Here is a 72,089-nt window from a genome sequence, read left to right on the forward strand (position 1 = left end):
GAATCGAATAAATATTTAAAAGATCAAGTCGAGTGTGTGACATTCTGTCTTTAAGATAGATTCGCCTCATTTTGGTGCTTACAAATAAATGGCGTCTATCTCTCATGATACAATGATCTTTACACAAATTGTAGTAATACTTCAAACAATTTGTACGGCGAGCAAAACCTATGTTCTATACTGTCTGAATTTTTCTCTAAAACTAGTATGAAGAATAATAATGCAAAAGAGCAAAATGAAGGCAAGAAAATGAGTTTTTCGGAATGACTTGACTGCTGGAAATGGCTTGTTACATATAGACCCAAACATGTCTGAAAATCAAACCGAACAGGTCGGTTTTGAATTCAACAGGTGCAGTTACTGTTTGAACAGATAATTGCTGGGCGGTTTTTAATCTGTTTGAATACAGATTTGAATCTGTTGTGTGAAGAAATTGAATATGTTGTGGAATTTGGACTTGGAAGAGGCTTTCAAATCTTAAATAAATTTTGTCAAAAAAATTAATGTTAAAACCGATCCGACCCACAATCCACACCTGCGGACGGAAGGGCGGTAGTGGCGTGTGCGTATGGTGGTTTGAGCCAAGGTTCAATTTGTCCATAACTTCTCCCTTCTAAACTTGGGGCGGCAGTGGCGTATGCATGTAGTGGTTTGAGCCAAGATTCAATTTGTCCATAACTCCTCCCTTCTACAAACTTGGGGTGCCCCTTGAGGCTCAACCCAAGTATTGTTACCTAGAACTTATATACACACATAAGTTCTCTTAATTTTCCAATATGGAATAACCATTTCAAGAAAATCCACATTTTGTTTCTTCAATTTCCTATTCCACGAATCCGAAAACGACGTCAACTTCCCATTCACTCATAAATGGTTTTGACGAACTGTCTTCATTGTGTGACTTGTCATGCGGTAAGGAACACGTCACATCTTTGGACCTACCCCAAAAGACGTGTGGGATCCACAAATTTATCCAAAATAAACCTATAAAAATCATAATTTTCCAACATAACTATCCTAACCAAATTTTTGTGGTAAAAGTAAATTTTTTCCCCCTTGTTTTCCCTTAAGACATGAAAAAATTAGTACTGAATCCTGATCATCTCGTTGATTGTATATGACGCAACTAGAGAAAGTATTTTTGTAGACTAGGCATGTTGTGTTTCAAATAGTTAAATTTCACTTACTTAGGCATGTTGTGTTTCAAATAGTTAAATTTCACTTACTTTTAGTTAATGATATTGAAATTATCTGAATTTAGTTATACGTCACCAACTTCTAGTCAATGAACTTTCACTATTCAAGGATAGTAAACTCGAAAATTTTGTAATTTGTTTTTATTAAGAATTTTATTTATTTGATAGATCTTGACAAGATAATTTAAAAATTATAAATATTTACAAAATAAATGAAGATCTAAATTAAAAATTATTGAATTTTTAAGTTTTGAAATCCTTTTAAATATGAAAAGAGTGTGCTTGCTGGAGATGTTACTTGATTTCATGTGGTAAGACTTAATAACGGTATTTTTATCCAAGATAATGCAACATGCCATGCCAAAACTTGTATAAATTTTATTTTTGTAATTTTATACTAGTACGGACTTATAATGAGGGTGCTGGATAAAATTAGGGTAAATAAAATGAATCATTAGTCCCTACAATTTAACTGTAGTGTCATTTTAGTCTTTTATAGTTTTAATTTGACAACTAAACCCTACATTTTCAATTTTACTGCACTGTGATCCCTCCGTTATGCATCGTTAATTTTTAAATAGATTAAGATTGTATGTAAAATTACGAGTGCTAAAATGGAATTCAAAAGAACTTATAGAAACCACCAATGCAACAAAAAACTTACATTGGTGGTCCTTATAATTTCTTTTGAATTTTACTTTGGTCTCTCCACTTTTACATATGATATTTTTTTGTCTAAAATTCTAACGGGAAGTGACAGATGAACCACATTTCAAAGTTTCAAATTGTTCAACTTAAAATTATAAGGATCAAAGTTTAACTTCACTAAACATAGAGGGCCCAACAGTGTAATTTAAGAGTTTTTTTTTTTTTTTTTTTTTTTTTTTTTTTTTTTTCAAGTAAAAAATATGACCGCGCTTCAAAAAACCAGTTCTTTTTACTATAATTTTATTTAATTAAATTTTATGGGAGGCTTCAAAAATAAGTTTAGTAAAGTAGAGTTGTTTTCATATTATAAAAATATTAGTAAAGATAGTGGACTATAAAACAATTTTAAAACAATGCATAATAATGATTAAGAAAATATTATTAAAGTACTTTAGCAATTGGCATACCATGGTGTCCTATAATGATGTGTGTTAGGGTACAGTACAAGATACAAATGGTCCGCTAGAGTCTAGACCACCCTCTGACGGGTCGGTCACAGCACTTCACATGTATCTGATTAATTAGCATATATTATTAAGGGAGATTTATTATGGTCCATAATTAATTATTATTATATATAATCAAATTAAATATAAAGTATTTATCTGGCTAGAAATTATGTTTTCAATTTCATTATCTAACCACAGCTCACTCTTTCTTTTGCAAGTTTCACTTTGGCAACTATGCCTTTGTTTGGCAAGGCAAATTGGGGTTATTTTAGCTATTAGCGGACAAAAAAGGCTAAATTAGCCAAATAGAGACAAAAGCCAAGCACGCGCTTGGCAACAACCCTTCCCACGGTAAATTTACCAAACTATCCCCACTCACTCTGATTGAGAGGGCCATCGCCTCACTACACACACAAACACATTTTCTAGGGCACACAGAGAGGGTGAAGCGAAGGAGGCGATTTGGAGACCCTCAACGGCGAAGACATGTGACGAAGTTTAACTAAAATCTTTCTCCCAGATGAGTTTCATGTTTTTGAATTCTTATTTCTTGAAAATTAATAAATTGTGATTATTAGTGTAATTTATCTTCTTCAATTATAATTTTTAATATAATTGAATTTTTGTAATTGGTAGATTTTTTTTTATTATTATTTTTTTTGATAGTTTAGAATATCTAATAGTGGGGGATATTTTATTTTTATTTTTTTATCGGCAAAAAGAATTTGTTAATTATTAAAAATGAATACGAAGTGATGGCATAGGTGAATTGCATCATAAGTCGAAAAGTACATCCCAATAATTGTAGGTTTTGATTTGTGGAAGTTGGGATTCTTAAAAGAAAAAATAGTCAGAGTTTTTTTTTTTTTTTTTTTTTTTTACAGAAAATTTGATATAACAAAAAATGACTTTGTCAAATTTTGAAATATTGCCATTTTTTGACAACAGAATATGAGTTATTATATTATTATTATTCTTATTATTATTATTTATTTTATTTTTTTAAACTTTAACAAGTCTTCCGAATTAACCTCAATTAAGTTTTGGATGTTTATTTCCTTTCTTATGATGACGATCCAATTTTTCCTAAATTTTTCCCTAATTTTGTCATTTATAGAGACTCAACAAAGAAAATTATTTTGACACTCTCAAAACGCCATATCACAGTCTAACTAATGTATTTTTGGCTAACAAAAAATTACAATATATGATCATATTTTATATCCAAATTATCTAATACAAGCGAGTCACCAGGGTCGTGTTATGGTACACACCCTTCAAAACGTGTAGACCATATGCACGTTATTACTTATTTTTGTGGTAAATGTTATGTATTTTTTTAGTAGGAGTTACGATATTTTGTAGTTCATAATGAAGTTATGTGTTTTTGTGACAATGTGACACATTGTTTATCCCAATACTTTTGGAAAAACTATAAAAAGAAAAAACAATTCCTCGAGGGTTTGATACTTGTAACAAAATAAATTCTAAATTTTTAATTTTGTCAATCTAAACCTCAATCTTTTGATTTGTTTTTAATTTAAATCATTTCTCTGTTTTCGTTAAGTAAAATTGATGAAAAAAATAGCGTTTTAATTATTAAACTCAAGCTGATATTTTAGACATTTTATGCACACATACATTGAGTTTAATGACTAAATTTTCCGTCCACTTTACTTAACGAAAATAGATAAACGGTTTATATTGAAAATAAATCAAAAAAATTAAAATTTAAATTGACAAAATAAAACTTTCAAGATTTATTTTGTTACAAGGGTCAAATTTCATTTCTGAGTTACAAATTGCCGTAACTCCTAAAAGAGAAATATATAACATTTATCAACATAATACGTAACATATATACACCACAAAAATTCATACTAGGATGCATATAATATATATCGTTAGAGAGGTGTATTGATTTTCTCGAGTGACCATATCCCATGTACAAAATTTTTAATTACATTGATTTAAAATATTACATAAGTAATGATATGTCACGTGATGTTTTGGGGTTTCTCCTCAAGCAATGGTCTTGCAACATGTAAATATTCACCTAGGCTAGGATGGTGATTTTCTCTTGATCCAAACATGTGTAAATTGTAATCATATGTTTAAAGAGACAAGAAGGTGTGAACAAGATGATGGAAGCTTGATAATCAAGCAAGCTTGTTTCATTTAGTGCCATGCGCATAAGCTGTGGATTTATTTAACAAAATACATTATCCTAAGCAATCCCCATTTATCACTGTTCATGCACATACCTTATGTGTGCTAATATTTTTTATTTTATTTTTTTAAAGGGTAGAAATCATAGACACTCCCTGAAATTTGATAAAATAGATGAACGCTCTCTGATATTTTAAATACATCACGAACACCCCCTTGACATTTGAAACTTATATCAGTAAGATTTTAAAACCTCACGATTTTTCAAAAGCATCATTGACAATAATGATTTTTCTGCTATCCACATATCGCCCTTCTTAAGTTTATAAATTACATATACCTTCTGACTTTGGACAAAAATATACAGACATCCCCTATTCCTCTAAGTTTACTCGATTTTTTGAAGAGAAACTAATCAATGGTAACAACAAATCAACTATATAATGGAGAATGACTTTCTTTGCATTTGTCATATGAAAATTTTAATATAATTTTTTTTTTCTTATAAAACAAAAGTTATACTCTAAGAATAACTTCATTAGAGATACTACTAATGTTGATAGCATTTTAATATTGATTAGGGGTGCCAATGATTCTTTCCAAATATCAAGGAGTCTCATTAATACATTGAAATATTAGGGTGTTTAGTGTATTTTTGATATGTCAAAAGGTGTTTGTGATTTTAAATTAAAGGATAAAATAGTCTTTTAATTGAAAAATTAATGGTGATTTACAAAAAAAAAGGTATATATAGTTGATAAACCTCTCAAATGTGAAGGAGTTTTAGTGATATATTGAAAATGTTAAGGGGTATCAGTGTATTTTTATCAAATGTTAGAAGATGTTTGTAATTTTTTTTTAATTTTTGTTTTTGGTTTTTTATTTTTGCATATAACTTTTGAATATATGTAATATAAATAACAACAATCCTATATTCACACAATTTTCTCCCCAAACTACTCGAATATGATTTTGACCGACAAGTTCGAAAAATAAATATCATCTAAGTTTGAAAGCTACTAATAAAGATTTAAATGTAATGTTCATGTTTATAATCACTTGATTATATTTATAAAAAATTTAAAATTGATGTACAAAAACTCGTTTGGTATTTTATTCATTTTTAAAAAACTTGAAAACTTTATATAAAATTTACTAAATTTATATAATCACAAAAAAAAAAAAAAATTCACTTATTTAGGACAAAAATTTTTTACTTTTTCATCCTTCTCTCACCATTTTGACAACTATCCATTACTCATTACCACATTTTGCCACCCCTACCTCCAACAATTGCTAATGGTGACCTCTTCTGACAACTACCTTCGGTCACCACCTCCTTCGGTCTACAACCACTTTCAATCACCACCTCCAATCAGTTGCAACCACCTCTAGTATCCAACAACTACATTTGGTCATCATCTTTGATAATCAATAACTACCTTCGGCCACCATCTCTCTCTGACCGCCCATTTTATTTGTTCTCCAAACAATTTTTTAAAAATTCTCAAAAACAAGTTCTTAAAACACATTTATGTACCAAACTTGTTTTTTGTAAACAAAAAATAGTACTAAAATGTTTGAGTTTACGATTTGTTTTATAATGCGACATACAATAGTTGAGCTATAGTATGGGATTCTATGAAGAAATTATTTGGTGATTTAGAAGCGATTCTCCACACTATTTATACTCTGGCACTTCTTGTAGATTCACTAAACCAATATTAAATTGATAAGTTCCATAAACTAGTAAAAATTCAATTAGGACAACATATATCAGCACTAAATAATTTTATTTTCGAAAAATCTATGAAATCATAAAAAAAGGAACCAGAATTTGACCTAGATTTCAGTTTTATGGCGTAGGTTTTATATTTTTGTTGCGGGTTCATTTCATATTCAAAATTCTGATAATTTTATTTATTTTTTATTTTATTTTATTTTTTTTTCTGAATCTGTAGACAAGTTATTTTATTTTCTATGCTAATGTTTCTGGCACTCTTGGCTATAATTATATTAACATGACAAACTTTGAGCATCCCTCGAATTTAGCAATTGTGGCTCAGATCGCCATTAGATCCAATGTAATATGCGTTTTTATTATGCATTAGAAAATAATATTTAACATATTTAATTAAGTTTTTTTAGTATTAGCTCTGAAGAATTAAGACTTTAGTGGAGAATCACTATATTATATCTATTATTTTATAAAGTAAAGCCTGCAATGCAATGGCATCTCCAATAAAATAACATATAGCAAAAAGCTATGTTATGGGAGTCACAAGCAATATCAATTTAATGGTGCCCATATAAAATTCTTAAGTCAATATTTTTGAATCATCGGTTGAAATATTAATATTATTTTCTTTAATCTTAAATATTTTTAATTTTTTAATTAATGATATACAAATTGAAAATGTGTACGTAAATAAATACAGAATGATGAGTTTAAATTTGAACCAATGTTTAATTAAAAAACTGTTACCGCCACATCATTCCGGAACATAATTTTGTAAAAATAGAATTTTCTTTAATTTTCATCTTTAAAAAAGAAAAAAAAAATTTCCACTAGGTAAGAGATTAGTTATAAATATAAAAGAATTATATCAAACAAGGCTATTATAGTCCAACAATATATTGGTAGAAGCCCAAATAACTACCACAAGAAAGAGCATAAGAAAAAAAATAAGAGGAACTGACTGAAAGTCCTACTAGGAAGATGAGTGCACCAATAATTTTTCTTTACCTTTTAGATCTCGTTTGGGAACAGGTTAATTTAGTAATTTTTTAGTTATTTGGCTAAAATATGAGTTAAAAAAAACTAGTATGTTTGAGATGACTTTTTGACTTTTTACAAAAAGATGTGCAAAAAAGTAGAGAGAAAAGAGAATCTTTGACTTTTTGGTATGAGTTGTTGGCTTTTTGATTTTTTTAGTAACTTTTTGACTAAAAAAGCCACTTGCCAAACGAGGCATAGTACGTCAAAAAGTCTTGTTCACTAATTGTTACTACACAATCCTATTTTTTATTTTTTTTTAGCGGCATTTCTGTAAAAAAAGTTTCGTTAATTATTAGTTTTTAGTAACAGTGGAAAGAGTTGTCATAGAAAAACGTCATTAATTGTTGATTTTTAGCGCCAGTTGATAAATTGTTACAAAAAAAAAAAACACTAACACTTGTGGGACATAATGATTCATATGTCCTTATAATAGGACTTGTGAATAATTATCCCAATAAATAATTAATCGTTGCAATTTGACAATGACTGACACTCAAACCTTCCATATTAGAATATATAAGACTCAGTCAATTGAACTCACCCAGTTGGTTTCATCAGCCACTATTTAAACATTAAACATTGTTAGATTGTTTGATTAAAAACGAGCACCCATGAAAATTTCACTATAATTCCCTTTTCGAAACCCTCCTAGATCAATTATGAACTATAAAAGTGTTTTTAAACTACAATGATGCATTATCATATTGGACTCCAATTTTATATATATATATATATATATATATATTAGTGATTTGTAAATAATGCAATGCGATTCATATTCATTTCTTAAAAATGACATTGGAATCTCTCATTATTACAAGAGTAATAATATATAAATAAAAATATTCAAACAAAAAATTTTATGAAATTATGAGACTCAAATAAACTTTTTAATTTAAAATAAAACAGTCATAAAAATGACCTTTATTTACTTAACTAAAATAAGATATTTTGCATATATTTTCTGTATAAACAGAATTATCCATATTATAATTGGAGTTTTTTCAACCAATAATTTCAACAAATAGAGTTAGTCCATTAACCACATAGGTAAGGAGGTCAAGGGGTTGACTTTCTTTTCTCACTAATACATAAGTCTTTTTTTTTTGTATTTAATTGGAGTATTTTTTGTGTGATTGTCATTATATTTTTCTTATCTATTGGTAAATTTAAAAATAAAAAGACTAGTAGCTCCCAAAATTTAGGATGCCCCTAATCTTTTTTTTTTTTTTTTTTTCTTCTTCTTCTTATTTATGTTTTAGTATATGGAAGACTAGCAAAATTTGAATCAACTAAATTAACCCAAATAATTGTAAAAGCATTTAATCAAATCAAAAAGTCTATAATTTTATTTTTGACCATAATCAAGAGAAAGGGGGTCATTGATCGAGTGAGGATCCTCTCTTTGCAGCTTCCGTACTTGCGCCCGTCCTTGCAGGCCTTCGGGTCTACTTTTAGGCCCAATTTTGATAATCCAAACCGTTCATATTTTATGATTTATTCAGTATATCATACCTGTAAAAAATCAAGTTGATCGGATATCAGAAAGCATATGTTCGGAAAATTGTTTATTAAATTCTTTAAAAAATAGTGTTTAGTTCAATTTTTCAAACACATACTTTCTGATATCCGATGAACTTGATTTTTTACAGGTATGATATACTGAATAAATCATAAAATATAAACGGTTCGGATTATCAAAATTGGGCCTAAAAATAGACCCGAAGGCCTGCAAGGACGGACGCAAGCACAAGCTTGCAAGGAGAGGCTCCTGACTCTCATTGATCATGTGGCTAGGGAACTCTATCTATCTAAGAAGTGGGACCTTCCTAGACCTTTTCAATCTCACATTCTAAAATGATATCATCAAAAGAACAAAAAGGAGGGTAGAAAGAAAAAGAAAGAAAACAAGCCCTGTCTCAAGCTAATTGCATGTGTGCCTATATAAATAGATATTGTCCATATTTGAAAAGAAAAAAAATAAAATAAAATATAAAGATTTGGAGGTAAGTGGATTTGAGTGGGGAGGTGATAGCTTTAACAACACATCCCTGATTTTGAGGCCATATCACGTGACAAGGGGAATCCAAATTTCTTCCCACTAATTGCCCTGACCTAACCAAACCCTGTCTTTCATTTAAAAAAATACATTTTAATATTAATATTATTAATAATATGGGGGCAATATTATTAATTTATTCATATGACTGAGGTAGATATAACTAACGGAATTAGTCTAATGGGTTAAAATTTTTGAACTTCAATAGCATATCATTGATTTGAATATCTTTTTTTAGGCATAACAACTTCTTCTGCTGTTGTGTGTGGGCTTATTCTTAATTTATTTTGATAATTTAAATAGTTTATATTATAAGATTCGTCGAATAGGATTATTCATTAAAAATCAAGTTGATCGAACATTTCTGCCTCTATCAAGTCTTAATTGTTTAAAAAAAAAGTAGATTGTCTATTATCAAAATTATGTTTGATGTTCATTTTTAAAAAAGAAATATGATTTTGTTATGCAGTTTATGAATATTTAATTGACATGATTTTTTTCATGAATGTTTTATTCAACCGATCCTATAATATGAATAATTTAAATTAACAAAATAAATTCAAAACAAAACCCACGAAGGATATTACAAGAACAAACCCTCTCACCATCTACATACAAGGCATCTACTCCATCTCAATAAACCCAAACTCCATCTCAATATTGATTGAGAACTTTTTAACAAATATATCTTTTTAGTATAATTTAGATACAATACTTTTTAGAGATGAAATAATTAAAACTTTGATGTCAATTCTAATTGTATACAGATCGGCCCCTCTTACTATAATTCCTGCGTCTGCCACTGTTTGCATACCCAACCCCAGTTTCTCCCACCCTAATAAAAAAATGAAGAGGGGGGTGATATTTGCTTTCCTCGCACCATTTTTTCCGTGCATTATATTAAATAAACAACTTTTATAATTACAACCAAACTCTAAAATAAAACTATCAACGAATATCAATTTAATTCTTATTCATAAATTCATACTTTTTTTTGACCCTTTCAGCTATAAAAACTAGTGGGTTTGCCCATCCGATAGGTGTGCTGTTAAATCTGTAAAATATAAATTATGATTTTGAATTAAAAACATATAGTGTCTATTGCTCAAGTAGTAAAAGTGTTGTTTACCAAACATGAGTTCCTTTCACCACCTCAATTTTTTTTTTTTTTTTTTTTTTAATTTTCGATAGAAAAATAAGGGACATGTAGAGAAGTCTTGGATACCAAGTTCAGCCTTTGCTTAATACAATAGTATAGATGAGTCTTATCCCTTAAATACAATAGTATAGATGAGTCTTATCCCTCAAGTATTTATTGGTATCCTTCTTTCACTTTAAAATTTTCTTTTTATAAATTATATCTAATACGTTATCTTTATCATTAAAAATAAATAAATAAGGGTGGGTATGTGCAACTAAGTCCATGTAGGACCTTAAGGGTAACTTAAACGGGTGCTTTAGGACCATGAGGCCTCAAAAAACAAACAAATAAAAAATGCTAAACGGCGCTGCACAAAGGGCAAAGCCCCTAATTTGAGTGTCGTGACATTGGGAACTTCCCCCAATGGAATCTATACACGTTTTGTTCTGTCACAAAACCCCTCACAAGCCCAACCAAAGCCCCCACCTCACTCACACCCCCACCTCTTTAGCTTTCAAAAAGGTCATCATCATCATATGTATAATTAAATTACTGGAATATATTTATGAATGTTGTATTATAGGAATGCTACCACATAGAGTTAGCTTGATGTGTAAATCACAATTTCAAATTTTATGAAATGCTTGACTATATAAAATATCCAAGGTCTATGTCTAATAATTATTCAATTTGTATATGGAATGAAAGGATTGTCTGTGAATTATTCAAAAACAAATTTGAAACTCTGGAATAAAATTTGAAAACCTTTATTACAATATATATATATATATATATATCAATACTTATATTATATTTGAATAATGAGTTTCCCTAAGAAAAAGAAAATGGAACTTGTGACATGCAATCATTTTTTATAATTAACCAAACAATTTTTATTTTATTTTTCATATTTTTCTATTTTACTTAAAACAATCAAATAAAAGAAAAAAATATATAGTTTCTTTAACTTCTTTTTCTTTTCATTTTTCGAGACAAATTTGAAAATTCAAACAAAATATGAATATATTTTTAAAAGTCAAAATTGAACTCAATTGAATTCATTATGGTGTTCCTACTATGTGATATAATTCTTCTTATTTTTTATTTATTTATTTATTTATTTATTTTGTAATGTACATAATTTGAGCCTATATGTAGTTAACTACCACCACTTTTGGATTCAAGAAATTATGGTTATGTTTGATGTAATTTATAGGGTTGTTTATAATTTTTTTAAAAGTTTATTTTAGAGTATTTGGTGTAATTTTTGTTTAGGGTCAATTAAAAATACGCTCCCAACTATTTGATTAAAATACGAAGTGCCCCTTATAGTTCTAGAAATTATATTTTACTCATTGAAGTTTCTAATTTCGTAATAAATGACTCATTTTATTAATAAATTATCAAATCAATTAATAAATTTTAATGATGTAAGAAATTTATTTCAATTAATAATTCAAAGAATTTATTATTGTATAGAAAAATAATTAAAAATTTTATTTTTTCAGTTAATTTTGTTAAATAAATTTTTTTGATAAGGGAATATTTGTAATTTTTTAAATCACAAAGGACAATTTATATTTTAAATAAATTTGAAGAGATATATTTATAATTTACCCTTTTATTTATAACTTATAAAGCAAAAATAGATTACATAAGTTACATCAAACATGCCTCGTATCACGGCCTCACATATATAAGATGGAATCAACTATGACCTTATCAAGCGGCCAGGATGGATAGCTCACCTTTCTTAGCATGAGGGTGTCCTCTCTATGGTTATTATCTTCCATATATATATATAAATACATAGATATGTCCACAGAGAGTCAAAACAAATGCTTAAATTTGAAAGTGAACTAAAGTTGAAGAGAAGAACAATTTAATGAAGTGTCATGTGCACCTTGACACGTCCCATTCAGACAAAACAGGAGGCAGATTAGTGAAGGCTTTTTTGACTTAGGAACACACTCATTTACACATTATAAAACTCTCTATAGCTCAGTTTTTTATTTTTTATTTTTTTATTTTTTATTTGATAATTTTATTTTAAGAGGAAGTAAAGTTTGTTCTTTCTTTTTTTTTTTAGAACGAATAAGAGGAAATAAGTTTTTTTTTTTTGGATTAAAAAAAGAAAAAAGTAAGATGTTCTGATGTGTCATCACTACATCTATGGGCCTAGACCCCAAGAAAACTAATTGCCAGCCTTATTTGACTCTATCCAATAAAACTTAACCACACGTCACAGACTAGCTTAGGTTAAGAGGAAATAAGTTTGGTGGGACTATTATGTTACAAAGCCAGTCAATAAGGTAGTCTAAGCCATGTGACCCTTTAATATTGTTTGTTTTACAGAATATGGGCTGGTCTGGGCTTGGGCCCACACTTACCTTAAAATTTTCGTAAGGAGTAGCCCATGATAGTTATTATGATTAAGGTTCAACAGAGACATGCTGGTCCCAGGAACAAACTTTTTTTTTTCGGAGCTCAAGGTAGTTGGATGTGCATAATGTATTGACATTTAATTTATCTCAAGTTGAACTTGGATGCAGTTGAAATATTGGACTCGGTAGAAATTGTGTTTAGAAGGGTGTGAATATACTAATTACTATAAATAAATTTGCCTTTAAAATATTACTTGGCCTATCAATTAATTCAATTTTACATAAAGGGTGATCAAATAAATGACTGAATAATAAAATGACTCATCCTATTCAGTGATTTAAGGTGGAAAAACTCTTCACAATCTTAACAATTCAAAATATCCACTAAACAAATTAAAAGTTTAGAGGACTTGTATAAAAGGAATTACAATCATATCATAGTTCATCCAACTCTAAAACTCTCTTGATGCTTCACAAGCTTGGTTTAATCCGATCAGTCTTCTTTGATTTTCTAATCCACCCTAAACTCCTTTCCTCGATCTGATTTGTTTACCCCAAAGGCAATGAGATGTCAAGATGATGCAACAATGCAAAGTGACGGTTTCTATGAAAACGCTCAAGAGAAATTTGGCTAAATGTGGCAAAGTTGAAGAATACTAAAAAGCTCTCTTTAGAATTCTTAAAGCTGTTGAAAAATAGGCTAGCCCTAAAAATGGTGCAAGGATCCTCTGTTCCCAAATAATCCTATCTCCCTGTCCCAATTTACTCACAATCATTGGATATGTCTTGAAATTTTCACATCTTGAGATTCTCATATGATTCAATGGCTGTGAGTGAATTGAGATAGAGGGAGAGGATAATTTGGGGACAAAGGATCCTTGCACCTAAAAATGTATTGGGTCCTATTTATAAGAGATTGAGGATTAGAAATCTAAAACTTCTCAAATTGGGCTTCTTTATTGCTGGGTACAATTGCTCCAATCAAGAGTAAAAATAACATTTCTGTATGTGTTGGCAATCAATCCCTTAGTAATCCCTTGTTGCATAATCAAGCCCTAAGTAATCAATATATCAATCTCTTACTTCTAGAAATGTGTGAAGCCACCAATTTATGCTAGAAAAACAACCAAAGACCAATGTAGTATTCATCTAATGTAAAAACATCAAACTTGGTAAACTGTAAAAACACAAAAAGTGTCCTAAGAAAATATTTTACATGAAATGCAAATATATTTGTTAGGGAAACAGGTGATGTCTGTAAATATTGATATGATTCTTTATCTTGAATACTTCCAACACTCCATCTAACTTACTAAGTCATTACAACACATTCCAAGTCCCATAGGGAAATTGCCAACACAGTCTATCCTATATCCTGTCTCAAAAGGCAACTATATTGGAAATAATTTTGTTTGGGCTTTTGTGTGGATTTTTTTGGGCCTTATGGGCAATGTTTTTTTTTTTTTTTTTTTTTTTTTTTTTTTTTTTTGTAGTAACTTTCTTTATTACTTCTTATGGGCAATAAAGAAAAAAAATTTGATAAAGACAAATTTGATGCTATCTAAAGTCAATAAAACGTTTTTCAAAAAGAGGTGTAGGGTTTAGAACATATTTGTAGATGAAGATAAAAGAAGGAAAAAAATCCTCCTAAAAAAAAACCCCTAAAAAACCAACTTAAAAGTTGTTGCCAAACCATGCAACCCGATTTTGTCTGATGTGACATTAAATCCTCTTATGGATCCTACCAACTTTTTGCTGTGGCTTGCAGCTTATTCACTAATAAAAAGTAGGGTGAGCAGCGAATATATCGATCCGTCAAAATTGATCGATTTGAATCGATCTGTCATATTTTAGATTGATGTGTGATGACGAGCAGACGGTTGCGGATTGATTTTCTTTAATCCGCTAATCTGACGGACGGATGGTGATTTGAGATTCCTTTGGTCGCAACCGAACCGCCAAACCGCGAACACCCCTAGTAATTTATAAGACTTTGTATTTTCAGTTTGTTTAAATATTTTGTTTGTATTTTCAATTAAAAAAGAGTTTAAATATTCTGTTGAAAAAAAAATTTCAACTTAAATATCTTTTTTGAATTGAAAAAAATAAACGTATTATTTATCTATATTTTTTGGTTTTTAAATCTATCTTTAAAAAAAATAAATAGAAAATACGATATATGCTGGTTGGTTTTTTGTTTTAAAAAACATATATCGATTTAACAATATAGAGACATACAATCTCTACTAGTGCTCTGTTCCTGGTTTTTGTGGTTTGAATTGTTTTTATATTTTAAGAACCATAGATTGTAATACTTTATGTGGATGAGGCATGCTGTAATTGTAATATGTGATGATGCATGCAGTAATTGTGATATTCTAAAATTTCAAACTTTCTTACTTTTGATGAGACATGCAGTGATTGTAATATTTTTTTAAGTCATTAACTGTAATACTTTCTTCTTCTTTTTTTGAGGAAGTGCACAAGTTAAATTATGTTGAAAATTTATAAAATTTTAAACCGTCAAACCGATTCGCATCCACCCGCCAAACCGCCAATCCGCTCAATCCACATCCGCCGGATTGCGGACGGATGCGGATTGATTTTCTCCAATCTGCCAATCTAGCGGACGGATAGCGGATTGGAAGTTCCATAGCCGCAACCAACCCGCGCCCACCCCTAGTAAAAAGTTAATTTTTCCAAATAAATAAATAAATAAATAGAATAAAATAAAAGCTTCTGCCTTTTTCACAATTAATCCAAATGGCCCATAAGCTTGACCATGTTCACAAACCTAACAAAGTTTCAATTGGGGCTGGTTGAAGCTGACCCAAACCATCAATTCTTAGTAGCCCAATATGCAAAAGATTGGGCTACAATTCTTTAGAAATATAGTAGGCCATGGGTTAGGAAATTTGACCATTTGGGTTGGGCTCTTGACTTAAGAAGCCCAAATGAAGCCCATCCTAACAATCCCGTCAATTTTTACTATTATTTTTTTGGTATTAGAAAAAGGGGTGGCTTAAGCTTTGCAAGATCCTAGTTTCGGACTAAGAAATCGCTTGAGGTGAAATCTAAGGGCTCCATACTGAGGGGTAATGGGGGACTCAAACCCGGGTAAAATAGGTTTTAGGTCTCGTCCCTATCCACTGCACCCCACTCCCAGGGGTAATCCTATCAACTCTTGAATAATTTGTTAATTCTCTATTCTTTATTCTAGGAGTAATTGGCTCTTTAATAGTAGGGATTCAATTGGTACAGGTTGGATAGGGCTGAGAGTCTGTCTAAATTCAGCTTGAAGTACAGAGAGATCTACATAAGTTGAAGTCCGAGTCTGACTTCTACCTCAACTTGCTTGAACAAGCTTAGTTAGGGGTGTAATCGGTTTGAGACGGTCGGTATTTAAGTAAAATTTTACACTTAATCGATAATATCGATTCTATTATATTGAAAACCGATACAGATCAAATTTTTCATTAAATCGCACCAATTCAAACGGTTCGACTCGATGCGATTCTCAATTCACGACCTTTTAAACTCAAGTTACTTAAATTTATAGTATAGTAAATAATTTATATTGAATTAGCCATTTGTATATTCCTTCAATATTCAATCCAACTATTCACAAAAATAAAAACAAAAGAACTAATAAATACTGTGTTTAAGTTTTTACTGAAATAGAATTAGAAACAAAATATAATTTGAAAACAAAAGTCTTGATACCAAAGGCAAATCAAAGTTAAAACCATCATCTCATAAGACTAAATCACAAGTCTATCAAGTAGAGTTAAAACAAAAAATTAAAAATGACATAAACATCTAATATAGCTATATAGGCATAGTAGTAGCAAAACTTGACTCAAACAAATATGAGTGGCAAACTAACAACTTATCACATTGCCAATATCTACTATCAAACCTGAAATATTTAAGAAAAAATAAAAAATTAAGTAAATCAACTGAACTTTGTACTTAACTAACTTTATTATACATTTAATATATATTATGTTTAATATGCAAAACTTTCGGTCAATTTTGATTTAATTCAGTGCACAAGGTGCCTAAACCGGTACTGAACCGAAAACCAAAAAAATAAAATCATTTTAAAAACTGCATAGGCCGATTTATATTAAAAAATCGACCAAATATAACTTATTTGGTTTGGTACGGTTCAACCGTTTTGAACAATTTTTTTTAATTTTTCTTACATTCCTAAGCTTAGCTACAAAAATGAACTCAACTACGCTTAAATTGTCCAAATTCAAATAAAATATAATTATAATGATTGGTCCTTGTTTTAAACAATGTAATGCACTAGTTGAAAATAAAAAAAAAAGAAAAAATATCCCAAAAAATAAAAATAAAAATAAAAAATGAAACTTAGGTCTAATTTGGGGTCTACTAGAAAAGCCAGTTTTTTTGGCTCAAAAGTCAATTTTATTTATCATCAGTTAAAAAAGTCAAACATCACCAAAAAAAAAAAAAAAAAAAGCCAAAATGTTTTGGGTTTGGTTATGGTGTGCAACTTACACCTTACACCTTATACCTTACACTTACACCTTACACTTACACCTTTTGTAAAAAATTAAACCTTACACTTACACCTTTTTTGAGGTTGCACACCATGTGCAACCCACTTACACCTTACACCTTACACTTACACCTTACACTTACACCTTATACTTATACTTACACCTTACACTTACACTTTTTATGTAAGTGGCACATGGTATGCACTTGCACACTTAAGAAAACTCCAAATGTTTTTGGTTTCTAAAAAAGAGAAAAATTGCTAAAAAAGCCAATCCTAAACAAGACCTTAATAAGAAAACTGGTTTTAGCTATGTATAGAATATATTACATTTCAAATATGATTTATCCCAATGAGAAAATAATCAGTAATTTATAATATTTCATGTTTATTATCAAAGCCGGTTGGTTATATTTTGAAAATTCTCGCCTAAATTCTGTCTAAATTTAATTCTAATTGATAAATTTTAACCCTCATCCTAACCAAATTGAAGTTACACTCTCCTCTATTTGGTCCGGAGGTACCCTTTGTTTTGGGTATGTTGTAATGTTAAATTTGATAACCAAACCAAACATATGAAGTAGTATTTTGCATAAGCTTGGGCATGAAGATTGTTATTTTATGCTTTGTTTCTTCTTTCCTTTTTCTTTGGTATTCAAAGTGATGCCTCTCCTTTTTTTGGTTTGTACCTCAATGCCTTTGTCAGTGTCACTTTGTGTAGGTTTGAACAACATGTTAAATGGCATACGAAGATAAAATCAAATTATGCTGTGTGTGTGTATTTTCTCTTTCTGTTGAACCAAACATGGAGGCAACAACTTTATGGGTAAAAAACTCTGGTAAATGCTTTTGTGCTTTGAATGTGCTCTTTTCTAAAAAGAATGAAGGCACATATTCATTTTAAACTTACATGAATAACTGGTTGTGAGACCATGACTATGCTGACCAAACATTTAGAACTAATGAAGAGGCAATAGGCATGTTTAGATAAACTTAAAATCATTCAAAATAGATATTGATGAGTGTTTGGACTATGTGAAGGATCAGTAAGTCACAAAAATAGAAAACAACAAACAAATATGAATTGTAAACTACTTGTACATATAAAAATATGAGATTTACATGATTCATTTTATAGGTGGAGTTGAGTTACAGTTTTACATTGAGTTATAAGTAAAATTCAAAGTGAAGTTATTGGATATTCTTAGAGTACGGTCATGAGATGCTCCAAAATATTATAATTGGTGGAGAATGTGAGATTTGTAATTTTGTGTTGGGTGATTGAGAACATGAAAAGATGTGATGAATAATGACTAATAGAGGAACATGAACAAGTGATACTTCGGAAACACTCAATAATTTTCCAAATGGAAAGATAATTGGACCTCCTCAACTACATGTATATTTAGTTGAATAATGCTATATGTATCAATTAATATACTAACTAGTATACTAACAGATGATGTGACATAATTTTAGAAGTTTTTGATATTTGTAATTTGTATAATAGGTGAGGTCAGTAATAATAATATAATATTAATTAGTACATTAATATATACATTAATTAACACATGTAGCACCACTGTACTTAGTTAGATCCACTCGGGTGACTAACGTTGAGTATTTATCATGAACCTCATGATGTTTTTGGCAGGGTGGAGTTCCTTAACATCAGTATGATAGATGTTATGTCGGCTCTGTTTGGTAGAAGTGCACCCGAAAAAACAGGAAAAATTATGGAACACACCAGTACCATATCATATGCATTTTATTGTTAAACAAGAAAATAATATAATTTTATATTTTTTGAGTCATAATTAAAAAATAAAAATTATAACTAAATATTTTAAAATAATGTCATAATTAAAAAAAAAATAATCATAACTAAACAAAAAAATAACATAACTAAAAATGTATATGATATAAAATTCGTCTTGTATCCCCCAAAAAAATTGAAAGTACCACGTACAAATATAATAATTTTAACATGAGGATGAGGTAGAGAAGGGACAGCAATTGCGAGGCATGTGAAGGATACTAATTATTTGTTCTTTGTTTGGTCGAGCAGTAACGACAAATAGGGTGTTTTCCTTTTTGTCAATATATCCTTTACATAGAGTGATACAACAATAAATTTTTATTAATTCAAAAATTATTTAGACATTAATTTTCATCGTATTCTATATGAATCTCACACTGCATAAATTAATTTCTATCATACAATAGCCTATTCAAAAAATTTTAAATTGGTAAGTCTGGATTAGCAAACTGTCCCCCTTTATATATTAACATAAAGGCCATCATTTTTGGAATAGTTATGAGCAGATCGTGTGAACCAGAGCTATTTATCAAAAAGTCCTACTCCAACTTTTAATAATATTGTAATTTAAAAAAAAAAAAAAATACAATTCAACTACTTATACCTTTCATATCATACTTCAATACAAACAAACTAAAAATAAATCAAAACTCATAAACAAAAGCCAAAATACCACATTCGTTTATCACTTTAATAAATTTATCATTGTTAGTACCAAATAATCATTCCATAAACATAAAACACATCTAAAAAGATTCATTATGGAAACAATGAGCAACTAAAGCTATGTTTGATTTTGGCTTTTTGATTAAAAAAACACAAAAGACAAAAATGGCTACATAAGTCAACAAGATAAAACATCACATTCAAATCATAATCATTATATTTTTTCTCTCACAAAAGTTAAAAAAGCTAAAAATAAAAAACCAAACGAGGCTAAAAAGCCAAGTTAAAATAGCCAAAAAGCCAGGCTATAAATCAAAAATAAAAATAAAATCATTGATTTGTGAGTAAATAAGTTTACCCAGGGTTCATTTGGAAAGTGTGTTGGCTTTTTGACTTTTTTAGCCTGGGGCTAAAAACCCTCGTTTTGGAAGAGTTTTTTGACTTTTTTGACTTTTTGTGAGAGAAAAAATGTAATGATTATGGGTTAGATGTAATGTTTTGTCTTATTGAGCTAAAAAATCTATTTTATTTTTTTATGATTAAAATAGTCCTAAACCCAACGCAACCCAACTCAACTCCTCTTTCCAAACGAAGCCTCAATAAGACCAACCGATAAGTATTTTTTAAATTTAAACGCATCCAAATATGTATCAATATGGGTGATATAATCATATAACAAGTAGTATCAGTGATATACCCATAAATAACATTACCGTAAATTGAAAATTCCATTACATAACTATTAACATAATATGTAACAATAGATCTAAAATATATGTAACAGCTGATATATAAAACTCTATATGAATGTCGTTTCAAATATTGTATGGACTCTTCTAAACAAAATATCATGTCAAGCACTTGATACTTAGTCCATAGGGATGTAATAATGGCCTGGCCCGGTTCATCTCGGCCTAGGCTCATACTGGCCCAAGCGGGTCTCGCGGGCTCTCATTTTTTTAATGGGCTAGGCTGGGTTGGCCTATGGGCCAAAAAGTAGGGCCCAGGCCCAAGTCCACTCATAATAGAGCTGCGGGCCTAGGCTCGGGCCGTGGCTAGTCAAGCCTTTTTTTTTTTTTGAAAAATAGTCGATAAATTGATTATCTATGCAGATTATTTATTAGGAATAAACAATAAAAGAAAAATTATACTAGAGTATTTTAGTTAAGATTAATGAGATGTTTTGTTTGGTTATGTTTCATGATGGTATTTAAATTTAATTATGTATGACCTATGTTTTTTTCGTTATGAACTTATAACTAAAAAAGTATGCAACAATGTAATTTTTTTCTTTCGAAATCGATACTTTTATATATATGAAAATGAAACTTTTAATTAATTATATAATATTTATTACAAAAATTTATATTATTAAATAAAATAGATGTAGATTATTAATGATGGTAGAACAATTGCATCACTATTGGTCAAGTACATCCTGACTAGGCTGACACCTACTAGCCTACCAATCATTTGTATTATACTCCACCTCAATAATCTAATAATAATAATAAATTTTAAAAAAATGAAATAAAATGAAATAGTAAAAAATAAATTGTTGATAAATCATCGAAGGAGACAGACATTTTAGACATGTTACCCAAGGATATGTCATCGAAAACATTTTTGAATTTTGCTCATTTTCACTATAATTTTGTCTTCTTATGAGCGCATGCATATGATCTCTGGATATCATCAGTGCTTTAACTATTTGGCGTGAAAGGCTGCATCAGTAATCGCTCAGTACCCGTCCACTTGTACTAAAAACTGTTTCCGAAGCAACTGCAGAAATAGGAACGATTAATATATCACAGGCCATTTGTGAAACCATAGGCCACATAGTTTCATTTTGTTTCCACTATTCTAAAATGTCAAAATCATCTGAATCATCCAGTGATGGGCTTTCCGTAATTCAAAACTACTTACGCTATATTCTTGTATTTTTTATTGCTAAAAAAACACTTAATATTCTGTCTCGACATGAGACTGCTAGTGTAGTTTGTGTATTTACAGATGTAGCTGCCTTGTATTCTTCAAATAATTTGTTGTATGTTTGCATAATAGGGGCAAAACTGTGTTTGATCAACGAAAATACGTTCTAAAAATTCTTGCAAACGAATTTTTTTACACTTAGGATCAATTATTATGGCTAAACCTAAAAGATGAGGCAAATGATCAAAATATTTATCAAATTTTACTTTCATTGAAGTAATAATAGTTACATAATATTCATTATTCATATATTTTACGAAAATTTTAATTATTTCTGCAAGCATATGCAAAACAAATGGTGAAGTAGAAACATATATATATATATATATTTAAGAAAATAATTTTGTTGAAGTATCAAAAACTTTTAAAAAATCTTTATACAAGGAAATTTGGCGCCAATTAAGTTCTGTGGGAGTCAATACTCCTCCTATTGATGTTATTGCAAAAAATAAATCTATTGCTCTTCTTTGTTTACAAGTTATTTTTAACATATTATACGTTGAATTCCACCTATTATCTACATCTAAAATTAATTTTTTTAAATGACATATTTTCTCATTGACAAATTTTTCTATATTCCAAAATTCGATTAGCAGAAGACATAATAGTAATAACTGTATTTTTTATTACAAGTACAAAAGTCTCGTATACATGCATAGCTTCTTTAACAATCAAATTTAAAGCATGGGTACAACAACAAACATGAAATAAATCACCATCAATAAGTAATTGTAAAGTTGATTTTAAATGGGTTACAATTTGATTATAATATGCTGTATTATCTAAACTAATTGTAAATATTTTATTTTGTAAAACCCGTTCATATAATCCAGTTCTTATTTCTACACCAAGCGAATGATCAGTTTATGGAAGTTCAACTAATTTAAATGAAATAATTATTTTATTTAATTTTCAATCATTATCAATAAAATGTGCAGTGATACATTGATATTCAAAATCATTATTTGACCACAGATCAAATGTTAAACAAACTCTTCCATTCAAATTTTTAAAGATGACAAATAATTCACTTTTAACATTCTCAATTTTTTTTTTTTTTTTTTTTGTTACAGGAAAATCCTCCCTACCCTCCTGCAGGTCCAAGGCAGTGCCCCTTGCAGAGATCACTAGGGTGTCCTGTTAGCCATTCCGAGCGAGGAGACTATAACCTGAGAACTTGTCCCGACCTCTCAAGACAAGTTCCGCTTAAGTCAGGACTCGCACAGCGGGGGAGCATTGAACCCACACCAAGTGCTGATTAGACAACTTGAGGTCCAACCTCCTAACCAACTGTGTTTCGCCCAGGAGATTGGCCCAAGAGGAAAGGAATTGAACTCATGACCTTGGGGCTTAAACCCCAAATCTTAACCACAATGCCACCCACCCTTTATAATCTTGTTTCTAGTAGTATTTCTTGAAAAACTTTGATATTGTGGTGTAAAACTTTTGTGAATCATTTTGGTAAAATTGGGACATTCACTAATAGTAAAAGGTTGTTCTTTTTTAATGATATAATCAACTACAGAATTTTGTGTATGCATAAGATCATGTAAAAATATTTACAAATTACTAATTGATGAAACCCCTAATTGCATTTGACTTTTAATATGAGGTTGTTGACTTTGTAAATGTTTATTAGCATGCCTTTTTAGATGACTAGTACCCCTTATAAATACAACACTAAATAAACGTGCACAATATTTACATTTTATTTTAAATGTAATTGTACCATCATGATTATTTATAGAATTTTTTTTCAAAATGTTCCCAAAGAGTACTAGTTGTGCCCCCTAGATGATGATTCAACTGTTGGAAGAGGGATATTAGAAGGAGAATTAACAGATTCATATTGTATAGTATGTATATCAACATCGATACAAACATTATGAATATTAGAATCCATAGTAATGTAATTAAAACAACATATAAGAATTAACAATTAATTTAAATAATGTGTAAATACAATGAGTAAAAAAATAATAATTAATATATGTGCACAAATAATTAATGAAAAAAAATGAGTAGCTAATAAATTTAATTAAACTAATTAATGTTACCGATTGGGGAATGCGATACAGAAATTAGTTTCTTTTGATAAAAGGTTCTTATTTCACAATTGCAATTGTCACTTAGGGACGACACTTCAAAATTAATTGAGAGTTGAGAGAGATTGAGAGTTTAAAAGAGATTGAGAGAGTTTAAGAAAGAGAGAGCGAGAGAGAGAGAGAGAGAGAGCAAGAGAATTATTTGTGAGATTTATTTTGAAAAATGGAATATATTTATAGTTCTTTGAAAGAGGAAGTAAATTTATAATATATATATATATTACCGTTGTAGTAAACGGTAATATGACCGTTTGAATATTTTATTTTTTTTCATTCATATTTATTATTGGCCGACCGACAGATATATTGGCCGGCTGGACATGTTTTTGGCTGGGAAAGGAAATTTGGCCGAACATCCGGTGCTCCAGTTCAGTTTTTTCGATTGCAACGGCTAATTTTCAAAGTTTAACTTCGCAACGGCCATCTCCTGAACGGGAAGAAGGAATGAGCCATGTCAGAAAAAACAGAGCACTGAACTCTCATATATATATATAGAGCAACAGAGCTCTTACTTGCACTGCCATATTTATTTGATATTAGTTGTGATAATTATATGATTTTCCTACTGTTCTAATTGATGTATTAGTTTGTAATTTTTATTGTGGATTATTTATTTTAATTTGTAGGAACCTAATTCAACCCCCTTTTAGATTGCTTTTTGGGTAACAGGTTGAAATATATATATATACATATTTTATTAATTCATTGCAAGGAAATGACATTGACTGTTGTATTATTTTGTTTTGTTTTTATTTTTACAAGATCAATCTTTTATTTCTTTTATTTATTTATTTATTATATATATTTTTTAATTATTTAACCATTGCAAGTTGCTTTTTATTTTTATTTTTTGAAATTTGACCATTGGGTGGGGTGGGGTGGGCTGCCCTGCCCGCAAAATCTGAAACGTTTTGGGCCGGGATAGGCCTCAAATAAAGGGCCCAGGCCCAAGGTACTGGGTTGGGCTCAGGTCTGAGCATAAGCAGGCCGAAACGAGCCGGGCCCACCTTGGATCTCGGGCGAGTTTCAAGCCATTCATGAGTCTTGAGCTATTTTTACACTCCTATTAGTTTAAGGAAGTATAAATATGTACTACGTGCAGTTGAACATTGGCTGTACATATTTAGAACTTGGTGTTAGTCATAAAACTCGCCATAAAACCTTTCAAATTAAGATTTTATCCAAGAAAATAAAAGTAATACAAATATTGTCGTACTTTTTTTATTAGGAAGCTTTTGAGACTAGAATATAGGATCTTGACATTAAATATTGTTTAAAAGTTGACTATTTTAATTGATTTTTAATTTTTTATGAAAAGATATATGAAATATAGATAGAGTGATATGATAATTTATAGTGATTTTTTAAACTTTTTCACTATGAACCTCACTCTCCAAACGGGGGATGCCAAGCACCGTCAACTAAAGGGTTTGGACTATCTTCAGAATTGTCCTGAGTGGTTAGTGGATATACTCCCCACACAATTATTCAGGGTTTAATTTTTAGTGTCAGACCATGATAAAGAAATTTCTCATGAATTCCCTAATCTCGACATGAATAGCTTGTTTTTGACCGGACCAGAGAAAAGATTAGTCAAGATGCGCGTAAGCTGACTCGATCACCTCTTACTATTGAACCAAAAAAGAAAAAAAGAAAAAGAAAAAGAAAGGCAAGGTTTGGATAGTAGGAAAGTTTCATAAGTTGTGGTGAACATTTTTATGGTAATTCCATCCTCCTCATTGCCAGACACAAAATAATTTGCTATAAAATTTATAATAGAAATATGCAATTGCTCCTATAAGTTGAAAAGACTAGTGATTTTTGCCAGGCAAGGCAATGCCTACATAACAAATGTGACTCCGATTGCCTAGCAGATATGTGATTTAGGATAGAAAAACAAGAGAGATGGGGATGGAGGATCCAATCTCCAAACATAGCAAACAAGCAAAATTTGTTAGTGGAAAATGCTCGCAAGGTATATTGGTATTTGCAAACATGTGTCTCTAAAGCACCGTAGGAAGTGCATTACTATACCAAAACAGAACATGAATCAGAGGTCCTCCTAATTCATTTCATTTTAAGTTGGACGAATCTCTTCACCCCCAAAGTATAGGTTGAGCATAACAATTAACAATGCACCCATTCAAAATTTTGGGTTTCATTATCTTCCTTGGGAGAACGAAGGGTAATGGACAGATATGGTGATCATTGTTTTTTAGTCAATTTATTGAACGAAGAATTATGTAGTAGTTAATCATACCATATAATATTCTTCACCGATGAGACTAAAAGAGAATGAATGGGATCGATTTTGTCTTTCACTCAACCAATTAAAATTACTCGGAACAACTTTTTTATTAGTGGTTATTCTTTTTATTGATACTATATATTGACGTGTTAAGCTGGTACTTTGAAAATATTGGTGGAAGCATACAAATTATGAATTTATATCAAAAATTCAAAAATTCATATTAGAGTGAATTTGCATTTAAATCCAACGAGAAGAGGACCCTCTATCAATCAATACATACTACACATGACACACCACAATTGTTGCAGGACCGCTACACACGTGCTAATTGGCAATGGCATTAAGTGAGGAATGCCTCACATCACATTCCTTGTGGTCCCACACCTCACATGCAAACCTCTTATATAGTTACTTTTTCTTCACTACATTCTATCCTGAAATTTCTGATTTTATGAGTGCCTCACTTTGGAAGGAATGTTCATGGACACCCTTAATTAAAGCTTTTTAGATCAAGATTTGTGACTTCATTTCTCTCTTTTCTTTTATTTCCTTTTAAATTTATTAACTTAAGAGCATCTCCAACGGTAGTAGGCATTTTACCTATCTACATATTTCTATAAAGTATATATTTTATTTTGCCTATCAACTGTTTTATATTTTTACTCAAACCATGCTCTTTATTTTAGCTATTTATCCAAATACTATTAATTTTATAGAATGACACGTCAACAATAAAGATGGAGGGAAATGATCCTAATGATTGAATACATTTTGCCTAGTGTTGAAGGCTAGCTACATGTAGCTAGTGAATATGAATTGAGCCAAAATGCCTAATCATATGCCTAGTGCATTGGAATTGAAAAAAGTGAATCACACTAGGCATTTTAACTAACAAGTATTATATGCCTAGTGCATTGGAGATGCTCTAACAACAATGCTACATACCACTAAATTCCTATCACTAACACCACCACTAATGATGTGGCAAGTAAAATAAAAAAAAAAAAACTAAGACACAAAACACATGTGGCAGTGGGTGGGACCTACTGCCACATCCCTAGTGTAACCACTAATTAGTGGTCTGCATCATTTTTCTTAACTTAAAGAGCACTCAGAACATCTATTTGTTCAAAACTTGCTTCTGTTTATCTATTCAAGTATCACATTTTGTCCAAAATGTGACCTATATGTACATGCATTACTTATGTGTCTAATTATCTGTTCAAATGTCTAATAATTTATTCAAATGTCACCTATCTACACATGTGTTATATGTCTGTTCAATATCACCCATCTATTCACCTCATCGTTACTAGCCGCCGTCACTGACAACTTTTCGGTGACTTTTTTGACATTGGAGACTTTTCAATGCGTGTTCTTATCACCAAAAAGATTAACATATAGCTATGTAGGAATGAAATTTTCACTAATTAACCCTAATTTAAAATCTAAACATAGACTTAATTATTTTTCCCTCATCGTGGAGGAAGGACAAGGATGCCCCCCTTAAACTAAAATATCACTATGCTATCCTCCGATCTCACTCATCATTTTGAAAGCATGTTTGCTATATTTTATTCTAGGTTAAAAGTTAATAATTTATTTAAAAAATTAAAATTTTAAAACTTATAATTATCACATAAACTATACAAAATCCCAAAATAGAAATCATTATAAATGGCTCATTTAAATTAACAGCAAACAACACCATAATAAAAGTAGAGACAACATCCCTATATCTTGGAAGGCTGGGGCTTGCCTCCAATCCATCATTTGGACTGGAGGGTTCATTACGGCCCATTGGGTCCATTTTGAGCCTCTTTTTGATAATCTGAACCGTTCATATTTTCGGGTTTGTTGAGTACATTATTCCTGTGAAAAATCACGTTGATCGGATAACAGATACTATGCATTCGGATCACTTTTTATGAACTGTTAATTTTCTGACCGTCCATTTTTTTTTCAAAGAAAAGTGATCCAAATACATAGTATCTGTTATCCGATCGACGTGATTTTTTACAAGAATAATGTATTCAACAAATCTTAAAATGTGAACGATTCTGATTATCGAAAAAGGGCCCAAAAGTAGGCCCAATGAAATGAACTGGACTGGACTATCCCAAATCTGAACTGGAGACCGTCTGGACCCATCTTAGAAAGTTTTCAATCCATTTCCCACTTCATACATCATTCCAGTGGCCCCAAAGAAAAAAAACTAACAGCCATCATTTGTGTGTTTTGTGGTTGGTGCACATGAGATAATCATCAAAAAGGTAAAAGTGGAAAAAAATTGATAATAATACTAAAATTTAAATAGTGGACCATGTACTAACATATAATAAAATCACATTGAACAACCAAAAGAGACAGGATTGCTTCCATTGACAATGTACAAAGCAAAAACAAAAAAAGAAAGAAAAAGGTAAATAATCCCACTGTTATGCATCATGTATAACAGATTTTTTTCATAACTCAAAAGTTTGACATTCACACTATATCTTGTATGACTCAAGGAACCTAAAAATCAGAAATAAAAAAATAAAAAAACCTCACAGAACATTTGAGTTCCTATAAACCCCAAAGCCAACACACTATGTAGCAGCACTAAAAACACTAATGGTGGTTAGAAACGTAGGTTGAGATTGAAAAAAAAAAAAAAGAAAGTAAGAAAGTAATGAACAACACTTCTGCACCCACTCCTACAATAGCATCTTTTTTTTTCTTCAATTGAAGCAGGCCATGGTTGTGCAACAATGGCAGGACAGTGAGGAGGAATAAGGGCAATTTTGTAAGACAAATGATGAAAATGTGTATAATCTACACTTTGCCAGTGTAAAAAACACATTGATTAAGGGGACAAACAATGGTGGAATATTGGATATATGGTGGAGTAGTGCTATTACTATATAATAGTAAAATCAGAAACCTAACCCAAAAAAAACCATTTTTCTTGTGATTAGCTGAGATTGCTAGCACTGATGGCCTCTGCGGCAGGAAAGAACACCGGCACCGGAAGTGATGGTGCCCACCATGGAAGAAGACTTGGCACCAAGGCTTGAAGCTCTGGCATAGCTGGCCGAGGCTCCAGCCCCGGATGGAGTGAAATAGGCCCCATTAAGCATAAGGTCACCCTCTGACCTCCAATTCCAATTCTTCCACTTGCTTGAAGATGTTTGCACTCTTTTTGTCACCTACCCAAATCAAACATTATTAAAAACCAGACAATCCAATTCCAATATGTCAACTTCACTGTACGGTCAAGCTTTTTTCACTTTTGTTTATGAAACATGTGAAAACAAATAAGAACAAGAAAGTGACAGAAAGTGGGGGATGTTACTTGTACAACATATATATTATACCTCCTTTGCAAATGGATTGGAAGGAGCAAGGTATCTGTTACCCTGGCTGTTAATAGTTGGCTCAGCACTTCCACCAATGGCATACATCTCCCAGTGAGTGTAGTCATTGTTCACCACATGGAAATACCCATGTCTACATCTGCATTTTGCATAAATAATTTTCAAAATGAATACAAATATGGAAACAGGTTCTCTGCATGCAAAGTAACACTTCAAAAACCCTATAGTGACAAGAGTAGAGTCTTTATATCGCCATGGATGCAAATCCAAAATGGTTTCTTAGGGTTAGTCTCTAGTACCATAACGCACTGAGATGTTTCTCACACATTTGGAATAATATTCAAACCACCAGATACTAAAAAAATAAAATAAATAACAAACAAGAAAAACCCATTTGATGTCCAATAATGTATATTACCTTGGCATTCTCTGGATAAGACCCTCTCCAAAATGATTGTAGGCAATAGTGACTTGCATTTGCTTGTCTCTGACATAGGAATCACTATGACCCAGTAGCATCACCTATTTTTAATTAGACAGAACACAAATTAGTCTTCCAATTAGAAGAAATAACAGAATTTTAAGTGAAATTTGCTTTATAAACACGCACACACCTCATTGTGGTGAGTGAAGTAATTGTTAGAAATGGTAATGGCAGTGGAACCCATAATAGCGTCAACAAGGCCATCGGCACAGTTAGAGAGTGAATTGTGATCAATCCATAAATGACTCGATCCAAAAATTGAAATGCCATCACCATCAGCCATTGTCCTCCACCCAAAATGGCTTGGTGAGCTCCTCACCATGGCATTGCCAGTTGGTTTACAGTCATGAATGTTAAGCCCATGAATTATAACATTAGTAACAAACTGAATTGTAATGCAGGCACCATTAGCAATATGAACATTGACTCCACGGGCATCAATGGTCTTGAAGCTGTTCATGATTAGCTCCTGCTTCAATTTTATCACCATGTCACGCTTGAACACGATCCAGAGAGGTTTGTCTTGGATGACAGCATGTCGCAAGGTGCCGGGTCGGGGGTTGACAGGGTCATTGTCACTGGGGTCAGTGACGACATAGAAGCGGCCATCGCGGCCACCAATGGCATTTCTGCCAAAACCAATGCCACAATCAGCGAGGCGTTTGCGGTTGCGGTGCCAGTTTGGATCACAGCGCCAGCAGTCATCAATGGGATTGCCTGTTCCACAGGAGAAGTAGCCCAATTTCCTCCTCTCAGTGCTGTTCTGGATACTCCTGCTCAATCAATTAGGAATGTTACTAGAGTTCAATGTTATTGTCACTACCAATTGTTTTAGAAAAATTAAGAATACAAAAACGGGACACAACTAGAAGGGTCTCACTTCTAATTCTTTTATCATAATTCCCAATGGGTAATGCCTATACAAACAGGTGTCTCCATATTTTGATTTCTATGTGTCCTACAAATCCAAGATACAATTGATTTAAACTATTTTACTTGATTGTTTTTTATGCAGTAAGATGTTATGCACAGATGCAAAATGAAAGGTAAAAACTGTGCTAAGTTATGTCGGTGGATGTAACTATTCTCCCTAATATCTAGCAGCTGGCAAAATCCTAATATCTAGATATTGGATATGCTGCCCCATCTCCACTGTCTCTTTGTTTGGAAGTACCTCCCGGCCATACCACTAGAGTTAGAAACATTTTATTGTGTGGTCAAAAAGTGATTTGGGACACAAAAATAAGGGAGTATAGGGGACTTTGTGGACCGAGATTGTCTTTATTATAATCTTCTTGTTGTAATTCAATGGCCTAAATTTAAAATTGAAACAAAATAATGTGATTATAGATTGTTTAGTTTTAAAAAATTTATTATCAATTTATTTCAATTTTAAATTTGAGCCATTAAAATAGGTTTTCGTTGAGGTCTTGCTGTCATATAAATTACAGCAAGATCATGACAAGAAATCCTTAAAGAGGACCTTTGTTCAACCTTTGTGGACTATTGTGTATTCTGTCATTTTACAAGGATAATTTAGTCTTTTCATACAACAGATCAAGTTACTTTAGTTTTGGGGCAGGGGCAGGTAGCAAGGTTGGATATACTTTTCGCTGTTGGCCACACATAGGTGAAGTAGTCACAGGAAAAAGAAGGGATTCATACTCACAACACCATATACAAACATATAGCATTGAATATGATCACGTAGTCTGCACCCCATCCCCCAATAGATCAAACATGTATTTTTTTACAGTGTCTAGGCATCTCTGTTACTTTTTTTGCATGTAACATGCACATGCAATAACCGCATTTACATCCAGTCAAATGTAAGCTTTACAGATGTAAATGCATAGATCTGTATTATAAAGAACAGCAAGGCAATTGTAGATTTGGTATCCCTTCTATGCAAATACTGAATTGCCCTTCAGACAATGTTCTTAAAAGTTTAAATATGTTTAAAATTTAAGGTTAATGACATTTGTGGCTAATGGATAAGACAAATTGTTTTTAAAAAACAATACATATGTATATACATATAACAATTGTTATGTATACATGGGACCACCATTTATTTAAGATTTAGTAGTTTTTACATGTGTGCGCGACTTTTGTTGTGCGAATTTACATAAAAAATAACACAAAATTTAGAAAAATAAACATCCTATCTATATATATGTATTATGTATTCGATTCTATTTTTGGCTTATCTATTCGTAGTAGAACTGAAAAATAAAAACAAACAATAAAATATATCATTAATACATAACCATTATCAAATCTTAAACACTGTTAATAAAGAGATTGGATCCTTTAGATCAAGTTTCTATTACATGATAAGTAGCTCTCATCTAATTGTAAGATAGAAAAGGGCATTAAGAGAGGGGAAAGGGGAGATCCCCTGCCCTAATAATAAGGGATGGTGGGGTTAAGAACAGAGTCGGTTTGGTAGGTCTGATATATAACTAGTAAGTAACAAGGGCTAGAGTATAAACCACCCTACCAACTAAAGCTACACCATTATGTGTAAATGTTCTGTTCTTTCCTGTAATGGTTCCACTGTAATCAAATGAACATGTGTATTATTTTAGAGAAATAGAAAGGGGAAAAAGACTCACATCTCAACCATGGAAGCAACCTCCTCTGGATCATCCACTGCATGCTCATTCAATTCTCTAACCTCTTCAGACCTAAAACCAACAAAAACCTGTTAAATTCACCATAACCCAACACCCACCACAATTGGGCTACAATCAATTTGCCCCATAACATAGTGGTTGGTGCAGCTTACGGAGTTGCTAATATTTTCTTCTTCTTTTTTTTTTTTTTTTTTTAAATTTTAAAATTGTGTCTGAATATTTGACACAACTTAATTTAAATAAAATTTAAAAAATTGATTATTGAAAAGTAATGAGAGACATGTTTTTAACTTTTAGTTTTTTATTATGAACTTTCAATTTGTTCCAAGGTGCGTCAAATAGACTTCTGGTCTGGTTTGGGAATTAAATATTTTAGTTAAAAAGTTAAAAAATCACTCTAAATTATTATATCACTCTTCCTATTTTTTTATATATTTTTTCATAAAAAATTAAAAATTTAACTGATAGGGTCAATCAAAGCCGCTAATTAAACCATCACTCCACAATTTTTTAAATTTTTTTTTTTTTTAATTCAAATTGACACTCTACAAATCAATGCAGTGTAAGTACGTACAAATGAGATCGGTGTTTCGCACACGCTCCTCCATTGCATAGGGACATGTTTTCTAAGACACAATTCTTACTTATATTCGTTTATAATTAATTTTTTTAATATTACATTTTAGTTATATATAAAAATAAAAATAAAAATAAAAAGTGTATTTATTCATGTGGAAAGGAAAAAACATGCAATAAACAATAACTAAAAACTACTTTTCTAGAGAGAGAAAATTCTATGAGAGGAGAGAGATGCGGGGTGAGACGTCGGCGGGAAATTCCATCATCCGTACTCCGAGATGAAATGACAAAACTACCCATGTAGCTTGTTCGATCATGAAGGGTACAAAAGCAATTAATTAAGTGGATAATATGAGGGTAATTATGGAAATTACAGAAAAACATGAGGGAGGAATGAACAGAGTCCACTGAGAGCAAATTGCAACGAACGAATCCAAAGACCGAACAATAACGGAATAAACGTTACAGATCTGAGGGAATTTGGGATCTGAACGGCTGAGATTGTTCAAAAGTTGGGATAAAACAAACGGATAATAGATCTAACGGTGGGAGACTTGTTTATACACAGAAATGGACGTCTTAGATGTTAAGTTCTGTTGAGTAGTGGGAGTACTGACCTTAGCACCGCCATTGATGAGTTGTTGGAGCTCTGTAACTTGTCTGTTTCAACATTCCTGTTAATAGAAGAAACAAAATTCGAGAGTTAATTCGAATTTAGTAGGGTTTTGAGAACAAGAGCTGGTTCGGAGTCTCAGAAAAGCAATAAATTCTCGAATATATTGTGAAATGCACATTAATGGAGACGCCAAAAAGTGAATGTAAAGTGGTTTCTGGAACAATGCTTTGAGAATTAGGGGGAGAAAACAAGAAATTCTGCTATTATGTGAATAATGTAGTAGATTTTGTTGAAAAAATCCCTAATGCAGAGAAAATCCAAAGTCAGAAGCAAAAACGCAATAAGAACAATGAATTGGAGTTGAAAGTAGAAATCAACTACAGAGGACATATCATAATACATTCATTCTTAGAATTGTACAATGGTGACGTAGAGAGAGAGAGAGAGAGAGAGAGAGAATGAGAGGAGTTTTGGAGAGAGAAACAGTACCTGGGAGCAGAGTTGTTGTCTGTTCGTGTTATCACCACTACTCCGACGAACAACAGAACGAGAAGAAGCAACGAACTCAGAGAAACCCACTTCTTCGAGACCGCCATTGCCATTACTCACCACTCACTCACTCACTCTCTCTCTCTAAGATTTCACTTTCTCTCTCTCAAAGTGGAACTGAAAGAAAGAGAAGAAAAAAAAAAAAGGAAAACAGAGCAGAGAGAGTGGAAGACGAAGCTCCAACGTAACCGTCTCTTTATAGACAGACCCCCACCAAAAAAATAAAACAGAGAATACAAACCTCTCTCGTTAAACGTTAACGGCCGTTAAAAGCAAACCAAAACTTAACTTTTTTTGACTCTAGTTAGGTTAAATTAACCAAGACCTCTTTTCTCTAAAATTAACCACCTCACTAACCGCTACTAACCGCCCTCTCTCTCTAAAACCGACGTTAGGTTGGTCACCATCCACTCATATTTATGATTCTGACACGCAACTAAGTTGACGGAGGAAGGGTCAATGGAATTTACGGTGTGCCACGTCAGGAGTCCGTAACGGAGGGATGACGGAATGGACATTACAGAGGGAAATAAAAGTCAGGTTGGTTTGGAGGTGATAATCAGGTGTGAATATTCAAATGGGATATGTAGATATCGTGGAATTATGTTTCCTTCGGACCGAAATTCTCGGCGGGTGTCATTGGGGAGGGTCAGAGGTTACGCCTGTGTGGTTTGAACGGATTGTTGTGTGGTGTATGGAATTTATTTCGGACTTTATTTATATCATTGGAGTCGTACAATTTTTAAAGAATATCGGGTGTAATATTTGTAAAAAATTAAATTGATCGATATTAATAAACCCTTTATTAACTTGAATTTGTATATATAAAAAAATAAATATATAAGTATTAAACTGAATACAAATGTGTGTTGATGAAAGATTTATTGATATCCGATCAACTTAATTTTTTACAAGTATGTTCTACTCGATATTCTTTAAAAATTGAACGGTTCAGATGATGAAAATAAAATCCGAAATAATTTTTATGAGTCAAAAAACAGTCACTGTTATGCAAGCCGTACAACAGTGACTACAACTTCCATTCAAGATTATGATTAAAATAATTTAGAAAATCTAAAACAGACAATTTGGAGACAAATTTATTTTGTACAGTCACTATTATGTATTGCAAAATGTGATTGGGGTTTTTGCTGCACATTTTGTGTATTTTATTGGGTCCATTTAAAGGTCCAATTCAATAATTTAAACCCTTCAAATTTTAGAAGATATCGAGTAAAATATACTTGTAAAAAATCACGTCGATCACATATTGTTAGCTCTTTCATCAAATCACATTTACATTGAGTTTATATTTCAAATTTATCATTTTTTTAAAATACAAATGTGATTTGAAGAAAGAGCCAACGATTTTATAAGTATATTGTATTTGATATCTTTTAAAATGTGAACGATTCAAATTATCGAATTGAACCCTGAAATAGGCCCAATAAGGTGAGCATGATGCACTCCACCTCCACGTGGGAGGCTGCCAGTGGCTGAAAAAAAAAAAAAAAAAAAGAGTTTTTTGGGCCAATCAGAAGGGACCCTAGTACCTCCACTGGGATTCTCATGCATTTTCCTTTTTTTTATACATCATATTGGAAGTTCCAACTAAAAAAGGAGATAGGAGATTTTCATAGGAAAATCATTAAGGAATTCTTATCTCTTATTTCAAAGTATGATATGTTGTTTGATTAGAATTTTACTCTTTTTTTTTTTTGGATTGGGGCGAGGGTGATTAGTAAAATAACTTTGTAAATATTGTGATAATTTTGTGTATTACTGAAAAATATAATAACCTCTATTGTTTTCATAATTTTGTGTATTACATATATTTGTACACGTTTGGAACAAGACGTAAGTGGTACACTTGAAAATGGCCTTATAATATTGGTCATAAGTAGGAAAATGTGTTTTCTTTCCTTAAAAAAAAAAAAAAAAAAAAGAGTAGGAAAATGTGTAGAAAGCAGTAGCACACATAAAAGTAGGAATTCATGCTGTCAAGTTTGGTAATAAACCTAACCTAGTCAAAGGAATCGACTTCTAAAGATAAGTCATTTCTACAAAATTAGTCATGTTTGCAAAATATAAAAATCATAAAAATAGAGAGGCAAATGTCCGAAAGGAAATTCAATATCCAAACCAATTTGAGTTATATGGATTGGGTTGGTTTGGTACATAAAAGAACATGGTCTAATTTTAAGTTTTAAAATGACCAAATTAGTATGATTTTCCTTAGCTTAATCTGAGAACTAACCCCATATATATATAGAGTGCAATTTTATACATGGTTTACACATTCATATAATTAGTTGGGACTATTTATTACCGTAACATTTGTTACGCTTAATTATGCAATACACATTATGTTTTCCGATATTTCTATATATTAAATTGAGGTGGAATTGTGATTCCAACCTCAACCAATCTAGGTTGAACCAATTTAGATTGATTGGCTCTAATTGATGGTCTGGTTGCTTTTGAATCTAAAAAACTTAAAACTGGTCTAGTTGCTTTTGAATCTAAAAAACTTAAAACCAATCAAGATCAGTTTAATTATTAGTTTAGCTCTACCCCGCCTCAGCCATGCTCAACCCCATAAGTGCTACCTTACCAAATTACCAATATGATAAAATTCAAGTGGGAAAATAAGAACAAAATCAAAAAAATTGTCAACCTGTTCTCTTATTTTGAAGCGTGTGTTTTCGATTATTTTTGTAATAGTCAAAGAGTTTCATAAGGTTATAGTTATGGCTATCAAAACAAAGTGTTATTTTGTCATGATATATTGAAGGAGCTAAAAGTTACAATTTACACATCAACAAGGGTGAAAAAGAATGTTTTTCATTTTGATTTTATTTCTTTTATATGTTTAACCAAAAAAAATAAAGTTTTTTCTTTTACCTATGAATCTTTATACTGTGTATTACAATTTCTCCTAGTTTTTGAGTGCACAATAGGAAAATTTTATCTCATCTACATTTTAGCACTCTTCATAACTGACTTGCTTACAAGAGTGTTAATTGTTGTGAGTTTCAAATCCAAACTTGATGAGCGGAAACGCAGCAACAACAAAAGCTCTGGTAATTATTGAGTATTTTAATTAACGTTGTACTAAGTCGTCATGTTATTATGGTGTTCTTGACATGTAAAAATATTTGTTACGAGATGGGTCGAGTCAACTTGACTCATTCTAATCGGCTGAGTGAGAGATAAGGTCAATCTCATTTATCACTTTTATATGTCTTCATTGATAGGCATTGCAAAAGCTCAATTTCAATTTTTTTTTTTTTTTTAAATTATATCATATGTACATTCAGCCTGTGTTTGGCAAGGGCTTTTTCAGGCTTTTTTGGCTATTTTAGCCACAAAAAACAAAATAGGCTATTTTAGCCATAACAAACAAAACATCACATTCAACCTATAATCATTACATTCTTCTCTCACAAAAAAAGTCAAAAAAGTCAAAAAGCCAAAAAGCCCTTCCCAAACCAAGCTTTTTAGCCCAGGCTAAAATAGCCAAAAAAGCCAAAAAGCCAAAAAGCCAACCCACTTCCCAAACGGATGTGAGAATTGATGAGAGATTATACAATAATGCTAGACATACTAGATACAATGTTTGCATTTATATAGGTTTCACTATTCTGCATCGAGTTAACTTATATATTAATTAGCATATCTAATATTATTTTGTAGATCATAACATTAAGAATCAATTGGACTTTGATACCCTCCATTTTATGTATATAATAGAAGATTTTTATTACATATCTAATGACTATGAAATAAGTACATAAATTTGTAATTATTTTAACTTGAAAATAATTGCCATACTCACTATTAAATGATATAATAAAATCTCTCCATTATAAATATAGAATGAAAATGATCACAATTCAAATTGTAAATGAGGCTTTGTAAAATGATCACAATCCAAATTGTAAATGAGGCTTTGTAAACGATAAGTTTTGGCACTTATAACCTCAGTCCAAATTCAAAAGCACAATAAATCACAAGAACTTTGTCGTACATGTTATCACGCATTACCTTTTTTTCTCTTCATTGTGGTGTGCTTTTACCCTAACAACCTTATCTATAATTACAAATCTTTTTTTTTTTTTTAAATTATTATTATTATTATTTATTTTTATTTTTTTAAGGACTAGATTGACTACAAATTAAGGAAACCCTGAGCAGTACCTAAAGAGGAAATGCTATGGTACAGCGCATTGGGCATTAATACTATATGCATCATATTATAAAAATGTTTAATTTTAATATAAAATTTTAACAAAATGTGTGACATCGTCATGATTAGCATAATTTTGAATATTTTTGTTGCGTAAATTTGTATGAGATTACATATTTTATGATTGATGTTACAAAATTATATATTTTTATGATAAGATATATATGGTAAGCATCGTAGAGACTGCACCCCATAGATTTTCCCATAAAAAGACGTGCATGAGAGAAAATGCTGCCTTCTACCGTTTCTCATATTATAGGCTAATTTCTTGAGAGATTGTGAAAAAATTGAAGGGTAAATTATATCGGTAGTTTTTATATTTTGTTTTTTGTGTTATTTTAGTTCATATATTTTTAATTAACTTAATTTTGATTCTTAATTTTATATTTTGAATTAACTTGATTTAATTTATAATGTTGTGTTGTTGATTTCAAGAGAAAATGACCACTGAATTAATTGAGATTAACTAATTAAATTAAGTAAATTTATAATTTTGTCCTTAAAAATTTGATACATGCCATTTATATGTATATTTTTCATAAAAGAATTATTAATAGTTATAATTAATTGGACTAGACTAAATTGAGACAAACTCAAAAATTTTAAATCAAAATCAAATCAATTGTAATTATAAATTCTATAATGATACAATGATCAAAGTATAAAAATTACCATCTTAATAATGCACTAAAAAAAAAAAAAAGAAAGAAAAAAACGAATGACATAGAATTCATGCTCCAAAAGTGACTTAAATATTCCACATCCATCATGTCATTTCCCTAACTAATGGGTTCTGGTCAATCAAACCAATTTTGCCAGCAATTTAGTTGGTTACATCTCTTTGAAATATAAAAGTATCAATCAAAGAAGTCTTTTTTGTTAACCTTAAAGAGTTTTTACTTTTTATTGTTAAAGGTGTTAGCCAACGACTTAAATCTTTTTTTGGCAATACTAGAAATTTAGGATCAAGTATTACCTTTCTTTGGGTCACGGCACTCATGAGTCATTCTGTGCTCCAAACAAACGGGCTAGATGATAAGCAAGTTGATAACGCAATTTCTATATTTGGTGTGGGGATATATTTTTTGGGTAGTTCACGGAGCATATTGTGGAAGTTGTTATGATATTATAGAGATGTGGTGTGGTAATATTGGAATTCAGAATAAAAAGATAGAAGACAAGAATTCTAGATGAGTTGAAGCACTCTGTTTGGATAGAGATGAAACTGATCATTCTTATCTAAATGAGAATCTAAGATAAGTATTATTCTTGAATTCTATGAAATAAGATTTCTAAAGAACGAGGGCACTTTTGATTAAGAGTAAGACACTCTATGGGTCTAAGGTATGTTATTCATCTTGAGTCATTTACTTTAGTTGTTATCTTGTGAGATAAATTTATTGACTTGATTGTTGAAGTACCTCTAGGTGGACGAACTACTGCAGTATTTCCTATTCTCTTGTAAGCAGATGTTGGTTTAATCTATTTTCTCATGTGCTCTTTAGCTAAATTTTGTAGATCTCGATAAGGAGATCTATTTGGTTGTGAGGTGGGAGATCTATTTGGTTGTGAGATCAGAAATAAACCTCTAACTTAGAATGGACCTCTAAAATAAATAAAATAAATAAAAAAGAAGAAAAAATTTAGTTACCTTTATTTCATGAGTATTTCGTTCAATATTTGTGACATAACCTCTAGTTATTTCATATATTACATAATGACATCAATTATAATGATTTGATTTGTAAAGCAATTTATAATTATTTTATTATAAAAATCATTTAAGTTAGTTTTTTTTTAATTTTTTATTACACAAATTATACTAACCAATAAAATGACTTCAAATAATAATTCCAATTACATAGCCCAAAATTGTATATAATAATTGAGTTAATTATGAAAATTTGCTAATATAAATTTATTGTTTTTACCTTTTGCTATTTTTTCATAGCATTTATGTAAGAAGTTATCATTTTCCAAAAGCTTTTTTTTTTTTAAAATTTTTTTTTATTTATGTTTTAACTACGCTTAGAGCATCCACAATGAACACACTAAGCTGTATGTTAGTGTCAGGTGCTAAGTTTTGGCTAGCTGAGGGTGTTGTTTGGGGCTGCAATGGAGCTGCTAACGTGTGTGTTAGTGTCATATATTAATATGTGTGTTATCTGTAGCGAGCGTTTTAGCCAACGAAGGAGAGAGCGAATGTGCGTATGGGACGTCCCCCCAGGCGTCTGACCGGAAGTCCCCCCGGACGTCCCGCTCCGAATCCTTCAAGAAAAGAAAAAAAAAAAATTTGGTCTTATCGGTTGACTGGCCGGACGTCCAGCTGGTTGACCGATCAACGACAATATTATTATTATTATTATTTTATTTTTTATTTGATTATTACTTGTTGGGATTTCTTTTTAGATTTGAAATTTAATTTTGGACTTGAAATTTTTGATTAAATTAAATTATTTATTTATTTCATTTATTATATACACACACATATATATATATATATTTAACACACACCTTAACACACCCCTTAATACATCCATCGTACCATTATTCATTCAGTATTCACTCACAAAATTAACAAACTCTTAACACATATTTTTGGATCTCGCTTTTAACACTTTTTGTCATATAACACACATTTTAACACACAGTTTTAACATATCTATTGTGGATGCCCTTACCTTGGCTCTCCCTAAATTACATTCGTGATTTGGTTCATATTTTTTTAAAAAATATTTTTTATTGCATTAGAAGATTAGAAGCATTTGATTGATCAATCATTAAGTCCGGTATAAGGTTTTTTCTTTAGACTTGGATCACTTGAGTATTTGTTTTTTTTTAATCTTTTGCTTTGTTTTGTTTTTTTTTTTTAAAGGAAACTATTTAAAATATTGTAAAAGTGTGTAACAGGTTGTTACGACTGTTACGGCCGTTACGTAACACTAAAATGGCTTTTACGTATGCAAATTTTCTATTACACTGCAAAAGCAGGGGTAACAAGTGTAGTGTTTACTGTCACATCCATTACGTAACGGTCACAACCATTACATAACACCTCTTTTTGAAACCTTGCTAAAATTCTAACATTACTCCCTTTTTATTTTATTTTTTTTAATGGATAAGAAACATAATGAACTAAAATTATTTCTTTTTTCATTTTTGTACTTTTATTTGTTTGGGGTTTTGACTTTTGAATAATTTGGTTTGTCACTGAAGTCCTCCTTCCCTATTGCCTTTTTTTGGGAACAAGATTATGTCCCCATGCAGTAACCATTAAGTGGCTCCCATCATAACATCATTCCACGCCTCTCACATTGAACAAATCATTCTTTCCAAGTTTTGCCCCTCCATGCACAAAAAAGCTTCATACATCATCATCATATTCAATTATACACACACATATATATACCTATACTATTATATAAAGTATACAAATCACTTATGCTGTGTTTGGTTGGGGAATTTGGAGAGGGATTTGGAAAGAGAAATGGAAAAGTTAGGTGAAATGTGAATAAAACATGTTTATATTTCACCTAGTTTCACATACCTTTTCCCTTTCCCTTTCCAAATCCCTCCTCAAATCTCCCAACCAAACACAACATTAGTATGAATAGTTTTGTCATCTCTTTTTTTTTTTTTTTTTCATTTTAAATTAAATTTTTGTAACTGTTAATTTCAATCACACTTATGAATTCTTCTGTGATTTTTAAAGTGTCCCCCAACAATTGATGAATTTAAAAAATATTAGGAAAATTTCTGTTCATCTTTTTTATTCATAAATTATAACTATTTGCACGAGTGACACGAGTGACGTGTGCCACTAGTACACACATATATATTGTGTCATGTTAAGCCCATTGGGTTGTCAATAAGATAAAGAAAAAATTGAAAATATTATAATCTTAATATAACTTTTACATATTTTTAAATATACTTACATATTGCTTTTGATATTTTTATACTTTTCAGTACGTTTTGTACATACCAACATTATTGACAGTTTAAAGGGTTGCCATTAGTATATTTATATATTTATATATATATATATATATATCATAAGGACCTAAGAATTTTTATATGTAAGATATCATTGAACATCAAAACGAGACTTTGGTGAGTCTTAAGCGATAATGTGATGGGTAAATTGATCTAACAATTAAGCCAACTCTCTATATATTTTTGGTATATATATATGTATATTGATAGAACAAGACCCATTGATTGAGTGGTCCAATCTAGCATGATGTTGGTTATGATCTAGCAAATAATAACAATGAAATTGTTTTACTTGCAACACAAACTTTACTTAATTGCATCAAAAGCATGGTCATTTGATCAGAAGGCCCACATTAACTGGTAGTTATGTAGGGCATGCACTGTTGATGGTGATCATAGAACTAAATCAATCTTGATGGGGTTCTATTTTGAGGAAAATCCACCAGTCTGCCTCTCTGCTTTTTCGTTTTTTTTTTAAATACTGTCAACTTTTTTTAACCTCTTTCATTGATTAGTAAGATTTTAGGTTGGGACCCAAAAAGATTATCTAGACTAACTGTTTTCCATACCTTGACCTTCAAGCTCGGAGAGAGAGAGTAGGGTTTTTGCTTTTATTTACTTTTTACTTATTTTTTTTTTTCAATATTGAAAAATAATTTAATACAATGATAAAATCACTCATTACTAACACGCATTATCAATATTCTACAACAAAATTTCACCATCACATATCATTAGTGAATTGATAATGAATGATGATATGCTGTTATGTTATATATTTTAGAGTCATTTTGGATTTTTGCAAATTTAATTAGCTCGATTTTATCTTTGAATATATAATTTTATTTTAATTTTGGTTCAATTGATTATAATTGTTGGCCTTTTTTTTTTTTTTTTGGTTGGGTATGAAAAATAGGCACATTAGTTGCTTTTCTAGATTAAGCTAATCAATTGAGGGTGTGTCTGATATTAGTATTTTTAGTGACTTTTTTATTAGTTTTTTTTCGTCTCTATCTACTAAATTTTTTTAAAAAATATTTCAAAAAATGTTATGCTTTAAGACAAATCATAAATAAAAATTAAAAAAAGGTTCACAAAATAAAATTAAAAACCAAAAAAGTTAGGTTTTTTTGGTCTTTAGTGAATTTTTTAAAAATATTTTACATTTTAGATCTTTCTACACTAAATGGCTCTCAAATTTTTTTTTTAAAAAAAAATATTGAGATGAATTTGTTTTAAAAATTACAATATATATATATATATATATATAAAATATGGAAAAAATATGAATTTTTTTGTACTGATCTCAAACTCACCTTGACTCAACTTCACAAAATGATATGTCAACATTTTACCAAATAAATAATAATAATAATGGAATTTTTTCTCACGTCTACTCTCGACTAAACATTAAAAAAATAATTATTAATAGCTAAAATATTTTAGGAACAATCTTAAATTACAAAAGAATTTAATGTTATATAAATGAAAATTTTGTACATGGAATTAATATAGTATAATACAATACGTATTGATTTTATTATTTTAAATCAAAGACTTGTCAAAATGCCTTAAATTTAAAAAAATAAAAATAAATAAATAAATTAGCTGCTTCAAGTAAGTAAAACCGAAACAAAACAAAAAATGACAAACACATTAATATCACAAGATATAGTGGCTGATGCAGCTGTAATTCAAGTAAGTAAAATTAAAAAATAAGTAAAAAATGGCAAATAAACATATATTATATGTTGCTTAAGTGATAATGATCTTCTTTACCAAATTAAAGGCTTTGATTTTGAATCACATCTTTCTCTCCATATAAATTTGGTTTTTTAAATATAAATAAGGGTATTTTGAAAAAATTCAAAATATAAGACATAAATATCATGAGAAGCATTCACTTTATAACATCATAAAAGACAGAAGATAGATAGATAAATAGATGGGTGATTATTCAGTACTTCCGGAGTATGGACACGTGGTACTCCATAAGTTTTTGATTGGTGGAGAGACACAAGGGCCCACAATTTATGTTGGGGATGGGGAACAACATGGGGCTAACTAATTGGTAATTGGTTTGGAATATGAACACGTGGCGCTCCGGGAGTATTGAATAATTTCCCTAAATGGATATGTATTACTACATTGCTACATCGCTACATCATTCTAGCAATAAATATTATATAAAAATTGTTTATTCAATTTTTAAATCACCGCCAATCCGAATAAACAAACCCAATTTTCTTGATTTAAAGAGTTTGTACTGAAACTGTTCTGGCACGATGCTGTAATCATGAAAACCTGAAATCAAAAAATGAGTTTGAGGTGCATCACTATGTTGTTTGACCTTAAGCAAAGCAAATCAATGTTCTTTGAAACACAAACAAACAAACAAAAAATCATTATCAATCTAGTCTATTCAAAGACCTCATTTTGCAACATTGTGTATCATTGGTTGTTAAACTAAATTTGGGGTTCAGTGAATTTTGTTCAACAACTCTTGAATTGCAGTCACCATTTTTTATATCGATCACAGTTGAAACCAACCCCAATCATATTTTTCTCTATTTACCTATCACAAATCACATATATATCACACGATCGAATTATTTGCTTCTGATTATATAATAAAATCGGAGTTTAAAACAGAGAAATAGAGGAGAGTGAGTTCATCAAAATTACTGGAGATAGGACCAAATCAAATTGCATGGCCATGCAACAATCAATAAATTGTAATAATATATATATATATATATATATATCATTTCGGTGAGCATAATCTTGGGAAGAAACAAACTTGAGAAATTTCACTATACAAAACTTAAGGTGTGTTTTTAACTAGTAAGCATCATTAGTGCATATAACTTTGACAAGACTAAGCAACAATAAAGCATTTTAACTATTTTAACTCCACCTCTCATTGTCAAAACAAGGGTAGAATTGATCCCCCTCAACCACTGCTAGCTACTTCAATATTAACTAGCAAGTAGTTAAAAGTGACTTGAAAACGACCACCCATTTTGCATTATTATGTTCCAAGCTACTACTTTTGCATTGTTACTATTAAAATTTGTTTAGGTGGAGTTTATTTATTTCATACAAAACTCACATCAAATAAAAAGGAGGGAGAGAGAGACCTAAGATTAGGATCATATTGAAGGCCTTGATTCTGGCAAAATAAAAAATTCCCCCTGATGAAAAAGACGAAGGAGTTGTCTTGTGGATGAAGTGTTCCCTCACCAAGTGTAATGCCAAGATTCTAGTCTTGTCATTGTACGATACTTTCCTCCCATATTCCCCCTGTTCCGTTGAAACTGATTTTTTATTTTTTATTTTTTTTAAAAAAAAAGGGATAGTGGTTAAAGGCATATGGCTTCGAAGGGCTTGATATAAACATCTAATCATATAATTACATTCATTGGAGGAGGGCATAGCTGAGAAATAAGAACAGTTTCTAGTGCACAAGTCTCTCAATCTCACCATTAAGGAGCTTAGAGAAGGTCAAATGTATGTAACTTTAACCCTAATGTTCATAGCACAAATCTTACAATTGTGTGAAAATCCACCCTCACAGCTAAAAATTTCAAGACTTCAAATGAAAAAAAAAAAAAATAAAGCCTGAGACTAATAAGTAGGGAAGCAACTCTAAGCAAATTCAGTCATGTTGACGCTTTATCTAGGCTCAACTCAAAGTGTAGAGGCATCTGTCCAAGTGAGTCTGAGCCCGAGCCTAGTTTCCATACAAACTTGCTTGGCCAAGACTGAGCTCGAGTCCAAGCTCAACTCAAAAGAAATTGAGTTAGGCTCGGATTACCAAAATTCAAAGAATTTATTTATTTATTTATCTTGGTCCTAATATAATGTATTGCACTTTTTGGCTTGAGTTAAAGATGAAACATAAGAACAAAATTGACTTGAGTTATGTATCCCAAGAAGAATATAATATATTGCAATATGATTTAATCCAAACAATGAGAAAATTAATACTTAATAATTTATAATATTTCAAGTTTATTATATATAATATTAGTAGTAGAATTGGGGTTAGCTTTCGGGTGATGAGAACTCGTGCCCAAGCCCCATCTAAATTTAATTTAGGTTAATTTTTTTATTCCAGATTTTAACCAAATTGAAAATTACACTGCCCAAATTTTAAAATTTTTCCAGACCAGACTCAAATATTTCCAAATTGAACCCACTTAAATTACGTCTTTGCCAATGATGAGGTCTTTCAAAATGCAACCACCAAGCAGGCCAACTCCTCACACACCCATGATTGATCACACAATTTATTTCCACATTCTTTGCATTATAAGAAATAAAAACAAGCACTTAATATATTCTCATCGTTTACCTACTTGACATGATTTAAAAAAGTCAAAAAATTAAAAAGTGACTATCCTATTTAAGTCACATTATCTTATTTAAGTCACATCACCTCTCTAACACGTCACTTCAAACCCAACTCATCCTTAACCCATATTTCATAAAAAGTCAAAAAGTCAAAAAGTGCACTTATTTAGATCATCCTAAACCACTCCTAAAAACGAAATTTGGAATTTCAAAGTAAAAATCCATTAGTTCATAAGGATGACATTAGTATAGGTATAACCCTCACATGACCGAAGACGGTAGAAGAGTGTTGATTCAATTTAGTTTGTGGTTGGTGAAATTTAAAGAAGTGAATTGTCACCTTGACCCTATATCTCCTACTATATGAATTGTCACCTTTATTTTGTCGATAAAAAAAAAAAAATATATATATATATAAATGGTGGATACACATGGAATTTAATTTTTATTTGTGTACCAATTGATGAACCACATACATACCCCTCCAAGTACAAAATTGCACACATAGTGTGGATAACAAACGTCATATTAGATCTAATCTCACCATGTGTAAACTGGAAGCATGGGATATACCCATCAACATCATCTTTATTTATTATTATGCATCTTAGATTTTGGGCACATGGAATAATAGGTATGCTATTAATTTTAGTAGTTTTGTAATGAAAGCTTCTTCCATTAATATTGTACGATTAGGATCGTTAGAAGTTATGTCAAAAACTTGTTAAATTCATTGAAGTGTAGATTAAATGTTTATCCATTTTGGTATACAAAAATTGACATGAGTCCTATGTTGGTTTTTTATTGAAATAAATAAATAAAACACCAAAAAAAGACAAAAGAAGAAGAAGCATTACACAACTTTATTTTTTTGCTTACTCGAACTTGAGTCAAGTGTTTTTTTTTGGATAAATTACAAATACACCCCTAAAAATTACTTAAAATATAATTAGACTCTATAGTTTTGGAAAATAGATCCCGCTCTTTCAAATTTCTAATATATTTTAATTGACAATTAAGGTGATTTTAATATTATATAGGAGAGTAGTTAGGAATTTCATTTTTTCTGTTAATTTTGTTAAATAAAAATTTTGACAATGAGATATTTTTAAAATCACAAGAAGCAATTTATATTTTAAGTAAACTTCAATGGATGCATTTATAATTTACCCTATATATTTATATAGAATTGAGTTTTTCTCAAATTCAAATATAAATTTGAGAAAACTTGAGGGGCCTGTGAGGCTCAACACGGATCTTGTTTCGATCATCCAAACGGCTCATTTTGTAAGGCCTTCCATTTATATCATAGATGAAAAAAAAAAAAATTGAACATTTTACGATTTTGTGGTAATTTCCTAAAATTATTATAGATTTATGAAAAATATTATAATTATAATTATTAATATTTATAAATGTTACCACTTATTTGTAATTATTTTTTAAAAGTTACACTAAACTAAGTTTTTTTTTTCAAAAAAAATAGGTCGATCTAATAATTGCACAATTTCGTTTTATCGTGTTTATCTCCAAAAATAATGAATGATATTTTTTCAAAAATGTACTTGGCGTCCATTTTTTCGAAAACATATATCGGAGATATATACATGATAAAATGAAAATTTTATTATTATTAGATCGATTTAATTTTTTCTATGAATGATCAATATAAATTGAAAGTCCTGCAATTCACTAGTTTTGCTAGACTTTATAGGCATAAAGCTGCTACAGTTTGTAAGCACAACTCAAAGTCTGTCATCTACCGACCAACAGGAGCTACTATAACACCTTCAGATCTGTCTGAAGGTGCTACAAGTCCGAACAATTATCTACTTGAAGAAGCTAAAGCCACTGTATAATTGGGGAAATCTCTTGGAATCAATTTCAGTGGGAAAAAAGATGTTGTTCTGAACAAGATTATTGAGTTAGAACTACAGGATAAAGAGAGAACTAACAAAGAGGGGTAGGCCTATGAAAAAAGGTAGAATTTTGAAGCTTTTATGTCTGTGGTTCTTTGGTAGGATTGTAGGAACGTTTCTTTTTTTTTTTTTTTTTTGAAGATAGATTGTGTAAAGCTTTACTGTTGGCATTAGTGTGGCAAGTGTGAAGGAATTTAAGTCTGAGTGCTCTTGTAGGTTATAAGCTTTTGTAGAGCTAGTCTTTGGGTGGCAACAAGTGTTGGTTTAAGCTAGTGTTGGTTTCTCACCAACATTAAGCTTTGTTCCATTTTTTATTTTTTATTGTTCATCCTTATTGATGTAATCTCATATGTAATGTATGTTTTCTTCATCAATAAAGATTTTCATTGCTGATAAAAAAAAAAGAATGAATGATTCAAATTATCAAAACAAGACTCATGGTAGGCCCTATGAGCTTCTCAAATTCTCCCAAGTTCAAATTTGAGGCGGGTGGAGATATAATTTTTGAGAAAAAATCTCAAGAATTTGTTTGGTTAAAAATTGTTGAAAAAAAGTTTCAAAATCACTTTTCTATCTTCTTTTTTTTTTTTTTTGATCAGCAAACAAAGGAAAATTATAATTAGTAAAACACAATTACATCAAAAAAGGTTGTATGCAAAAGCGTCCAAGCATAGCAAATTGAACCCAACAAAATTGGCACCAATAAGCTAGCCCAAACATCCTCTAGCAAGACAAAGAGTTGGTGAGGAACCAACTAGAGAGAACCAACCAAAACCGGGAAAAACAAAGAAGACCAAACCAACCAAAAAACCACAAAGCAAACACAAGAATAATAGCAGCAGTAGGCACCACTAGAAAGCAGCACCAATCAGAGAAGAAAGCTAAGAACACACCAGCAAACAAAACTCAGTGGAGAAACAGGACAGGCACAGATTCAACCTATATCGTTGCTACAAAATTAATTTGTTGTAAGTTAAACAAAAAATCATTGACAGAGAAAGGCAACCTAGGATCAAATGCTCTAACCCACAAAGCAACCCTGGTTTTAATTAGATCACATAAACCATACAGATCTGGTTGCAGATCAGAAAACATCACCTCATTCTTATATTTCCAAATGGACCACAGGGAAGCAAAAGGTAAAACATTCCAGATTTTTCTCTCAAGACTGTTACCCAAAAAACCAACCCAAAACTGAAAAACTCCTTCCACTGATGCCGACATAACCCATTGAAACCCCCACCAGAGAAAGATATCAGCCCAAACCCTCTAGACAAAAGGACACCACAACAAAACATGATTAACTGACTCTACTTTAGCTTTGCAAAACACACATTGGATGTTAGCAGTAGCAGGGATGACACCAACCTCGATGAAGGAAAGAAGACGTTTTTAGCCTTTGTCTCCAAGCTAGTCACACAAAAGCGTTAGCTCTAGGAGTAAATACATTCTGCCGAATCATCTTGAAGATAATACCATAATCAATAGGTTGCAAACTATTTTCACACCACCTATAAGCAGATGATATGCTGAAACATCCAGAATTTCCAACCCTTCAACAAAAAACATCAACCTTATCAACTCTCAACTCACGAGTGTTATTAACCAAGGTAACCAAGCGAGCCACCTCTTCCTTTTCCCAAGCTTGAAGCATTCTATTAAAATCACATTTCTCTTTACCACACATCAATCAATCTTTTTTTTTTTCTCTCTCCACTCTTTTTCTCACATTCTACACATCAATCACTCACTCACCTTTTTTTTTCACACTCATCTATTCAATTACAAAATAAATAAATAAATTTTCCAAAACTCTAAAACTATTCTTAAAATATATAACCAAACAAATTTTCAAAATTTATAAACTCATTTAAAAAAATTATTTTTTGAAATTGTTTCACAAGTACAAACCAAACATGGCCATCATTTTGTCAAACCCTCACTACAATATATGAGAGTTTTAGAGATCAAATTTTTTGGTCTCTAAAAGTGAAAATTTTGTTGCAAAAGACATTTAGAGACCAATTTCTATGGTCGTGAGGATAGTCACTAAAAGGTCGTTCCGTAAAGTCAAAAATAAGATTTTTAGCGACAAAATTTTAAAAATGTCACTAATAAATACACATTTAGGGATAAAATAATTTGGTCTCAAAATAATTTATTTTTTGAGACAAAAAATTTGATCCCAAAAAGATAATAATTCATCACTAATATCCAATTTTCGTTACTAAAAATATAATAACGATACTTTTCGTAACAAAAATATTTGATTCCTAAAAAATAATTTTACCCCTAAATTTTGATTTCTAAAATCTTAGTTTTTTGTAGTGCCTGAGTGTAAAGCGATAAAAAGTGATATACCGTTAATATTAAAAAATGAAACAAACTTTTATGTCTATAATTTTTTTTGTTTATGTCCACAAAAATTTAAAAACTACCATATAAACATTTTTGGTATACTTTTTCGTTTGGAAATTATTGTAATCGATTTATAAAATTTGAACAATTATGTAAAAAAAAAAAAAAAAAAAAAATTAGTTACGCCTGTTCTTTAAATACATTGTGAAAACTTAAAAGAAAATGAAAGTGGATTTGAACTGATTTAACAGGCCATCAGAACCGTGTCCGAGAGACTAATTAATGAGTAGATTTAATGGCCAACATGGGTAGTAGCTACGAAATCGATATTCATTTTGTTTAAGAAGTTTCATCTTGTATTTTCAATCAATTAGATGGGAGAGGAAACAACCGTATTAGACATTTCAATGAAGTGCCTGTTGTTAAAATAAAATAAATTTTAAAAAAAAATGTACAGATGTATGTAGCCTATTTTATGATTGGTTCATTCATGCTATTATTTGATTCATTTAAACAATTGACAATGACAAGTTACTAAACTCTTCCTTGTATGTATGCGTGGTGGGTATGTTTTTGTACTTCATATACAGCTGCAAAACCTGGAGTTTTTTGTTTTTAATATTCTAAAAAAAAAAAAAAAACAATTTAAAGAATTGACCAGCTTTTTAAACTATTTGGGAAGCTAACCTGTTGTGTGAGTGATTTTCTGATCACACTACCCAACTCAGTATTCAGCTAGAGAACACTGGCAGAATAGATGACACCAGCCTAACATGTAACAGAAAGAGAAGATTCCGGCGGTGGTTCGTCCACCCAGGAGCACTCCGACGATCAATTCAGCATATCTCTCAAAGATAATCAATAGTTCTAATCTCACTGTTCAGAATATAAATTGCGTACCTTAAACCCACGGGGGTGCCTCTCTTTTATAGCTAACTCAATCCTTATCCCAACAGGAGCCTAGCTCTAATGGACTTAGGATTACCATCAATCTTGGACTCGTAGTAGGATTGAGATAAACTCCCTAAGAGTCTTATTCTTTCCCGACTGTAGTCTTCCCCTTTTCTAGGATTCTTGTGCCTTATCCGCTTATCTCGAATTCCGATATCTTCGGAGGTAACCTCGGCCTCGCCGAGATAACCTCGGCGTCATGTCCAGAACACGTGGCACATCGGCTGACACGTCGGCGTCACCTTAGCCACGTGTTGGTACTTAGAAAATATATCCCCACAACTGCCCCCTAGGTTCTATTACCTCGGCATTCTGAGGTGATGGAACCTATATCAATACCTTATGTTAGTACATCGGTTTAATTCGAGAACATCATCGTAGGCTGACATGTCTTCTTAAAGATCAAGAATTCCAATGAACTCCTTTATGCGTATGAGCTGTCAAACATCACTTTTCAACCTTTTTATTCACGCGTTTTATCCTTATTGGATCGTGCTTGTGACGCGCCAGTAAACCGTCTTGTCTGCGTGCGCAGTCTGACGCATTCGCTGCTCTAGGTGCATTAATTTGATTTCGTCACCTTTTCAAGTTTTAACGAAAACTTTTCCCTCTTCTTTCATTCCTTCACTTTTGCATTCGATTCTTTTGCTTTTTCACTCTCTAGCACTTGAATACGCCATTGTTCCAGACCTCAAGCTTTGCAACTGCCTTCATTCCTTCTGGTGAAGCTTCCGCCGTTCTGTTACTTCTATAACCATTGTCTGACTTCGGCGATCCTTACACCGGCTTCTTTTCTTCGGTGAGTTTACTGTTCCTTTCGTTTTCAATTCTTTGATGCTTTTTATTACTTGCTGCCATTATTGCATTTGTTCAAACTTTTAATTTGTGAATCATACATCTGAATGTGCTTTTTCCACGATTTTGCCATTGCCTATATCTTGAACACACGCACTGTTTCACCACTTCCCTGTACTTTTGCCACTGTTCTTGGCCCTATATTTCTTGTATTCTTTATGCTCTTGGTGGACCATCTCTTGATTCTGAAACTCGTTCTTGTTTATGTTTTTTGTGTTTTTTTTCCAGATTCGTGCCTTCAATCTTCGTTTCCGTAGACTTAGGTTTGGGATTTGTCTGTAAAACCCACAATTTAGGAAAAAACTGAAACCTATATTTACTTAAGTGTTTTGCCGAGGTCTTTTAAACCTTCAAAAAATACTTCTTCCTGAAATCCGATATCTCCATTTAAGCCGACATCATGGGTATGTGGAAACATAGGGTAAACACCCCATCCAAACTAGAATTCTTTAGACAAGAGTTTGAAATCCCAGCGTTTGAAATCCCAGCCGATGTCCATCTGAGATTGGCTAGGGATGATGATTCCATCATGCCTACTGATGACTCCATGCCTTTCCCTGTGGCAGCCTTCATTGAGTGTGGACTTCGGCTCCCACTCAACATCATTTTCCGTGAAATACTTCATTATTACAAGTTGAACCCAATGCAACTTTCCATCAATTCCTATCGAACTATTAATGGTATCATAGCCTTAGTCAAACAAGAAAACACTAGGATCACATTAGCCGATATCCAATATTGCTACACTATGTATGGCCTCAAAAAAGACACCGGCTACGTTTACTACCTTAAGCCGAGGTCCACTGAATACAAAATTGTTGCCGACCTCCCTGACTCCAACAAGGGAGCTGGGGACGATTATTTCATTACTTCGGGGAATTGGGAGTTCACCCCAGATGAAGACCTCAATCTCTTCCCTCTCCTTCGATCAGTCTTTGTAGAGGGCAATGGTAAGAGCCCTGCATTCATACCTACTTTATTTTTTAAAGTCTTTCATACTTTATCCATTTCTTAATGTCTGTTTTTCTTGCAGCTGTTCCTAAGCCACCAAAAAACTTTCGCTAATCCTTCATCCCCAGCAAGGATTTGAAGAAACTCTTGGACCTGCCAGTCTATAAACGAACAACACCTCTGCTTCTCAATTTTATCCCAACATACAAGTCAGCTCTGCCCGACGTCCCTAGGAGGAAGAAGAAAAGCCTTTCTCCACCATCTGCCACAACTCCACAAACCGCATCCACATCTCGGACAGACCAAGGGTCAACCTCTGATCCAGCTGAGCAACCGTCAACCTCGGCTCCATACTTAATTTCAATATCCCAACGCCGCCGTCGACGCCAAACAGTTTCTACTGTCGAGATGGGTCGCCCAAAACCAGTTGCCAAAGATCTCCTGGCTAACATTCCAACTGATGTTGACGTTTAGCCAACACAAACTCTGCCTCCTCCAAAGCCAAAACGAATCAAAAAGGCATAGCCCAAGGCAATGGTGCCTCAGATCGATTCTGAGGATACCTTGCCAAATTCCAAACTGGCTCTGAGTGAGAAGACTACCTCTACCCCCGCGAAGAGGTCTGCTGAAACACTTCCTTCTAAACCCACCAAATCCAAAAGGCCGAGGTCATCTTCTGCAACAACCTCGAGGTCTAAAAAGCCTGATGCCCCTTGGGCCCCCGAAATCACTTTGGAAGATAAGCCTGTTATGGCTAGTGATAGCGCCGATGATATCAATGTCAGCGTTGCCCTCAGTACTGCTCTGCTTCTTCCAGGTGATCTGGAGCGAAACGCCGAGTTCAGCGAGTATGAGAACTATGCCTTGATGCTTCAGCGTTCTGTTCAAGTAAGTGTCTTTTATCTAGCACTTTTTTTCCTTCTTTCTCATACTTAGAAATTTTCTAATAACTTTTGTTTTGTTCAATTTCAGGCCATTCAGCATGCTCATTTCTTCTCAATTCAGTCTTTCGAGAACCGGGAGAAGCTGGCCGAAATGAAGAGGGAGGTCTCCAGTCTTCAAAAGGACAATAAGAGTTTGCAATCAAAGATGAAGAAGTTGGAGGACCAAGTCGAGGCTGCAATCAAAGCCCAAACCGATGCCGAAGAAAAGGCTGAATCTGCCGAGGCCATCAGGAAGGTTTCTGAGGCCCAAAAAAGAGAGGCCGAGGAAAAGATGAATCAGGACCAAAAAGAGCTTCAAGAGGCCTTGGCCACGAAAGAAGCCGAAATCAAGGATGGCGATGAGAAGGCATATGCCCAGGGCATGGCCGATGTCACGGAGGCCTACGAAAAGCAAGTGAAGGAGGCATGCAACAAGGGTTTCACCCTTGGTTGGATGTCCCTTCTAAAAAAGCTTAATGTCCCTGAGGATTCGCCTTTGAGAAGCGCCGATGCCATTCCTCTTCCATTCCCTCCAACTCCAACTCTTGCTCGATCTGATGATGAATCTGATTCTAAGGATGAGGTCGAGGAAGAAGTTTTAGTGAGGAAGTCCAAAGATGCTGTTGGGGCCAAGTCTCCTCCTTAAAATGAGCAAGTCCTGGACTTGACTCAAGATGAGGAGGATGATGAGGTCCTCAAAGATGCTGCTCCTGAGAGGTTTCAGCCGACGTCCCCCTCACCGACAAGAGCATTGATGAAACCTTGCAAGAGATTGATGCTGAGCTTGTGGCGGAGAAGGCGGCCGAGGTGGCTTCTCAACAGTCTTTCGAGGTCCCAACCCAGCTTACTGCCGATGCTGAGGAATCTTAATTTTGATGTCTTTTTCTTCTGTCTTTTGTACTTTTGCTTTTCTTTTGTGGGAACAATTGTAAGCTTTTGGCTGACATGCCTTTTCTGAATATTAATACAACTTTCCTTCTCTGAGTGCTTCTATCTTTGTCTTCTCTTTACTGCTCTTGCATGATTCTATACTTAGAAGTTTTGGCATGTCTTCAATATACACTTCAATCCTTGTGCAACCTTCTCGGGGTGGCACACCTCGGTTGTACAAACTGATGATTTATCTCGGCAAGTACTTGACTACCTTTCTCAGCGTAATCTTGGTTTTTACCTTGTAAATATAAAATTTCAACAAGTGTTTAACCTTAGTCTTCAATCTTCTAAATTGTCCATAAATTTCAATAAGTGTTAGACAATGATCTCGGTTTTATCTTCAACTTGTAAATTGTTCACAAATTTCAACAAGTGTTTAAACAATGATCTCGGTTTAACTTCAACTTGTAAATTGTCCACAAATTTCAAAAAGTGTTAAACAATGATTTCAGTTTAACTTCAACTTGTAAATTGTTCACAAATTTCAACAAGTGTTAAACAATGATTTCGGTTTAAATTTAACTTGTAAATTGTCCACAAATTTCAACAAGTGTTAAACAATGATTTCAGTATAACTTCAACTTGTAAATTGTCCACAAATTTCAACAAGTGTTAAACAATGATCTCGGTTTAACTTCAACTTGTAAATTGTTCACAAATTTTGACAAGTGTTAAACAATGATCTTGGTTTAACTTCAACTTGTAAATTGTCCACAAATTTCGACAAGACAATGATTTCGGTTTAACTTCAACTTGTAAATTGTCCACAAATTTCAACAAGTGTTAAACAATGATTTCGCCTCTTTTTGCCCCCTTATGTGAACCTAAGTTCTACTTAGGTTCTCTTTATACATGTATTCTAGAGACAATGTCAAGTATCTTGAAAAGAAAACCAAGCTGAATCTTTATTTATTTACTTCGGCAAATGACAAAAGAACAAAGGAATTCTAATGATAGAAAAATTTCAAATTGCAAGTGTTCCAAGGCCTTGGCAACTCTTTGCTCTCATTATCTTCAAGTCGATATGCCCCATTGCCCAGCACCGAGATGATTTTGTAGGGTCCTTCCCAATTTGGGCCAAGCTTGCCCTCTCTGGGATCCTTCTTGTTGCCGACGACTTTTCTTAAGACGAGGTCACCAATATGAAATTCCCTGAGGTTAACCTTCTTGTTATAAGCTCTGGCAAGCTGTTGCTGGTATGCTGCGAGCTGAATTACAGCTTTCTCCCTTCGTTCTTCTAGAAGATCTAGATTTCGGGCTAAGAGTACATCATTAGTCCCGTTCTCTACCCCCTGGGTTATGATCCTAGGGATGCCTACCTCTAGCGGAATGACTGCTTCTGTGCCATAAGCCATGGCAAAGGGGGATTCCCCTGTTGATCTTCTCAGCGTAGTTCGATATGCCCAGAGTACATTGGGCAATTCGTCTACCCACTTTCCTTTCGCTGCTGCAGCCTCTTCTTTATCCCATCCAGAATTACTTTGTTAGATGCTTCTGCTTGTCCATTGCTTTGTGGAAAGCTTGGGGTTAAAAAGTAGTTTTTGATCTTGAATTTTGCACAGAAGTTCTTGATTAGCTTACTGTCAAATTGAGTTCCATTGTCTGCAACAATTGCTCTTGAAATCCTAAACCTAGTGATAATATTCTTCCAAATGAAGTTCTTTACGTCTACATCTCGGATCTTGGCAAGAGGTTCAGTTTCTATCTATTTAGTGAAGTAATCTGTTGCTACCAGCAAGTACTTTCGTTGTCCAGTTGCTTGGGGCAGTTGCCCGACGAGATCCATGCCCCATTGGGCAAATGGCCAAGGACTGAATACAGGGTTCAAGTCTGCTGCTGGCTGGTGTATTAGAGGTGTAAATCTTTGGCATTGTTCGCACTTCTTTACATAGGCTTCTACATCCTTCTGCATGTAAGGCCACCAATACCCCTAGGTGATGGCCTTATGGGCGAGTGATTTGCCCCCAGCGTGGGTTCCATAAATGCCTTCATGAATTTCATATAAAAAATCTTCAACTTGTAAAGGATGTACGCACCTTAAAAGGGGTCTAGTGAAGGACCTTCTGTAGAGATGTCCTTCTACTGTCAGACTGAATCTTGCCGACTTCAATATGATCTTGTGGACTTCAATCTGATCTTGTGTGCCTCCTTGCGGTCATCTAACAACTTTCCTTCTTTTAGGAATGCAATAATTGCATCCATCGAGCTTGGTCCCATGTCTACACACATTGCTTCGCGCTATGTGGTCAGTGGTTCAATGCTCGGGCCCGACAAGTAATCGATCATTATAGTCCTTGCTTTTCCAGGTTGTACCGCACTTGCTAGGTTGGCCAACGCATCAGCGTGGCTGTTATCATCTCGGCTTACCTGAAGTAGTCGGCAGTTCTGAAATAAGGCTGACAACCTGATGACCTCCTTCGCGTAGGTCGACATTCTTTCATCTCGGGCTGCAAACTCGCCCTTTGTCTGGTTAACTATCCGTTGTGAATCACAAAAAACTATTACCTCATCTGCTTGCACGGTTGCTACCAGCTTCAGTTCTACAATGAGTGCTTCATACTCTGCTTCATTGTTTGAGGCCTTGAACCCCAAACGAATTGATTGTTCTAGTACCTGCCCATCTGGGGATATCAATACCACTCCTGTCCCTGCTCTTTGTCGGTTTGAACTCCTATCAACGAACAGTCGAAAAGAGTCGCCGATGTAAATGCGGCAGGGTCTGAGTTTTTCCTCTTTTCTTTGTTCTTTCACCTTTGACTGAGCTTCTCCTTGCTTGGTTGGACATCGTTCATCCTGGCTCAACGGAGCCCGATGTTCGATGGATTTTGGCGGGAACTTGGACACGAAGTTGGCCAGAAACTGGCCTTTGATTGTCGTCCTTGGCCTGTACTCCAGGTCATACTGGCCTAGCGTGACTGCCCACCTGGCTATTCTTCCTGTCAAGTCTCCGTGTTGCAGTAAGGACTTCAAGGGGTGCTCTGTTAATACCACAATTTTATGGGTCTGGAAGTAATGGTTCAACTTCTTTGAAGCCATTACTAAAGCTAGTGCCAATTTCTCTAAGGATAGATACCTCGTTTCTGCATCGGCTAGGGTTTTGCTTACATAGTAAACAGCCATTTGCTCCCATTTTTCTTCTTGGATTAGTACTGCACTTATCGCATGTTCTGAAACAGCTAAGTACAGGAACTGCTCCTCCCCAGGTTCTGGATTTGAAAGTACTGGAGCTGTGGTCAAGTACTTCTTCAGGTTGGCCAAAGCGACTTCGTATTCTTCGGTCCACAGGAAGTCTGTGGCTTTCTTCACCAAGTTGAAGAAATGTATGCACTTATCTGAGCTTCTGCTGATGAACCTGTTCAGGGCTGCGACCCTTCCAGTTAGCATCTGCACCTGTTTTGCCGACGTCGGGCTCTTCAACTCTAGGATGGCTTTGATTTGATCTGGGCTGGCCTCAATGCCCCTTCTGATCACCAGGTATCCTAACAACTTACCAGATCCAACTCCAAATGCACACTTCGATGCATTGAGTCAGAGCCGATATGTTTTAAGGATTTCAAAGAATGCTTTTAGATTGGCGAGATGACCCTCAGGCTCCTTGGTCTTAGACTTCTACTGTTCGGCCAATCAGGTGTTTGAACATTTTGATTACCAGCCTTTGGTAAGTTGCTCCTGCGTTTTTCAACCCGAAAGGCATTACTCTGTAACAGTACAAGCCTTTTGGGGTGATGAACGCGGTCTTCTCCTCGTCTGGGGGGTACATGGCTATCTGGTGGTACCCCTTGTAGGCGTCTAGGAAGCTCATTCTTCCATCCCCTAAAGTGGCATTTACTAGCTGGTCAATCTTAGGTAGAGGAAAGCTGTCTTTGGGACAGGCTTTGTTGAGGCTGGTAAAGTCTACGCAAACCCTCCATTTATCGTTCTTCTTCTTTACCACCACTGTATTGAATAGCCATGTCGGGTAGTGAACTTCTCTAATGGCCCTGGCCTCCAGAAGTCTGTCTACTTCTTCCTCTACTGCTTCAACGTGCATCAACGTCGGTCTTCTGACTCGTTGAATTACAGGTTTGGCCGACTTGTCAACATTCAGTTTGTGGCAAGTGACCTCGGGGTCAATGCCAGGCATTTCGTAAGGTGTCCAAGCAAACACCTCAATATTTGCTCTCAAAAAAGTTTCCAGCTCTTTTTTCTCTTCTTTGGCTAAGCCCGAGCCGAGAAGAAAGAAGCATTCTTCATCCCCATCCTGGACGAGGATTTTCTTCAGTGCCTCTTCGCTCTTCTCGGCTGGCTCCTTGCCGACGTCTTCTAGGGCTTCCACGTCCTTATCTTCAATTTCTGCCTTTTCTGGCTCTCGTATACTGCAGGTAGATTTCATTGCTGCCATGGAGCAATTCTTCGCCTGTAGCTGATCGCCTCTGAATTCCTCTATCTCATGCTCTGTTGGGAATCGCAATAGTTGATGCAATGTTGAGGGGACTGCCCCCATTGCATGCAACCAAGCCCTTCCCAAGATGATGTTGTAAGGGGAGGATGTGTCGATGATGGTGAATTCTGTCTTGATCTTCCTGGTGCTAGCCTGCACCTCCAAGCTTACTGTTCCTAGTGGCCATTTCAACGTTCCATTGAACCCAACCATTGGGCCATTGGATTGTTCCATATCATCTGGGTGAAGGCCAAGCTCCTTGTAACATCAGACGTACATGATGTCATTAGAGTTGTCTTGGTTAATCAGGATGTGTTTCAGTTGGCACTCCCCAACCTGGAGGGATACTACCAAGGCATCATTATGCGGATGCTGGACCATCTCTAGGTCGGCTTCAGTAAAGGTTATCATTGGTCCCTGGCACTCTTCTGCCCGATATCTTTTCTCCCCGACTTGGTAGACATGTTGTAAGTGTTTTACTTTCTGGGTCTCTCCTCGAATTTCGTTTTCGTTGACCTTCGAGTGGATTACGTTGATTACCCGAGGTCCTCCTGCTTACGGTTGTTGTGCTGGGAGAGGTGGGGCTGCTGGTGCCTGAGGCAATCTTGCCCGTTCTTCCCTTGTCCCGGTCTCATCGACAAGGTCTCTCAGATGTCCTTGTCTCACCAGGTCTTCCAAGTGTGCTTTCAGGTCTTTACAACCCTGAGTTGTATGCCCATCTTCATTGGGGTAGGCACAATGCTTGCCAACGTTTCGTCCCATAAACTCTCTTGGAGTCCTCTCCGGCGTTCTGAAATAGGGCTGGTTTCGAATTTGATCCAGGACTTTGTGGATTGGGATTTGGAACACAGTTGTTACTGCTTGTGTGGCCCTCAGTTCTGCCTCTTGTTTGCTTGTTCCATTGTTGCCTCGGCCTCGTTTCGGCGAGCCGTTTCATTTCTCTTGTTTTATCTCCTTAGCCCCCGACGTGTCTTCTTCGGCTCTGGCATACTTCTCGATTCTCGCCATGAGCTCTTCCATACTTTTTGGCAATGTCTTTGCCAAAGACTTTCGTACTGGACAGTTGTCTTTCAGGCCGTTCTTGAAAGATATGACCGCCACCTCATGATTGCATTCGGGTATTCGGTTGAACACCTCATAGTATCTTTTTGCATAGGCCCTAAGGTCTTCATCCTTGCTGATCTTCAGAGCCATCAATGCGTCCACCCTTAATGGCCGTAGCTTGTTTGTCATGAACCTGGCCACAAAAATCTCGGCCAGGCCTTTCCAAGTCTTCACGCTTCCCTTCGGTAGTTTGTGGAACCAATCTGATGCAATCTCCCCAAAGGATGAGGGGAACACTTTGCAGAGCAACGGCTCGTTCCCACTATACAATGCCATTGAGTTCAAATATAGTCCAACGTGGAAGTTGGGGTCTGACTTACCATCGTATATTTGAAACCTCGGCATATTGAATCTCTTCGGCGCCTCAAACTTGTCTAATTCCACCGAGAATGGTGTCCTCGGCTTATCTGGGGAGGTTACCTCGGCGTCGGCATTCTGTTGCTTCCTCTTGAGGTAATCTCTTAAGTCTTCTTTGCTCCGCCCAGGAGCTCGGCTACCTTTTGATTTCAGTCTTTTTGGTATACTACTCTCGGCCTCGTGGTGAGCCCTTTTCGATCCTTCTCCATGGGTTGTGTCAAAGCACAGCGCCTGCCCCTGAACATGTCGATGTCCTTTGGGGTCTGCCTTCTTTGTGTGATGCGTCCTTCGTGATTATTCTCTTTTTGACTCTCTTCGTCCGACTTCCCTGGAGGGTTGGTGAGAGTGTCTCTCGCTCCTGTTGTGCTGAGGGGCTACGGGGATTGTTTTTTGCCCTCCCTTCTGGGTATTGGCCACTGTAATCGGCGTGTCGTGCAGCGGGAACGGTGGCTGCATGACGTTATTTTGCATCATAAAATTGACGACCGACTGAAGGTCTGTCAATTTGTTTGCCATCTCTTTTACCTCTTCGTTCCTTCGTAGGCACCTATCCTTCCAAACCTGGAGGTTGTCCTCGTTGTAGTATCCACTTCGATCTGGTTTCTTTGGTGCATCGCCAGTCTGGCCGACGTCTTTCACTCCGTGATTTTGGTCACGAGTTTCTGCATTGCATTCGTCTCCTGTGATATCAAGGTCAATAGGTCTCCCACTCCCAGTAGGAGTGTCGTCCCCAATCTTTTCATTCTGTCCGTTATTGGCCATCTATTCTACTTTCTTTCCCACAGACGGCGCCAAATTGTGTGAGTGATTTTCCGATCACACTGTCCAACTCAGTATTCAGCTGGAGAACACTGGCAGAATAGACGACACCCGGCTAACCTGTAACAGAAAGAGAAGATTCCGGCGGTGGTTCGTCAACCTAGGGGCACTCCGATGATCAAGTCAGTATATCTCTCAAAGATAATCAATAGTGCTAATCTCACTGTTCATAATATAAATTGCGTATCTTAGACCCACGGGGGTGCCTCTCTTTTATAGCTAACTCAATCCATGTCCCAATAGGAGCCTAGCTCTAATGGACTTAGGATTACCATCAATCTTGGACTCCTAGTAGGATTGGGATAAACTCCCTAAGAGTCTTATCCTTTCCCGACTGTAGTCTTCCCCTTTTCTAGGATTCTTGTGCCTTATCCGCGTATCTCGGATTCCGATATCTTCGGAGGTAACCTCGGCCCCGCCGAGATAACCTCGGTGTCATGTCCAGAACACGTGGCACCTCAGCTGACACGTCGGCGTCACCTTAGCCACGTGTTGGTACTTAAAAAATATATCCTCACACCTGTTTTTTGAAATCACATTTTGAAAATGCGATTTTGAAATTGAAATTACATTTTCAACATGTAATTTCATCTTGAAATCACATGGTAAAAATGTAATTTTAAAAAATAGGTTAGTTTCTTAAATAATTTGAAAAGTGAATCAACTCTCTAAATTATTTTTTTTATAGAATATTTAAAAAAAAAAAAAAAACTCACAAAACCTGTACATTCTTCAGCATTTTACCATTTTCATTATCACCACAATTGACATATATATAAATAGAACAATAATATTAAAATTGAGAAAATTTATCACAAATTTTATTTGAAAATATCATGATCGAATTACACTAACCATCCCTATAGTTTGGGGTTCTTATCACTTTACTCTCTGACTTTTCAATTGTAACACATTTGATCCTGAATTTTGAATCTTATTCCAAATAAAGGCAATTGAAGATACCATTACTCAATTTCAAGGGCAAAGTCATCAATTTGATAAAATATAAACTAATTTGACAAAAATAAATGTCAAAAAATATTTTTAAATTTTAAAAAATTATTTCTACCTACCAAAGATAAAATTATGTAAAATTAATAAATCTTTTAAGCATTTATTTATTTATTTATTTTATCAAATTAATTTTTATTATATGTTTGGATGAAGATCATGTAATATGTGGTTGTTAGGCTTTTAATGTATAATCAATATGTTTAATATATGAAATATTTTTAGTTTTGAATTTTTTGATTTAATGGATTGGTTTAATATTGATATTAAAGTGGTCGCTATATTTGAGTTTTGAAAAAATAGAAACTAATTTAATAAAAATAAAAACAACTATCCATTACATGATCATCATCTAAACACATAATAAAAATCAATTTGGTAAAATAAATAAATAAATAAATAAATATGTAAAAGATTTATCAATTTTACATGATTTTATCTTTTGCGGGTAGAAATAATTTTTAAAAATTCAAAAATATTTTTTTGACATTTATTTTTGTCAAATTAGTTTCTATTTTATCAAATTGATGACTTTTTCCTTGAAATTGAGTAATAGTATATTCAATTGTTTTTATTTGAAATAAGATTCAAAATTCAGAATAAAATATGTCACAATTAAAAAATTATAAACTAAAATAATACAAATTCTAAACTATAGAGACCGTTAATATAATTTGTCTAAACATCAACTCAGGGCTCATATTCATTTACATTTAATCTCACACATATACCATAATTTCTACTTCACAACACACCACTTAAAAAAGTCTAGATAGTTACATCTGAAAAGTAGACTTTATCTAAATTGAAAGATAACTGCTAGCTGTTCTTCACCAATGATCGAATTGACCAACTGTTTTATATCGAATGATTATTTTAGTCTTATTATCAACTTTTATATATTGAGTGATGTATTTAATGTGTCATAAAAGGAGTATTAAACAAATACATTGACGAGACATTATACATTATTTTAAATTTGATATTCAAATTTAATCGACATGACATTGCCATTATTCAATCTCGGACATTTCTTTTGGGTCAAGAGAGGGGAAGGGAGATAGAGATAGGGGAAAGGGATATCACGACTCAATTTCAAGTGTCGAGCTTGGCGTATAGAATTTCATTCTTTATTACCATACCAAGGAATGTTAAAAAACTTTAGCCAAGAGCATAATTATTGCCATGTACTTGCATTATTATTTATGCAATTGGGTTGATGCAAATATGTATCTATTTGTTTGGTTTCAATTTTCAGAAAATAATTTTCAGAAAATTTTATTCTTTTATTTTTCGTATTTTAATATTTTTAATAATTTTTAAAAATATTTTAAGCTATTTTAAAAAAAATTTAGGCACACATAATATAAATACACTTAAAAAGTATAATATTTGTGAAAAAAATATTTAAAAATACACTAAATACCAAAAAATATTAAAAAAATACAAAAATTTAATACATTTTCATATTTTTGTATATTTATTAATTTTAAAAATATTTTTTCATAAATATTTTACTATTTTAGATACATTTAAATAAGGTGCATCTAAAAAGTAAAAAATTACTTAAAATTTTAAAAATATTCAATAAAAACAAAAAACACGAAAAATAAAAAACTCATGTAGACGTCCCCGAACGTCCCGGGAGGAAATCCTGTTCTGTTCATTTGGGCTCACTACAGTTCGGACTCAAATTGTCACGGTCCTGTATTTAATCTCACAGAGTGCAATGCAAGAGCGATGAATCATCAAAGAGTCCAAATCCGGTAAATCGTTTTGAAAAATCAATTTTTTAGAAAGAAGTGCCAAACATGGACTGCTTTGTCAGATACAGAGTCGTCACCTAAATATTTATTTTGGGGAAATTTAAGAAACCCTGACTCGTTGCCTAAGGTCACGTGTCCGTCATTACTAAAGTTGCCTCGACTCGGAAACTTGGGTACTGTAGCAGCCGCCCGCGTGGGGCCTCGTGCTACAGTTCGGACTCGATTTGTGTCACGGTTCTAAATCTGAACCAAAGAGTCCAAATCTGGCAAATCGTTTGAGAAAACAGATTTTGTTGAAAAAGTAGTGCCAAACATGGACTGCTTTGCCAGATACAGAGTCGCCACCTAAATATTTTAAAATGGGGGAATTTAGGAAACCCTGACTCGGTGCCGAAGGCCACATGTCCGTCATCACCGGAGTTGTCTCGGCTCGGGAGCTTGGGTACGATCGGGGAAGGTCAGCTATGAGCACCCCCTTTCGCCCGGTCCGAAGACCGGCCTCTACTAACCGTGATATCCGTTTTTGAAAACTTTACGTGTTCTTATTCCATTTATTAGCCTAGAATTACTATGTTATGCGCACAGCAAACAAGTATAGACTAGATTGCCTAATTTGGAAATAAACATTGCATATCCGTTCGGTTCGAAAATGCTTTGGAATTTGCTACTCGCAAGTAGGCTAAAATACGGATTTCAATGAGTTCTTCCAACTCAAACAATCCAACCTTCACCCACGGGCATTCAAAGCAGTTTAACACATAAGCATCTAGCCACATATTAAGCATGCTGTTATGGCAACATTCACACTCATGCGATATGCTAAAGCAGAAATACTTACATAGTACTCCGTGCCAAAACAAAGAACTTGTTAGCAAACATGCATGATCCAAGTCCATGTGAAGTGCCTAATGCATCGCATACAAAATGTTACTAGAATAGGCTCGGCTATCCTAAACATGTCATGTGGAAATGCACAATTATCACGTATTCAGTTTGAAAATTGGAGTATTGATGCAATTAGCGTGATGTACCGAGCCTAATGCATGTAATACAAATGCATGGATGCACACATGCATAGCATAAGGTATGCTGAATTAAACGTGCCCTAATCTACCATCATAAGCAGGTAAATAAAAGGGAAGAAAGACGTGAGGTTGGAAGACATACACACACCCACACACACTTATTACAGATTTGCCCTCACTCGGAGGGACCGAATAAATATTACAAATTAATTAACTACGCAAGCTAATTAATATTACAAATTAACTAATTTAATTAACAGATTAAATTAAATTAATTAAAGCAGGAAAGCGTCTCGGGAAACGCGCCACCATGCACAAGCTGCCTCTGTTTTCCTTCATTTCCTCCTCTGGAGGCTATCAAAGCCTCAGGACTACATCCTTGGACAGAGGGGATCATCACCGGCTGATTGAAATTTCCGCCGGCAGTGTAGTATGGTTATCGGCACAAAATGGGGTCTGTCGGCAGAGAAAATTGTGCCGGTCGGCACATTAAACTGCCGGTCGGCAGAGTATTCCTGCAGAACCTGCAACTCACAGCAACAGAGGGCAAAACAAAGCATGGCAGCATATTTCAAGGTATGTATGCATCAACCATGTCTCTTATCATTGTGATGACTCAAAGGGACATGTGCCTCGGTTCTCGGACCACCAATCACGCATTTCCATGCATGATGGCCCAAAGAACCAAGTATGCAACTTTGGTTTCAAATGCATGCAAACCAATCAAACAAATTAGGCCCAATTCCTATCACCAATTCAAGGAACAAGGCATGCATGCAAAATGCAATGCAACCTAGGCATACAAGCTAGGGATGCAACATGGCATGGCAAGGCACTTATGCAATCATGCAAGCATACATAGAGCAATGCAAATGGATGGCAAGATGGACTTATACATGAATTAGGCAACTCTAAAATAGGCCTAAAACAGTAGCCAAAGTGCTAAAAAGTGAGAGCTAAATGGCATGCACACACACATGCACATAAGGACCAACACTTAAGCATGAATCAAACAACATTCAAGCACACTTGAAAAAAGGAAACATGGACAAATTAGCATGCAACATGAGCCCTAAAATCATGTTATAAAATGATGCCAAATCAAATTATAAATCAAGTCAAGCATGCAACAAAAAGTCCAAGTGTTCAAGGCAAGTCGATAAGGCATTGAACTACACTTATCATGACCAAACATGGCATGCATTAAACAACTAAAAACAGATTTTTAGCATGTTAAAACAAAGCCGAAAGACTCCTTAGATGGCATCTAAGTGGCCCAAATTCAAAGGCATGCAAAGGCACCAAAACATGGAGCATTGCAACGCATGCTTCCAAAGCATTAAAGAGACATGCAAGGCAACCAAACAAGCATGGAAATGGGACTGAAATAGCATGTAGGATGATTCCAAATCACCAAAACAATGCAAAGATGGCATGCTACACATGCACACACTCAAGGCCAACAAGCCCAAATACAAAGGAGCTATATAATGCATGCAAAAGATCGACCCAAACGATTATGGACAGAGCTAAAGCATGGCAAAATAAGCACATAAACTTCACAAATGCAAGCCTAAAACATGCTCCAACTAAGGCTAACAACCTAAGGCACATTAAGGCATAAACAAGGCATTACATGGCAACTATGCTAAACATGCATAAGGTTCCAAAACCAACTTTAAATCATGTTATATCATGGATATATAAGCATGAAAAACAAACCAAACATGCTCAACACACACTCAAGCATAGGCTTCTTTAAGAGGCCAAAATGTGCCCTTTTCAAGGACAACAAGGAGAGGGGGTGGCCCTCTCCTTCTTGGGACTTCAAAGGATCATCTTCACCACTGAAATCCCTCAAGATTTCAGTGGTGAAGAGACCTCAACACCAAAATCCCGGAGCTAGCACAAAATGGCTCAAAATGAGGCCTTTTGAGGCCTAAGGGTGGTCAACAACCCTCAAACAACAAAACACTCTTAATAAACAATAAAGAGGGCCTAAAAACAGAACTTTTTTATGTTATACAACAAGCACAAAAACAGCTCTAAGATAGGTATAAAATCAAAGCAAAAATGGGGGAAAAAGGGACTAGTTTCTTACCCTTGTAGTCCTCTTCAACAATGGTGCTCCAATGGCCTTCTTGAGCTTGAATCTAACACCAAAATCTCAAAACACACTCTTTGGAACCTCAGCTCCAAGAGGAAGGTGAAACACTAGGTGTTTGTGTGCAATAGTAAGGCACAAAACACCTAGTGAACAAAATGAGAGGGAAATAGAGATAGAAAGTGTATATCTAACCCTAACCCTAGAAAAACCAGAGCTCTCTCTGTCTTTTCTCTCTCAAAAATGTCTAAGCCTCTCCTTTTTGCCTTAGAGAGAGCTCTCTCTATATGCCTCTTGTAAAGCTTACCAAACAAGCTTTGCAAGAGGGAGATCCCTCCATACACGTGTATGGAGGGGAGCAAAAGTTATACAGCTGTCCAAAAATATCTGCAAAAGTAGATGAACAGCAATCGGCCGGCAAAAAATGCCATCTTGGCCAAACAAAGTGCCGACCGGCACAAAAAAGTGCTGACCGGCAACAAATAGTGCCGACCGGCAAACTAAATTGCCGGTGGCAGCAAAAACCAGCCGGTGGCATCTAGCCACTGCCGGTGAAGGGTGGGGATGGTCTACAAGCCCCACTCTGCCTTTCAAAGGCAAGATGCAAGTGTTTGGTGCAAAACCAGACACTAAACGGTCGAGTTCGGGGATCCTGAGGCGGGGCGCGCAAGCCGAGACCTCCGGGAACTCCAAACGAACACAAACATGGATAATCACCGAGTGTTCAAACGGTGACGTCCAAGTCTTGAGGACGGTCAAAAATGGGGTGTCTACAGTTGCCCCTCTTTGACAGAACTCGAAAGTCATAACAATGACGGGAGTGAATGTCAAAGCCCAGAGACGACCCATTTTTGACAAGGCCGAAGACTTAGACAAACATGCAATACAAATAAGGTATGCGCCCGGAGGCAGGGGCAAAATGCAAGACAATGCAGAGAGCCGGACATAACTTATGATCATGCAAAGAAAGCTGTAATGAAGCAAACATGCGACAGTTTTAAGCTAGCATACCAAACTACACTACAATGCAGAAAGGATGTAAGAGAATTATGGAATTCTCAAAAAGTCTCACTCGGGAGATACAATACCTGTCCGGCTCGTCTGGTTGCACCAGCTTCAAATGAACCGTACATACAATATCGTGCCTGAAAAAGAAAACAAACTTAACAGGTACAATATTGTTAGCAACATGCATGACAATGCAAATGTGGATGCAAAACGATATGCAATATATACAAAACAATGTATAAACAATGCAAATGCAGATGCAATGTAATTGAAACAATGCAAGCTACATGCAAAGCATTTGAATCGTGATCCAATCACGAACGGTTCGAAACCACACCTATGTCAAATAGATTGATGGAGGTAACAAGTCTGTCTATCACAGAACGGTCAACTGAACTGTGAGCATTGTAGACAGACGCAAGAACAAGTATTGGGTGGAATTGACATAAGTGGGGAAACAACCCGCTGGAGAAAGGACTACGATCCTAATGCCGGATGCAAAAATTACACTACAATGTAATGGGTGGATATGGCACGCAGGCCAAACCAAATCTTGCCTAGGAAAGGCATGCATACATACAAGCCATGTGTAACACAGAAAAGGTGCCGCAACCCTCAACCAACATATCAACGTGGAATCGGCGCGATACACATACAGAACTGCGTTCTAACATGAAAAGTAAGGGCACATACCAGACCAAGCTCGACATGGAAAGGCGCAAGCCAAAGGCGGAAGGTGATGCAATGAATGCATGCAATCTACAATGCAATATTTACAAATATGCAATGGAATGGATACAATGGATATGGCACGCAAGCCAAAGGCGGAAGGTGATGCAATGAATGCATGCAATCTACAATGCAATATTTACAAATATGCAATGGAATGGATACAATGGATATGGCACGCAAGCCAAACCAAATCTTGCCTAGGAAAGGCATGCACACGTACGAGCCATGTGTAACACAGAAAAGGTGCCGCAACCCTCAACCAACATATCAACGTGGAATCGGCGCGATACACATACAGAACTGTGTTTTAACATGAAATGTAAGGGCACATACCAGACCAAGCTCAACATGGAAAGGCGCAAGCCAAAGGCGGAAGGCGATGCAATGAATGCATGCAAACTACAATGCAAATGCAAGACAATGCACTATGATGCAATGACTATGATTGCAACTTTCCCTATCTTACCAACAGGGTGATATACTAGGTTGGTTCAGTATCCAGAACTGAGGCGTAGACATGCCGCCTCAACCTATGGGGCTTCCATACAGATTTCAAGCCGAGGGTAAACCTCTGGGTATTTAAACCAGACTTTAGTCTCGGAACTCCCGAACCTTTGCGTTCTAGGCATAAGCCGTTCGAACTCTAGTTTCCACCGTCCCAGTTGGTCTTCTAGGAACTCATCGCAAGCACAGACAGGTGGCTTTACCAGACCACCGAAAAGTCGTTCGGGCACGACAAACACCGAAGGAATTGCACCTTCAGAGGATTTAAGGTCTCCTAGACCGGAATGCAAAATGTATGCATGACAATGCATGTTTTTGGTTTTTTTTTTGAAATGCAAATGATGCACGTGATGCATGTTGCATGGAATGCGCGACAACACGCGGCTTAAGGCATGTACAAAGCAATAGTGTGCACACCAATGCAATAAAGGTTTTGCACCTTCCAAGGATTTAAGGTCTCCTAGACCGTACGTGTTTAAGGTCTCGCCAGACCATGCGCGTTTAAGGTCTCGCCAGACCAGGGGTATTTACAAGACGCGTGACGATGCGCTGAAGGTTTCGCACCTCCAAAGGATTTAAGGTCTCCTAGACCGTGCGTGTTTAAGGTCTCGCCAGACCGTGCGTGTTTAAGGTCTCGCCAGACCATGGGGGTATTGCACGACGCGTGACAATGCGCTGAAGGTTTCGCACCTCCAAAGGATTTAAGGTCTCCTAGACCGTGCGTGTTTAAGGTCTCGCCAGACCGTGCGTGTTTAAGGTCTCGCCAGACCATGCGTGTTTAAGGTCTTGCCAGACCGTGCGTGTTTAAGGTCTTGCCAGACCGTGCGTGTTTAAGGTCTCGCCAGACCGTGCGTGTTTAAGGTCTCGCCAGACCGTGCGTGTTTAAGGTCTCGCCAGACCATGCGTGTTTAAGGTCTCGCCAGACCGTGCGTGTTTAAGGTCTCGCCAGACCGTGCGTGTTTAAGGTCTCGCCAGACCGTGCGTGTTTAAGGTCTCGCCAGACCGTGCGTGTTTAAGGTCTTGCCAGACCATGCGTGTTTAAGGTCTCGCCAGACCGTGCGTGTTTAAGGTCTCGCCAGACCGTGCGTGTTTAAGGTCTCGCCAGACCGTGCGCGTTTAAGGTCTCGCCAGACCATGGGTATTAAATGTATGCATGTGTGACACGTATGCCACACGGAATGCAAAATTTTGAAAATTGGACTTACACGCTTCGCGAAGCCGGTTCGTATGCAAAACAATGCAATGTACTAACAAGTACATGTGAGGTGCGTAA

At 33.9% G+C, this 72,089-nt stretch overlaps 1 protein-coding gene across 1 annotated transcript; it reads right to left on the minus strand.

Moving 5' to 3' along the window:
• Window positions 1-28,598: 28,598 nt before the first annotated feature.
• LOC114307229 (putative pectate lyase 8) lies at window positions 28,599-34,703 on the minus strand. The gene is made up of 7 exons (XM_028252625.2): window positions 34,416-34,703; window positions 33,928-33,984; window positions 32,711-32,782; window positions 30,223-30,865; window positions 30,027-30,130; window positions 29,609-29,747; window positions 28,599-29,440 (listed from the first exon to the last, which is right to left on the minus strand). Exons 1-7 carry the CDS (start codon window positions 34,526-34,528, stop codon window positions 29,219-29,221), a joined length of 1,350 nt encoding a protein of 449 aa, XP_028108426.2. The 5' UTR covers window positions 34,529-34,703; the 3' UTR covers window positions 28,599-29,218.
• Between the last annotated feature and the right edge of the window lie 37,386 nt (window positions 34,704-72,089).

The sequence above is a fragment of the Camellia sinensis genome, chromosome 7 (assembly GCF_055761805.1).
Source record: "Camellia sinensis isolate YWXY chromosome 7, ASM5576180v1, whole genome shotgun sequence".
Classification (NCBI taxonomy): domain Eukaryota; kingdom Viridiplantae; phylum Streptophyta; class Magnoliopsida; order Ericales; family Theaceae; genus Camellia; species Camellia sinensis.

Bases quoted from the DNA above. Each gene is read 5' to 3' on its own strand.
- LOC114307229 (XM_028252625.2), bottom strand. From the start codon at position 34,528: ATGGCAATGGCGGTCTCGAAGAAGTGGGTTTCTCTGAGTTCGTTGCTT. The intron at 29,748-30,026 runs GTAATATACATT...TGCAAAATGCAG, and splicing joins CTTATCCAGAGAATGCCAAG to ATGTAGACATGGGTATTTCC. The intron at 29,441-29,608 runs GTATAATATATA...TGATTTGGGTAG, and splicing joins CCAATCCATTTGCAAAGGAG to GTGACAAAAAGAGTGCAAAC.